The 59,493-nt window shown below is 43.4% G+C and overlaps 1 protein-coding gene across 1 annotated transcript; it reads left to right on the top strand.

The window, feature by feature from the left end:
- Nucleotides 1-1,200: 1,200 nt before the first annotated feature.
- On the top strand, nucleotides 1,201-29,224 carry LOC146493678 (CMP-N-acetylneuraminate-beta-galactosamide-alpha-2,3-sialyltransferase 2-like). The gene is made up of 7 exons (XM_085149054.1): nucleotides 1,201-1,291; nucleotides 15,246-15,534; nucleotides 15,743-15,939; nucleotides 16,124-16,291; nucleotides 25,438-25,483; nucleotides 25,590-25,709; nucleotides 27,182-29,224. Exons 2-7 carry the CDS (start codon nucleotides 15,286-15,288, stop codon nucleotides 27,347-27,349), a joined length of 948 nt encoding a protein of 315 aa, XP_085005180.1. The 5' UTR covers nucleotides 1,201-1,291; nucleotides 15,246-15,285; the 3' UTR covers nucleotides 27,350-29,224.
- Nucleotides 29,225-59,493: the final 30,269 nt, after the last annotated feature.

Here is a 59,493-nt window from a genome sequence, read left to right as displayed (position 1 = left end):
TACTACACCTGCTGTGGCTGAATAGAAATAACACAAATCCTGTATTGGCTATATCTTTAAATGCACAGAAAACTTTTGATAGGGTGGAGTGGAACTTTCTGTTCACAGCCCTGGAAAGGTTTGGAATAGGTGACAACTTTTGCAGATGGATTAGAACCATGTACTCTGGTCCAGAAGCAGCTGTATTTACAAATGGGGTACTTTCTCCTTTTTTTAGTATTTCCAGATCAACACGTCAAGGATACAATTTAAGCCCATTGCTATTTATAATATTTTTTAGAGCCATTAGCTATTCAAATCAGAGAAAATGCAGAGGTTAAAGGTGTATTTGGGGGAGGCAGAGAACACAAATTATTCCTGTATGCAGATGATGTGCTGGTATTAAACCAAGACCCAACTAATTCTATCACAAAACTATTAGAGGTGATTAATACATATTCATTGTTTTCGGGGTACAAAATTAATTGGCATAAATCAGAGGCGATGCTAGTTTCCCGGGCCTGCAGTCATAACTTAATATCGGGCTTTAACTTTAAGTGGGTGGACAATGGAATGAAATATCTTGGAATTGAGTTGAACCCCAATATTGAGGATATTATGGCTAACAGTATGGGAAAATTATTAAAAAAGATCAATAAAAACTTGGGTAAATGGAGTAAACTAAATTTGACATTGTGGGGAAAAGTGAACACAGTTAAAATGGTTGTGGCACCACTCATCAACTTAATAGCTGATGAGTGGTGCCACAACCATACAGGAATGCTGCCTATGTGTATCCCGCGATGGATGTTGCAAAGCTACAATAATATGATAAAAGATTTTCTTTGGAAGGGTGGTAAACCCCGTATTAACATAAATCGACTGTCCCAACCTAAGAAAGAAGGGGGGCTAGCCCTGCCCAATATAGAGTATTATAGCATCTCTTTTGAAATGGCTAGATTAGGCAAACATTGGGCAGGGAAAAACAATATAGATTGGATTTTAATAGAACAAGAGCTTGCATCTCCATTCACACCAATTGATATTTTATCACAAAAAGTGAATAATCATGGTAAGACGCAAAACCCTATTTTGAAATTTTCGAAAATGGTATGGTTGGAGATGTATAAGAAATATAAACTTATCTATAAACTGTAGATAATTACAGGGCTTCACCACAAGGAGGAAGCAGTTCTGAGTATGGCAGGATACTGCAAGTCTTTACCACAAGGTAAAGTTTTTCAGACAAGAAAGAGACTGCAGACTGATCACATCTCACAACTACTCTCTCCACTTTCTTTGTATAAAACAGGTTAGTGTGTTTTCTGATCTCAACACATTTATAACGACACAACTCTTTTCTATGTTGTTAAAATGAAGTTTTCATTTTATCATTATTTCTATTTTATTTTTTCTCAAATGTAGCTCCTATACACACTTTTTCTGTCCTAATTTGTATCAAAGGTCTTGAGTAGATTGACAGATCTAATTTCCATATGATAGAATGATCACTCATATGATTCACTACTATAAATAGGGTGTGTACTTTTATTTTGGGAGATGGCTCAGTGTGTTTTTGTTTATTTATTTCTGTTAGTTCTTTTTACATATAATAAGATTAAACAGATGGTTTTAAAAATATTACAAATTAGGTAATCCCAGTGTTAGCGTTGCTGCACAGATATATTGGTTAAGATGGACCAGTGCAGAGTTCAGCTGCAAGTTGCAGCATGTTTCAGATGCGACAGATACTTTGAAATCAGACAGATAACATTAACCTCCTAGGACCTGGCGTCCACATATGTGGACATCACATTTTGGGTTGTCTAGACCAGTGCTTCCCTTGAGACATGTCACCCTCAGCCGCATACCCCTTGCTAGGAACGACTCTTAATTAGTGTCTATAAATACATTGCAATACCGCATGCATAAAAATAAATACTGCACAGTCTATTATTTCTCACCAACAAATGAATTTATTAATATATTTTAGTTAAAACAGAATTTTAATAACGAACTTTACTACTTAATATTAGCAGTGTATCAAAAGATTTATTAGAATTCACCGTTTTGTCGAGAGCATAAAGGCCATATATGAACTTTCATTAAACAGAACTTTATTTAATGTGATGGATGTGCTTGAGCAGAGGCACACGCTTTTCAATGTTTGGCTCAATTTGGGAAAGGCTGAGTCTTATATCGTTTTCCACACAAAGTCTTGCTCTGTATTTTGTTTTCATGTTTGTTAAAGCAGAAAATTCCCTTTCGCATAAGTATGTGGTGGCGAAAGGCATCAGAGTCTTGACAGAGCGCTTAGCCAGCGCGGGCTGTTCAGTGCGCAGTCCTATCCAGAAATCCGCCAGGGTCTTTTGAGCGTGTTCAACTTTTAGAGATCCATCTGTGGCGATCTCAATTAGGCACTCCTGATCAGACGGTGATAACGAAGTAGGCACGGCGGTGAACGGGTGACGTATCCAATCATTTGAGCCATCAGTCTCTGGGAAGTATCGGCGTAACTGCACCGCCAGCTCCTCAAGGTGCACGTTACATTCGCGCTTTACACTTTTTAATAGTGTGAGATCATTAGAGCGCAGAAAATCATGCAGCACGGGAAAGACTTCAGTATTGTTTGTATCCATGCAGTTCTTCCAAAGGTTTAACGTCTTTATCGTGGCCTCAACTTTATCTTGAACATTGAATATAGTTGCAGAAACGCCTTGTAATCCGAGATTGAGCTCGTTCAGACGAGAAAATATATCACACAGATAAGCCAGGCACGTAACGTAGGCTACTCTTCATCATGCAAATGTTCAGACAGCTCAAAGGGATGGTTACTGAAGAAAACTTTAAGTTCATCCCTCAGCTCAAAGAAACGGGTCAGCACTTTCCCTCTAGATAGCCAGCGAACCTCTGTGTGGAGTAATAATGTCTCATGCTCGCTGCCCATCTCATTGCACAACGCAGCAAATAAGCGGGAGTTCAGCGGCCTGGCTTTCACAAAGTTAACCATTTTTACACTCGTGTCCAAAACATGTTTCAAACGGACAGGTATTCCCTTTGCAGCAAGAGCCTCTCAGTGGATGCTGCAGTGTACCCAAGAGGCATCTGGCGCGACTGCTTGCACACACGAAACCACACCTCCGTGTCTCCCAGTCAAATCCGTGTATCCCAAGTAGCTGCTGTAAAACATTTTCTGACATTGCATTGATGCGCCGTGAGAAAGTATTGTTTGATGATGGAATGTAGTGGTGTGCGATACTGCATATTTTGGTATGATCCGATACCAAGTAAATTCGGGCCAGTAACGCCGATACCGATATGATACTTGTTTTTGGTGTTTATGTGTACTGCTGGCAATGTAGGCTACTGTTACAGCAACCGTATGATCACTGTAAGGGTGGACAGTGCGCGGCTCTGGGTGAGCCGGAGGCTGGCGCGCCAGCGGGACCTGCCAGGCTGGAGACGGAGGTCGAGGTGCGTGGGGGTCCTGCCACGCCTGAAGGCGGCATGCTGTCCACTTTAGCACGCAGGCTGCATGGTCCTGGGCCGTCTGCCCAGCTGCCTGTGAGCCCCAGCTCACTTCCACGGCTGCTGCGCCGCCGCTGCTTGCCATATGGGTGGTGGCCATCAGGCTAGCCCCGGGGCTTTCGCTGGAGGCGCGGGCAACCGCCAGAGTGGACACTTCCCTATCGCTGGGCTGGGGCATGGGGCGCCGATTCCCTCGCCTGCTCCCTGGGTGAGGTGAAACGGGCGAGGGGGGTATGTGGCAGGGCGTGTTCTGCGATGACGCTGCAGGTTTGGTGGTGATGTGTACGGCTGGCAGCGGGAGAGCTGAAGCCGTTGAATGTACTGTTACAGCAACCGTGTGATTATTGTAAGAATAAATGATGCTGCGAAGCATGAAAATGCCATCGGGTCTGCCGTGGTGGCGATCTTTTTTTTTTTTTTTTAATCTTAAGTGCACGCAAACCAGTAAACAAATAAAAACAAATACTGTTGATAAACTATAATACAAAAAATCACAATTAAAATTCTCAACAACAAAAACAAAAAATATATATAATTAATATGTAAACAACTTAACCCCCAAAGTGTCTACGTCACCTGACATGTCAGTGCAACACCGAAACATAAAAGTGGGGGAGAGGGAGCAAAGTGCTCTCCGCTGACACAGGAGCGGTGAGTCCAGCGACCTGGTTGTTTCGTTTTTACCGAAAGCACAGCATAGCAAACAAGCAGAACTCAAAGTAAAGAATCAATCTCACCAGGCTAGTATCGATCCGATGCCGACTTGGGATCGATACTATCGATATTTGGATCGATCCGCCCACCACTAATGGAATGGACTGTATCGTCTTTTTTGCCTTTTCCCCCAAAACTGTCCCTACCATATCTAAAGCAGCAGGGAGAATGAGGTCCTCCACAATAGTGTAGGGTTTCTTGTTTTTTTTCGCCACTCTGGAACTGACCATCTAAGATACTTGTAGTCTGTTTTTATTCATAAGATCTGGCACTTGAATGCAGGTTTTAATTGTTGAAAGTGATTTTAGCTGTTGCTCAAAATATTCTCTTGGTTTATTTTTCAAATGGGGATGATTTGTCTCTAAATGTCTGCGCAAAAGTGAAGGTTTCATTGAGTTCTGAGAAAATACTTTTGCACAAATAACACATTGTGGCAAATGTGGAAAATACACCAATATTTATACATGTGAACCCCAGGAAATATAATTGTCATCATATTTGCGCTTCTTTGATGAGGTTGTGTTACAGTCCAAGCTGTCATGCTTTCTCCCACTTTGACGCTCAGCATCAGACACTTCATCACTTTCCACATGACTGGCTCCAGCTATGCTAGCCACTTGGCTAGTAACCACAGATAAATCCGTGTTAACATTCAGAAGAAAACACAATTTTTCTCTTAAACTCACAGGGCCAAACTTCGTGTACTTTAACCCTTTAAGACCTACCATAGAACCAAGTCCGCCAGAGCTTATATTATATTTTTACATGTTGTAGTGCCATTTTTGGGAGCATTTCAAGTTGATATACATCAATACAAACATTATAGCCCAAATTTTAATAATATGTCTGCATTAAGTGCATAGTAATTACATAAATTGCAAAAAAGTGCAATAAACTACAAAACAAATTAAAATTGTTTTTGTTTTTTTTAACATATATTTCTAGTTAGAGAAATTTAAGAGGCTTATCCCACAAAACTGTAAATACAAAATAGTTTCCCACCACAGGAAATTTATTTTGAGTGTGTTCATAGTTTTATTTTTGAAATACATCAATTTTTATATACTGCAGGAAAAACGAAAATAAATATTATATTGCAAATTTGCAAAAAAAACAGCATATGCATCAAAATAAACTATTTCCAGCAGTGCAATATGAGTCCTAAGCATCCCAGAAACGACACAGAAAGTCATAAAGTCAAACACAACTTTTAAAAACACCAGTATAGGCTCATAAGGCCCTGATAGTAAAAAAATACATTTCCGCAAAATGACGTCACTTCCGGTTTTGGGCAGGTCATGGCGGACATGCGATAGTTCGTGCTGATGGATGTAGGAAGTGTTACAAACAGCTGATCGGATCGGCAAAGCGCGTTTCTGGAATATTATGTTTTTGTTGCTGCAAGCGCTTTTTATGCAGTTTTTGCAAAGCTATATGTGGAAGGAAACTGTGACTTAGGACAAGCTGATGGCATAAGATGTAAGTACAACTTCTCCGGTTTCATATGCAAAAAAAAATGATTGCGCTAGCTTATGTGGTTGCAGTGCTACCGGGATTTAAAAATAGTTACGCAAAACGGAGCGTGCCCGCTCCGACCGGCTTTAAAGGATTGATCAGAAGGAAAAACAAACTAAGAAAAAAGGTAAACTGTCATGATAAGCATTTTGTGTTTTCTTGTATTTTTGTGTCCAAGTCCAAAGCAAAATGTCCACGAAAGACACTGGAGCTGAGGAAACTCATACTCAAACTCAAATTTATAAATAGTTCAGGGGGCTGGCCCGGAGGTTGACGGCACAACAGTCATAACAGACATACCAAAACAGTTCAGGAAGTTAACCCATAGGTTGATGGTACCAAATTTCAGAAAGTTCTGGAAGCCGACCGCGGAGCCAGCGGTGGCAACGGAACACTTCTGGAGGCCAACTGCGGAGCCAGCAGCCAAGATGGAGTAGCTCTTGAGGTCGACCGCAGAGCCAGCAGCAGCGACAAAGCAGTTCTGGAGGCCGGCTGTGAGGAAAGTGGCGGAACTACAAACCACAGCCTTGGTCAGCACTGGTTCAGTAGCTACATTCAGTAGCTTTAAAAACATGAGAAACTGTTTTCAATTCTGAACTGGAAACGGCAGAGTCTGTTCTTGTAGTTCCAGACTTAGCAAGAGCTCGTGGCAAAGAATCAATCTCACTCACCGAGATGGAAGAATCTAGAGTGGAACCGTACATCCTGGCACTGGGATTTCTTCAGCGGGTGGCGAATCCTCATTAACAGACTTGGGCAGCTGCTTCAGAATCAGAATCAGAATACTTTATTAATCCCGAAGGAAATTAGGGTTACAGCAGGCAGCACGCTAATGGCGCATGCGCACTTACAAAGGAACCTTCTGACCAACTTTACACAAACATCACACTGGGGAGACATGTCAGAAAGGTAGGCTGATAGGAAAAAAACAACAAAAATACATAACATGAGGTAAGAGGAGGAGGAAAAAAACTCCACTCAGACTGAGCTCCTAGTGGGAGAACAGTTTGATAACAGAAAAAACACCTCAGCACAAAAAGCACATGACTATCAATACACCATAGAAACACAAGAAAAGCAACAGGGGCGGGTAAAGGGTAAGAGAGAGCCGGTGTAGACAGCGCATCAGGTCCTGCAGCATGTCTGCGCTGGTCCAGTTGACTGCCATCTTCCCCGGTAGGGCACAAGCATCGAAGGCGTTTGGAAAGGGAGGGGGATCAGTGTGTGCATATGTGTGTGTGTGTGTCCAGAGTTCAGCTGAGACAGTGTCCTTCGCCCTGCTAGGCTAAGTAAACAGTCTTCCAGCCAACCCAGGTGGCCTTGCATGGAATGGGGGGAACAGTCTAAACACAGTCGTTATCAGGGTGTTTTTGTTCGGCACCCTGAACAAAACTCCGCTCTTGATGCGGAGAGGGTCTCCGCATCAAGTGATGATGGTTTTTACTTTAGTGCGAGCAACTCATATGAATTTCAAAGCTGTTCTCTCAATCTCCCGTTGGAGAGCCGTGAACTTTCTATGATGTTATCCAAACTTACATTCCGTGATGTTGTCATTCTTTTTGCTCAAAGAGCAGGTTCTGAGAACTCACGATCGCAGTGCACTTCCCCAAGATGTGATCGAATTTGCGCTCAAAGGTGTTATTCGAGCTAGCCCCTCCAGATGTAATCCAGTTTTTCACTCAGAGGTCTTGTTCTGAGTATTCACGGCAGCCGTGCGTTCTCCAAGATCTTCTCCGTGCTGCACTCAATGAGCCCATTTTGAGAAACTCACGCCTCGTCCCATCATTTCAATCCCAGCGGGCAGCCTTGTGGGGGTTTGAACAGCCGGTTTCACTTCCTTAATTCTTCGATAAGCCAGGGCCAAGCCAGCTCCGATCAGCAAGAACCCTGTTATCATGGTTCCGAATAGGTAGATATCTTCAGCAGTCAGGCTCACCCGAGCCCAGACTTCTCATTGAGAAGGGGTGTCAATTGCATTCAGAGACCAGTTGATCAAATCCATAATTCCTCTTTTAGGTTTTAGAGAACAGACTGTGAGAGAGTGTTCCAGGGAAAAGTAAGTAAAAACACAAGACAAGACAAGGACATAAGAAGCTAAGCAGGGAAGATAAGGGCAGGAGAGGAGAAAGTGCGACCGCCTTCACTGAGAGCCAAACATATGATATGATATATTCGAGGAAGTCCAGGGTTCTGAGCATGGTGAAGAGAGCCGGTGGCGCAGACAGTGCTTCTTCCTGAAAGCGGGAGAGGCGAAGGAAACTGAGAGTCTTGGAGCAGCAGTGACCGGCTCCTCATCCTCTGACCACATTCCTGCCAAGCATGAGGCAGGTGAGGGGTTGTCAGAACAGGACGTGAAGGAAGAGGGATTCTGATGCTGTGACTGCAGCTGCTGCGGCAGTGCCGTGGTAAGCTCCATCTGCTCCGGCAGTGGTGAAGAGATGGAGAGAGCAAGCTCACCAGCCCTGACTTGCACCATCCAGAAAGCTACAGAGCTGCCCAGCCCAGTGTCCGTAGAAAACCTAGTTAGCCGAGGTTTGCTCCGAATAACAGCATCTACCGCGCTCAGCCTAACTGCCATGGTTCTCAAATACTTTTGCATAATTGTTATTATGGTTTCAGGCTGGTTTCACTCATTATGCATGAACATCACATCCACAACACTTCGGATTTTGTTGAGAAGGTGAGAGATGTCATTATGGTGAAACCATGGTCTTGTACAATGTTAGATCTCTCTTCACTTGCATCCCAGTCACGGAAGTGTTGGCGGTAGTTCTTAAGAGATCCAGCAACAGGACTGCTCTCAGCATCGTTTGTTTCTGGAACTGTGTCTTCATTCCACTTACTTCACAAACAAGGGCCAGTTCTACAGACAGAAACATGGGTGTGCCATGGGTTCCCCAGTTTCACTCATCATGGCCAATTTGTACATGGAAGAAGTGGAAAAGAGAGCTTTGCTATCCTACCCTGGAACACCACCAAGCCATTGGTTTAGATATGTGGATGACACCTAGGTGAAAATCAAATCTCAGGACGTACCACAATTCACAGATCACATTAACTCGGTCAACCAACACATCAAATTCACCAGGGAGGATATGAAAAGTGGGAGATTAGCCTTCTTAGACTGTGAGATTTCCATCAGTAATGGGGCCCATCTAAAAGCTGATGTGTAACTGTTACGCCCCTAGTCTAGGCGTGTAGAGACGCACATAAGGTTGAAGGAGAGAGAGACAAATACCCGCCCTGGTTCCCAAGCCAAACATCCAAAACCAGTTGTGAGTAAAAAAAAGCTGATTTTAGTGAAGGTAATGAAGCATAGCTCCAGGGTGAACCCAGGCCAAAATAATAAACAAAACCAACTAACTAAACCCTACGAAAAAAAACCAGAACAAACAAATGACAATACTAACCCTCGCTCCCTAACCCGGAAAACAGGAGAAAACTGTTCCCAAAGAAAAAGGCGGCTCACCCCTTCCACTTCAGCCTAAGGGTGCCTAAGCACTAAGTTAACACAGCAGGAGCGGCTCTCACAGATCACGCTCACACAAATACACAGCAAAAGTATAGGTTGGAAACCAGGGTCAGGACCGCGTCGGCTGTCAAGCTACTCGCTCGCTCCACTCTCTCTCTCTCCGGCGGGAGCTGTCAGAGCGGCTTTTTGAATGCGGTCACGTGTTCCACGGTCCAATCAGCTGCTCACTACTCTTCATTAGGGGAGTGACCTGCAAAGAGTCTTAAGCACAGTAAAGAGACACAAAACAAAACAGCCCACACAGTGTTCTTATGGCCACAGCCGTAACACCCCCCTTCCCAAAATCAAAGACATCTCCTTTGTAGATGTTTTGGACAGTTATGTTTAAAGGAAGACACGGGATAGGGTATCCGCTATCACATTCTCTGTGCCCTTTTTATGGCGGATTTCCAAGTTGAAATCCTGCACCAGGAGAGACCATCTCATCAGCCTTTGGTTCGAGTTCTGCATTCGCATTAGGAATACCAGGGGATTGTGGTCGGTATAAACGATCACAGGCGAGGGGCTGGAACCGACGTACACCTCAAAATGCTGCAATGCGAACAGCAGAGAGAGGGCCTCCTTCTCAATCGTGCTGTACCCTCGCTGATGGACATTGAATTTCTTTGAGAAATAGCCGATTGGGTGATCCACACCATGATGGTCTTCCTGTAGCAATACGGCACCTGCTCCGTTTGCACTAGCATCTACCTCTAATTTAGAGCACTGGTGCACTGCACAGGAGAGTCTTAACAGCCAGGAATGCACTCTGACACGCAGAGGACCACGCAAAAGGTTTCAACACACTAGTGAGGCTAGTGAGGGGTGCGACCACTTCCGCGAAACTTTGACAGAAACCCCGGTAGTAGCCCACCATGCCGAGAAAACGGCGGAGCTCACGCCTAGTCCGAGGGGCAGGAAAGTCCAGTATGGCCTGGATTTTGGCCAAGATAGGGCGCACTTGTCCCTGACCCACCTGTTTTCCTAAGTACGTCACCATGGCTTTACCAAAATCACACTTGGCGAGGTTGAGGGTGAGGGATGCCTTTTCCAGGCGATGGAACACATCAGTGAGTGTCTCCATATGCTCTGACCAGGTGTCTGAATAGACAACAATATCATCTAAATACACTTCACACTTGCAGACGCCTCCCAGCACGATATTCATGAGCCGTTGGAATGTGGCGGGAGCGTTGCGCAACCCGAAAGGCATGACAGTATACTGAAGAAAATGGTCAGGAGTAACAAAGGCAGAGATTTCGGCCGCGCGTGATGTTAGAGGAACTTGCCAATAGCCCTTTAACAAGTCCAGCTTAGTGACAAACTTCGCAGAACCGACCCTATCGACACAATCTTCCATTCTGGGAAGAGGATAGGAGTCAGGTTTGGTCACGCTGTTCACCTTCCGAAAATCTGTACAAAACCGTGGGGTCTTATCCGCTTTAGGCACTAGGAGACACGGGGAACTCCACGCACTAGAGCTAGGAACAGCAAGACAATTTTCCAACAGATAAGAGACTTCTGTCTGGAAAAGTGCACGTTTAGTGGGATTCACCCGGTAGGCATGCTGTTTGATTGGAGGATGGTCCCCCACATCGATATCATGCTCAAGCACGGTGGTACAGGATGGAGTGTCTGAGAAAAGATTAGGATGATTCTCAATCAACCGACACACGTCGTTTTGAACATCATCATCTACCTCAGTTAAATGTGACCTTAAATCACGTAGGATTTCAGAATTCCTAAATTGTGCACAGCCCAGAGCACAACCGAAAACCAAATCGTCACCTACTGGGTCATACCGGGTTTCGGAACCTGGCACCCCCACAGTCGCAACTGTTGACACACCACCAGCAAAGTAGGGCTTCATCATATTAATATGACACACACGACACTTTTTCCTTCGCTCTGGGGTGTCGATCCGTGATATAATCCGTGTCACTCAATTTTGCCTGCTCTGTATACGGACCACTGAACTTTGCCTGGAGAGAAGATCCAGGGACCGGTAGAAGTGTTAAAACTTTATCACCAACCTCAAATTTCCTTTGCACAGCTTTCTCATCAAACTTCCTCTTCATCTTACCCTGCGCTGCAATGAGAGCATCGCGTGCGATTGCACATGCTTTATGCAAGCGCTCTCTAAATGAACTCACATAATCCAACACATTTTCCTTAGGAGCATCTGTGTCGGACAGGAAGTTCTCCTTGAGCAGTCGCAACGGGCCACGCACTGTGTGACTGAACACCAGCTCAGCAGGGCTAAATCCTAGCGACTCCTGCACACTTTCCCTCACTGCTAAAAGGAGCAGCGGCAACCCCTCATCCCACTCCTTTTCAGACTCAAGGCAAAATTTCCGCATCATGGATTTCGATGTCTGATGAAACCGCTCGAGTGCACCTTGCGACTCCGGATGATAGGCACTAGATTTCTGATGTTTAATGCCAAGTGATTGCAAAACTTGAGCAAAAATCTTAGACATGAAATTAGAGCCTTGGTCGGTTTGGACAGCCTTTGGTAACCCGAAAGTAGAAAAGAAGTTCACCAACGCCTTAACAACTGGTTTAACCTTAAGGGTGCGCAATGGAATTGCCTTGGGAAAACGTGTAGCAACACACATCAAGAGGTACTGGTGGCCCGATTTTGTTTTAGGAAGTGGACCAACGCAGTTGATGAGTACTGGAATAGGGTGTAATGGAGCGGGTGGAATGAGTTGGTTAGGCTTACCGCTAATCTGACAGGTGTGACAAGAACGACAATACTTAGCAACGTCATTCTTCAATCCTGGCCAAAAGAAATGACGCAGAATGCGGTGGTAGGTTTTTATAATACCTAAATGTCCAGAAAAGCTGTCATGGGCAAGACTAAGAACTTTGTGTCGGTACTGTTGAGGCACCAGAACCTGCTTAAACACATTCCAGCCCAGATCACCAGCTGTAGGCGGATACCAGGTACGCATCAACACATCATCCTCAACACTGAGCCCTTCAGCGGGTCACAGGTTTTAGATTCAGGCTCTGGCTCACCACCAGCGCAGAGAAAAGAATCAGACAAATCAACATCACCATACCTGCGCTTGTGCGCGCGAGTTACAGCGCAGGCAGGAAAAACAGAGGGGGAGCGCTCAGCAGCAGGGTCAGATAACAAAGTATCAGGCACAGGATTCTCAACCACTCTCGGGGTAGAAACCACTTTCCCGTTTGCTAAATCATTCCCCAGAATCATCGCAACTCCGGGCACTGGCAACTGATCGCGCACTCCAACCGGTACCGAACCTGAAACGAGCGGCGATTGAAGAAACACATTGTGTAGTGGTACTCGCAGCACATCCATTGTTACTCCCCAGACAAGAGCATCCGAACCACAAAAAGAGTCATCAGAAAAAGGTAGAATACCCTCAAAATGAGTGTCTGCGCAGCTCCAGTGTCACGCAAAATCGTGATCGGCACCCGATCCTCCTCTTTTCCGTTCAAAGAAACAAATCCTTCCGACACAAAGGGACGGTAGCTGTCATCAAAGCTTTCACTTCCCACTTCATTGCTAGGTGAAGTGGAAGCAGACATAGAACGAACGAAACCCACACTTTTCGGCTTCCTTACCATGTGGGCCTGCTCCCTGCGCTGTAGTGATGGGCAAACAGCGACGAGGTGCCCGATTTCATGACAATAGAAACATTTGCGATCTGACACAGGAATAGCAGCAGAACGTGTCTGGCGCTTAGGGGAAACCCTATAACTTTTGGCAGGATGAGTTGCGGAAGTGTACTCACGGCGCACCGTCGAAAGTGCGGCACGATGAGTTAACACAACTTCATCGGCAAGGACAGTTGCTTTAGACAATAACCCCACCTTCTGTTCGTTAAGGTACACCACAATATTTTCAGGGAGACATGTCTTAAACTCCTCCAGCAGGATCAACTCTTTCAGCTGAGTAAAGTTCTCTGCTTTACTGGCAGCCAACCACTTGTCAAATAAGACAGCTTTCTCACGTGCAAACTCCACAAACGTTTGACTGTCGGACTTGCTACAGGCACAAAACTTCTGCCGATACGCCTCCAGTACTAATTCATAAGCCCACAAAATAGTGGATTTGACAATCTCATAATCCAGACTGTCAGCAATGGAAAGACTCGCACAAACCTCCTGCGCAGTAAAGAGACACAGAACAAAACAGCCAACACAGTGTTTCTTATGGCCACAGTCGTAACAGTACCATAAACCTACGCATACCGATCATCCACTGAAGCAAAAACTGGGTGTCATCAGGACACTACAACACAGAGCGAACACCATCCCCACAGACACAGCGACCAGGGAAGCAGAAGAACATCACATTAAGAAGGCCCTGAGTAAATGTGGTTATCCCAGCTGGACTTTTGTCAAAGCTGGGAAGGCGCCAAAAGAAAGTTCCAGCCGATCCAAGAGACCTGTGGTGATCCTCTATGTGTAAGGAGTATCGGAGCAGTTGAGACGCATTTTTTCTAAACATTGTGTCTGTGTGGCTTTTAAACCCCAAAACACGCTGCACCAAAAATTGGTCCGCCCCAAGGATTGGGTCCCCCGACACACAGAGTAACAAAGTGTTGGGTCTGCGCTTCCACAGGCCCCGCTAGTTTAGAAATTTATTCTCGTTAACGACAAAAAAAAGATGAACATCTTCAACCGGCTTTTACTTGCTAGCAAGGGAAGGTTGGTTGGAACCAAGCTGTTGAAGCTCAACGCTCCTCACCTGTCTCCAACCCAACTTCTTCAACAAGCAGCCCTTCTTGCAGCTATTTGTTTCCTTGACAGCTACTTTTTACGCAAGCACCTCCCCTCGTAAACCCCCCCCCATGGTTCTAAAAGACAAGGCACTATGTGTGTATGTGTGTGCACGTATAAGCACCTGTATGCATGTGCAAGAGTGTGTGTGTGTGTGTGTGTGTGTGTGTATATGTGAGAATGTGTTTGGGGGTGCGTTTGTGTGATCTCCTGCTCACCAAAAGGGTCATAAAAGCAGGGAGCTTACCACACAAGAAACAGATCTTTCAGATAGGATGTGCCTATAATAAAGCCTCCCCCAGCACCAGAGTAGCTGGAGAGTTGGTCAGAGACAAAGGAATGTCTTTGATCATGCTGCTTGAACTAAGACTTTACAAATTTAAGAAACACAATGACAACATTTAACAATTTGACTCCAACACATAGTGTACCCTGTTAAGTGCCAGGAGGATTTCCAGGATTTATATATCGGGGAAACCAAACAACCTCTGGCGAAGTGGATGCCATAACACAGAAGAGCTACCTTGTCAGGCCAGGACTCCTCATTCTATTTACACCTACAGGCCAGTGGACACTCTTTCACTGATGAGGATGTACACATCCTGGACAGGGAGGAATGCTGGTTTGAGCGGGGAGTCAAGGACGCCATTTATGTAAAAAGGCAAAGACCACCTCTGAATTGAGGAGGGGGCCTAAGGGTACATATTTTGCCATCATACAATGCTGTGATTGCAGCCAATTCCCCAACTCTCTGTGAATGGTACTCATGGCCATTGATCAGTGGGCTTTGATCAGTGGTTGTTGATCAATGGTCATGAGAATTTGCGTAATTATGATGAAGGAACTGACCTTCCAGCCCATTGTTCCTTCAGTGGGCCGGTTTCAGTCATGGTGCAAATGCACTTCTTATAAGAGTGGGGAAACCTGCAGTCAGCTGAGTCTGAAGAAGTCACTTGGATGAGTGACGAAATGTTTCTCCCACTGAAAACGCTATGTCCAGATGAACAGAATTAACTTTTGGAGATGTGGAAGTAACAATTAGTCCAAGCATGTTTGTAGACATTAGTTGCATCCTATCATTTAGGATGATAGGAAATTGATTTTAATATTGGCTAAGGTCTTGTTTTGAGTATCATTGTGGTAATAAACAGTTTGGTCTTGTTTGTGGCGTGATGACGTGATTCTGTATGGTCATGTGTTATCCCATTGTTAAATCCTGTGTTTTATAATGTATCTACAGAACGGATCAGATCCTCTTTCAAGAATATCAAGGTGTGAAGATGCTTCAGAGGAAACCATTAGTTTTCTTTGTCTTCCTGTGTGTCCTTGTCATTGGAGTCATTTCAAGAGCTTCATGGATTTTAAATGTGTACCAGGATTTCTTCCTCCCTCAGAATGAAAGTGTTTGTGCCTGCAACAAATGTTTAATGGAATATGACCCATGGCTTAGTGAACTTATGAAAGAATCTCCTGAGCCCTTTCTATCACCCACAAACAATATCTCAGAGGATACATTTAACTGGTGGAAGGTAAATGTTAACTTCTGTATTTTAAACGTATGTATGTAGGTATGTATACTTTTTTTTACTGATTTCAAAGACAAGTCATTATCATCTTTTTAACCAAATTTCCAGTGCTAATAGGGATTTTTTTAAATAAATATACTCTCAGAATAATCAGTTAGTACAAAAAAGCTAGTGAACTCAACAAATTAATTAATTACTTTTGTTATGTCAGCGCATACAGACAGACAGACGCAACTTCGCTTTCTACAATAAAACAGTGGACAAGGTTTTTCAGATCTTCCCAACCAAAGTCAATTTCACAAGATCCAGCCCTGACCTTTGTAGAACTTGTGCTGTGGTTGGGAATTCTGGTAATCTCAATGGATCGCATTATGGACCACTGATAGACTTTCATGATATTGTAATAAGGTAAGAGTAGAACATACTATTTTGAAATCTTCATGCATGTGTTATCTTTAAATATCTGTAAGCATTGCTAAAACCTTTAAAACTCAATTGAATAAGATATTTTCTTTCCCCAGTATGGACGTTCATTCTACATATATCATCCAATAGATAATAATATGAACAATATATCCTCTGTGCTTTTTAGAATAAACCGTGGGCCCACAAAAGGCTTTGAAAGAGATGTTGGAAACAAAACAACATACCATGTGATGTATCCAAGGAGTTTCAAAAATTTGGACAACACCACACATCTTGTGTTTTTTCCATTCAAAATTTCCGATCTACTGTGGCTTATCCAGTCTTTTGCTCAAAGGTATGTGTGTATTACAAAGGTAAAATTTTATATTTGGTCCTGTATCTTGGTGATTTAACATTTATGATTTGAAAGTGTAGTCTGAATACATAACTGCAAGACAAAACCCTTTGAATATACACTTTTGTATATTTTGTATTATATTTTCTAAAAGGAAAAAAATGAATGAAGAAAGGAGAGCCCACAAGAAATAAAAGTAATGGGAAAAAAATGATCAGAATCCGAATCGCATTTATTAGCCAAGTATGCATGCACAAACACATACAAGGAATATGGTTCCGGTCGCTGGTGTCTCTCAAGCACAACAATGTAAAATACACAATATATGAGCGACACAATGAACAATATACATAAACCACAATATAAAAACGTCTAAATCCTTATATACAGAAAATACAAGATTACAGAAATGAATACCACAGAGTGTACATAAACTGCAGTTGCAATCTGGCAGTGTGAAGCAATGTGACAGTTCAACAGTTTAGGAGGGAAATGGCAAGGGGAAAGAAACTGTTCCTGTGTTGGGTGGTCCTGGTCTGCAGGCTTCTATACCATCTGCCAGAAGGCAGCAGGTCAAAAGGTCTGTGTCCAGGGTGTGAGAAATCTGTGATGATTCCCCCTGCCTGTTTTCTGGTCCTTGAGAGGTACCAGTCCTGGATGGAGGGCAGGGGGGCTCCAATGACTTTTTTTGCTGCCCGTAAAGTTCACTGCAGTCTGCACCTGTCCTTTTTAGTGGCTGCTCCATACCAGACTGTGATGGAGGAGCGCAGGACAGACTCGGTGACTGCAGTGTAGAACTGGATCAGCAACTCCTGTGGAAGACTACACTTCCCCAGTTGTCTCTGGAAGTGTATCTTCTGCTGGGTCTTTTTGAGGATGGAAAAAAGACCCAGCAGATGTTAGTCTGATGTTAGTCTCTCACTTCAGGTCCTGGGAGATAGTAATACCCAGGAACCTGAAGATTTTCACAGTAGACACCGCGCGGTCTGATATGGTGAGATGGAGCAGTGTTGAGGGATGTCTCCTGAAGTCCACTATTATCTCTACAGTCTTAAGCATGTTCAGCTCCAGATTGTTCTGACTGCACCAGAGTACCAGCGGCCCAACTTCCTGTCGATACTTACAGAAAGACATAAAAGAGAGAAATAGACAAGTGACATGTATTGAGGTAGGTCGGAGGGGGAACAATGTAATTTCACATGAGATAAAGTGGCAGGAGTGAGCAGCAGTACAAATTTGAGCCATACAAGACTAAAAGTGGCAATTAGTGCAATATTGTCTCATGAAGGGTTTGTTCACTTCGCCTCCGGGTCAGGGAATGGATCCTGACCGTAGTCTGTGCTTATGCGCTGAGTGGCAGTTCAGAGTACTCAGCCTTCTTGGAGTCCCTGGGTGGGGTACTGGAGGGTGCTCCCCCTGAGGACTCTGTTGTCCTACTGGGAGATTTCAATGCTCACGTGGGCCATGACAGCAAGACCCAGAGGGGCGTGATTGGGTGGAACGGCCTCCTGGATCTGAGCCTGAGCGGTGTTTTGTTATTGGACTTCTGTGCAAACCACAGTTTGGCGATAATGAACACCATGTCCATAAGTGCACATGGCACCAGGACACACTAAACGATCGATGACCGATTTTGTGTTTATATCACCAGACCTGAGGCCACATGTTTGGACACTTAAAGTAAAGAGAGGGGCTGAGCTGTCAATTGATCACCACCTGGTGGTTGGTTGGATCAGGTGGAGAGGGAGGACAATGGCCAGACCTGGTGCACCTAAACGCACAGTGGGGGTGTGCTGGGAACGCCTAGCAGAGGTCTGTGAGATCCTCAACAGCATTGAGTCCAAATGGACCATGCAACCGCAGCTCAGTGCAGCGGCTTCTGCAATGGAGATGCTGAACAAGGTAGTTGGTGCCTGTTGTGGTGGTAATCTCTGAACCAAATGGTGGACACCAGAGGTGAGGGGAGCCACAAAGCTGCAAAAGGAGTCCTACCGGGCTTGGTTAGCCTGTGGGACGCTGGAGGCAGCTGATAGGTACTGGCAGGCCAAGCGGAACGCAACGGGGGCGGTGGCTGAAGGTGTGGGAGGAATTTGAAGAGGCCATGGAAAAAGACTTTTGGACTGCCTTGAAGAGATTCTGGCAAACCGTCAGGCGACTCGGGAGGGGGAAGCGGTGATCTACCTGCACTTTGTATAGTGCGGGTGGAGTGCGGCTGACGTCGACTGAGAAAATTGTCGGGCAGTGGAAGGAATACTTCGAGGACCTCCTTATTCCCACTGGCACGTCTTCCGTGTAGGAAGCAGAGTCTGGGGACAAAGGGGATACTGGTGGCAGAGCCCCAGGGATGCATGAGGTCCGCCCTGAGTTCCTGACCGGAGGGTGTGTTCCAACTACAGGCGAATCACACTCCTCAGCCTCCCTCGGAAAGTCTATGCCAGGGTGCTGGGGAGGAGAGTCCGTCCGTTAGTCAAACCTTGGATACAGGGGGAACAATGCGGTTTTTGTCCTGGTTGTGGAACACTGGATAAGCTCTTCATCCTCTCAAGGATTTAGGGTGCATGTGTTTTGTGGACTTGGAGAAGGCATTTGACCGTGTCCCTCGAGGGGTCCTGTGGGGGGTGCTCTGGGAGTATGGGGTGTCTGGCCAATTGCTACGGGCCATTCAGTCCTTATACAACCATTGCAAGAGCTTGGTCCACATAGCCAGCAATAAATTGTACTCGTTCCTGGTGGATGATGGGCTCTGCCAGGGCTACCCTTTGTCACCGACTCTGTTCATAAATTTTTATGGACAGAATTTCTAGGCGTAGTCAAGTGGCAGAAGGCTTTCACTTGGATGGTCTCAGGATCTCATCTCAGATTTTTGCAGATGATGTGGTTTTGTTGGCTTCATCAGGTGATGGCCTCCAGCTCACCTTGGAACGGTTCGCAGCCGAGTGTGAAGCGGTGGGAATGAGAATCAGCACCTCCAAATCTGAGGCCATGGTCCTCAGCCGAAAAAGGGTGGAATAACCACTCCGCGTCAGGGACGAGTTCCTGCCCCAAGTGGAGGAGTTTGAGTGTCTCGGGGTCTTCACGAGTGACAGGAGGAGGGAGCGGGAGATCAACAGACGGATTGTACCAGACATCCAAGAAAGGGTCTCCAGTATAAAGAGTTGGACAGCACCAGTCCCCAACATGGTACACGCCTACTAGCTGAAGAAGCTGACTGCACTTCATGAGCACCTGGCCGCACAAATGAACCAGCTGCTAGTTGACGAGAGACACCCAGAATGGCTTACCAAAGGCCAGACAGTCCTGATCCTCAAGGACTCACAGAGGGGACCGGTCCCATCCAACAACCGACCAATAACCTGCCTCAGTACCACATGGAAGCTCCTATCAGGCAGATGAACAGGCACATGGCTCAATACATGAGCGGGGCACAGACAGGGATTGGCAAGAATACCAGATGTGTAGACCGAGCAGTTGCCCGAGACTGCAAGACTAGGCTGACCAACCTGTGCACTGCCTGGATTGATTACAAGAAGGCCTATGACTCGATGCCCCACAGCTGTATACTGGACTGCCTAGACCTATACAAGATCAAAAGGAGCCTAAGAGCCTTCATCAGGAGCTCAATGGGGATGTGGTGGACAACACTCACCATCAAGTGCGGGATCTGTCCCCACTGCTGTTCTGCATAGGCCTGAACCCCCTCAGTGACATCATTGACAAGACTGGCTACGGATACCGACTACGGAATGGAACAGTTGTCAGCCACCTCCTGTACATGGATGACATCAACCTGTATGCCAAGAGGGAATGAGACATCGATTCACTGATCCACACCACCTGGATATACAGCAATGACAGCGGAACGTCTTGCAGACTAGAGAAATGTAGTCTGATGATAACAAAGAGAGGGAAAGTAGTCAGAAATGAGGGGATTGAACTACCAGAAGGCAACATCGCAAACATTGAGGACAGCTACAAGTACCTAGGGATCCCACAGGCAAATGAGAACCACGAAGAGTCCGCTAGGAAAGCTGCAGCCACCAAGTGCCTACAGAGGGTCAGGTAAGTCCTGAGGCATCACCTGAATGGTAAGAACAAGATTCGGGCTATCAACACCTATGCCAGGGGTGGCCAACTCCGGGCCTTGAGAGCCGGTGTCCTGCAGGTTTTAGATGTGTACTTGATCCATCACAGCTGATATAATGACTAAATTACCTCCAACATGTCTTGAAGTTCTCCTGAGGCCTGGTAATGAACTAATCACTTGATTCAGGTGTGTTGACCCAGGGTGATATCTAAAACCTGCAAGACACCGGCTCTCGAGGCCTGGAGTTGGCCACCCCTGACCTATGCCCTGCCCGTGATCAGGTACCCTGCTGGGATAATAAGCTCATCAAAGGAGGAGATAGAAGCATCAAGACAAGGAAACTCCTAACCATGCACACGGAGGGTTTCACCCCAAGTCCAGCACCCTGAGGCTGTACGCTAAGTGGAAAGGAGGAGGCCGGGAACTGGTGAGTGTCAGCACCACGGTCCAGGATGAGACAAGGAACATCCACGAATACTTCAAGAAGATGGCCCCAACTGACCCCATGCTCAGTGAATATCTCAGGCAGCAAAAACTGAAGAAAGAGGAGGAAGACGAGGAACCATCATGGAAGACAGGCCCCTGCACGGTATGTACCACCGGCAGATAGAGGAGGTGGCTGATATCCAGAAATCCTACCAGCGGCTGGACAAAGCTGGACTGAAAGACAGCACAGAGACACTAATCATGGCAGCACAGGAAAAAGCTCTGAGCACAAGATCCTTAGAAACTGGGGTCTACCACACCAGGTAAGACCCCAGGTGCAGGCTGTGTAAAGATGCCCATGAGACAATCCACCACAAAACAGTAGGGTGGAAGATGTTAGCAGGCAGGGCATACATGGAACGCCATACCCAAGTGGCCGGCATAGTATACTGAAACATCTGTGCCAAATACTGCGTTTCAGAGAATTTGGCAGTACATCCTAGACTTGTAGTCAAGACTGACTAAACCAAGACCAAGATGAGCCCAAGACCAAGACAAAAAAAGTCTTTAAACTGCAGCCAGATGCTGCTTCGTCACGCTTATTTACGTAAATGGCCTGTAAATGGCCTGTATTTGTATAGCGCTTTACTAGTCCCTAAGGACCCCAAAGCGCTTCACACAACCAGTCATCCACCCATTCACACACACATTCACACACTGGTGATGGCAAGCTACATTGTAGCCACAGCCACCCTGGGGCGCACTGACAGAGGCGAGGCTGTCGGACACTGCGCCACTGGGCCCTCTGACCACCACCATCTTATGTCCATGGGTGACCATGTGTAACCACACCAGCCCACAGGATTCTTTGAGACCAGCTACCCACACAGCTGCAGCAACAATCAGTTTGCATGACCGAAGAATTTCTGCACAAACTGTCAAAACCATCTCAGGGAAGCTCATCTGCATGCTTGTCGTCCTCATCAGGATCTGGACCTGACTGCAGTTCGCCATTGTAACCAACTTGTGTAGGCAACTGCTCAAATTTGATGGTGTCTGGCACGTTGGAGAGGTGTTCTGTTCACAGATGAGTCCCAGTTTTCACTGCTCAGGGCAGATGGCAGACAGCGTGTGTGGTGACATGTGGGTGAGTGGTTTGCTGATGTCAACATTGTGGATCGAGTGTCCCATGGTGACTGTAGGGTTATAGTACGGGCAGGCGTATGTTATGGGCAACGAACACAGGTGCATTTTATTGCTAGCATTTTGAATGCACAGAGATACCTCGACGAGATCCTGAGGCCCATTGTTGTGCCATTCATCCACATTTGTTCAGGCCCTGGTAGGAATTCTGAATACCAGCCACTTCTTTTACCTGACGGTGGTACATACTATGCGGCATAGTAGTCCGGTGTCCAGTGTCCAGTGTCCGGCGAGGCTGCCGGACACTGGCGCCACCAGGCCCTCTGACCACCACCAGTAGGCAACGGGTGAAGTGTCTTGCCCAAGGACACAATGACCGAGACTGTCCAAGCCGGGGCTCGAACCGGCTTGGACACCACCACAAATGGACTCCATTTACGCCCAGCCATTGTTGTGAGTGCACATGAGTATGAAAGGCGGAAGAGGAAGTAGTTCCTTCCAATGTAGACAATCCGAATGATGTGGTTTCTTTCCACTCTGTTCCTGTTAATGATAAACGACAAATTTACCCTAAATTACTAAAATATTGATATTTTAATATGAGAATCGATTCTAGAACATAAATGACTGGTATTGGAGGAATTTATATTTCAGTATCGATCCGCACATCACTAATCCAGGCAATCAACACCCATGCCCTGCTGGTGAAGAGAGACCCGATGGGATAATAAGATGGCCAAAGGAAGATATAGAAGCCACTGATATAAAAAAAGGAAGCTCATCACCTTGCATATATCCAGCTCCCTGAGACTGTACGCTGTAAGCAAAAGAAAGAAGGCTGAGGACTAGTGGGTGTCAAAACCACTGTCCAGGATGAAACAACAAACATCCATGAGAACATTAGCAAGATGGCCAAGACCAAACTTAGTTTGGTTAGTAAATACCTCAGGCAGCAGAAATCCAAGAAAGAAGAGGAGCAAGAAGAGGAAATATCATGGGACAACAGGCCCCTGCATAGTATATAGCACCGTCAGGTAAAAGAAGTGGCTGATATCCAGAAATCCTACCAGGGGCTAGACAAAGCTGAACTGAAAGACAGCACGGAGAAATTAATAATGGCAGCAGAGAAACAAGCTCTGAGCACTAAATGCCATGCGATATGGTACTCATTCCACTGAGCTAAATGAGCGCCCCTGACTACCTTTTAAAATATTTAATTCATTTTAGAAGTTGAAATTACAAGTTACGGCGCTGCACCTTGATGTGAACCAGCGGTCTGCTTTACGAAAAGGACCCCTTAAGCGGGTAATATCCTGTAAGTGGTTTTATACCACAACAAAAACAAGTATTATTATTATGACTATCCTGTTATGGGAAATGATGTGGTCAGTCCTGCTTTCTCCCAAGTGGAACTTCTGCACTGCATCCACGTCTGATCTCATCTTGCATTTCCTGCTCCTTTCCTGAAAAAAAAAAAACACCTCCCTCCCTAACCTTGCTGTATTAATATTATCCAGCAATTCCTAGCCAGTTGTTTTCTACTTATAACCTAAGTCTGGGACATTCTGTTCAGAGTCCCTTGGCCCAGAAAAATATTACCCTGACTTATATTAGTTATGATGTGTAAAAATGTTTGCAAATTCCTCTGGAGCTCAACATGTCAGTCTCAATATTCAATTCAATTATAGCTCTGAATTGACGTTTTTCAACCATTACCTCCGGTTGCAAAACAGCACCAGAGCATAATTTTATTACCACCATGCTTGTCAGTTGGCACAGTGTTCTTAGATTTAAAAGTCTCACCACTGCTTTTCTAAACACATCACTTATCTTTATGGCCTAATAGCTCAATCTTTATTTTGTCTAACCATGAAATTTTTTCCAGGAGTTTTTTGTGCCCAGCTGCAAATTTTAGTCAAGCATGAAAGTGTGTATTTTAAACTAAATGTGAAATTGTAGTTCACTGTAGACAATGGTGCTTTGTGTCCCAGCACTTTCCAGTTCATGACAGGCTTGAACCTTGGTGGTTGTGGGTTTTTTTTTTAACTGAACATCCTAACCAATATCCTCTGACATCATTCAGATCTTAGCAAAGTTGTGACATATTGAGACAAATTAAGTTCCTTCGCACAGCCCCAACAGATTGAAAATCTGTTGACAGTTCTGTCTGTGCCAGGAAGCCAGCTAATTAAAATTACCTATACTACCACCAAGAAGAGTGGTCAAATATCTCATCAGATTTATATCAGGAGCTTGTTTACGGCTTCCAAAAGCATGTAATCAAGCAAAAACCTGGCTATAATATAATACTAATGGGGGTATGTAAGCTATATTTTTAACCCTACACAGTTGTATGAAAAAGTGTTTCCATCCTGAAACACAAAAAAATAATAGTGTTTCCTATTTTTTTTATATCTTTGTCAGAAATGTTTCAGCACTGCGCTGATGCCTTTGCCAAACAGTCTTAAATTTGGATAGAGATTCACAAAAACATATCTCAGGGTTAGTTTTCAAAGCGGCTTAAGCCCGATGAGAAGTATTGAACTGCCATCTTAAGTAGTGTTCATGAAATCAGGTAGATCAGCGGGAGGTTTTGTAATCAGGGCAGGTGCGTGGGTCAGAGGCGGGAGCCTAAGAGGAGCTCCACCCAGACAGAGGAGAGGGGGAGAGAGAGCGCACAACAACAATAAAACTGTCATGCACCACAGTGCGCGCACACAAATGGGATCCAAAAGTAGACTCAATAAGTCAAATGCGAGCAAGAAAACAGTTTATTGCTTTAACAAAAGGTGACCCGGAACAAAGAAAGAAACAAAACGAGGAACTGAAGAAAAAACGGTAAGATAAACGACACAGGGAAGCCATAACCAGGACCATGGGAGGCTGCAACAGAAAGGGGAGAAAATTACTAGTGAGCTGGGAAATAGGGAGACACAACAAGACAGGGCTTTAGTAATTGGCTTACGATCAGAGCGGGACAGTGGGACTCGGAAGGGGGGGGAGTGTGTCCGTGGGAAGCGAATCCGAGAAGGCAAGGATGAGGACAGATGATGCACTGCTCACAAGCAGGAGCACATGAAGGCGGAATTAACGCAGTTCAAATGACACATATGTACAAAGCTTTTGCAGGAAGCCTAGTTACCCCTGAGGGGTGATTAAAAGACTTGCGTGGAGCATCCGTCAGCGTGGATTAAATAGTCCTCCAGGTAATTGCCCAGAATGGAAAGCAGGTGTGCAGGTGATGGCCCAGCCCGGGGGTGTGGCCACCAGGGCAGCCCACACACTCCTCAGACATAGGGCCACAGACCATGACAAAAACATGTGGCATGACAGAGACACACAGTTGTGTCATGGTCTCGGTGCCTCCCTGGCAGTGTAGAACTAAAAAACAAACAAACCATTACAAAAGCACAAAGGTAAACTGCACCATATTTTAAAATGCAGTTGCATTTTTGAGCTTGGACTTATTTCATGTTATTGTTATATCCAACAGGCAAAAAGAAACTGCTAAATCAGGTTTGAAAACTAACACAAATTTGGTGAGTAGAATGACTTATTCTTCAAACATCCAGAATATATGTCATAAGAAAGGTAATTCTATTATTTACTAAACTGTCATTGAAGTCTAATTGTAATCTTTAATAGGTGATGATCCTCAACCCAGCTTTCATGAAATATGTCCATTATGTTTGGACAAAAAAGCATGGGAGGTATCCATCCACTGGCTTTCTGACTTTGGTTCTCAGCTTGTACTTGTGTGATGAGGTAGGTTCAAGAAACAGATATGATAATTCATTGCTACACCATTCATTATTGGCCCATTGGTTGTACATGAGAGCATAGATATCATTTCCAGCTTAAGCATTACCACAAGGGATCTTCAACATCTGGTTATTTCTAGAGCAGAATTACCTAAATACCATTAAACTAGCTGGGACAATATCCCTTATTTAGATTTGACAATCACAGATAGACAATCTGTGATTGTATTTGGAAGGCTTCATAGGGAATTGAATTTGGAAGGTCTCATCAGGAACTGGCAGTTGCCCCTAGGCTGGATGACCCATGTACTAATGAGAAGTGAATGAATTAAAAAGGTGTGGAGGTTGGAGCATTAAAATGAGAACCAAATTTTACATTGCAGCCATTCCCCAACTGTCTGTGAATGGTACTGCTGGAGAATTGATCTATGATTATACAAATGTGTGTATTAATAATCATAAAACTGACCTCAAAGCCGATTGTTAGCGAGTGATGCTATCTTCAGTCATTATGCAAATGTACTGTTAAGGCTTGGGAAACCTGTAGGACATTTTTACCAATGAAAATGCTATGTCCAGATGAATAGAGTTAACTTACCAAGATTTCCATACACAGATGATTGAGGATGCATCAAGACATAAGTTTTTGAGGCTTTTACTTTTAGAGTCCTTTCCTCCAAGGAAATTAGGGGACCAAGGGACTTGCCTCCCTGTCCTTGGTCCCCTAATAATACCTTTTTTAAGAGCAATGCAGAGCACATTAGTGGGGGGATAAGCTCACTCTTTACACTGATGCATAAATCAGTTAATCAGTCAGGAACAGGTAACTATTAACCTTGATTTCTTTCCTATTTCTCCCTCTTCAGTTTATCTATTTATTATTAATTGTATGTATTTATTATAGTTTTATACTGTTACTGTATTTGCATGTTGAAGTGTTTGTTTCTTGGCCTTTCCTATTGCCTTGATAAGGCCCTTGGTATAAGAAAATTCCAGGGGATGGTGAGGGTGCTAGTAGTAGAATTTATGACAAGTACTGACAATCCTAACTTACACAGACTGTATTTTTATTTTTGGTTTTAATAAAATATACTTAAAAAAGAAAAAAAGAAAAATGGAATGGCAAATTGCCTACACTGCATTAAGCTAAAGCACAGGTGTCAAACTCAAAGCCTCGAGGGCCGGTGTCCTGCAGGTTTTGGATGTGTCCTTAATCCAACACAGCTGATTTAAATGGCTAAATTACCTCCTTAACATGTCTTGGGGTTCTCCAGAAGCCTGTTAATGAATTAATCATTTGAATAGGGTGTGTTGACCCAGGGTGATATCTAAAACCTGCAGAACACCTGCCCTCGAGGCCTGGAGTTCAACACCCCTGAGCTAAAGCATGTTAATGAAATCTGTAGTGTCTATAATCTATAATTATTTTATGTTAATTTCGTTTGTGATTAATAATCCACATTTTTGTGTCTTCAGGTTAGTGTGTTTGGATTTGGAGCAGACAAAAATGGAAACTGGAATCATTACTATGAGAAACTCAGAAACAAACGTCTGAGAACTGGACAGCATGCTGGAAAGGTGGAATATCAATATATCGAGAAACTTCATAAGCAACAGAAAATTAATTTTTTCAGAGGATGGTAATCTGGCTTTTGGTGTCTCTCAGGGGCATTAAGATAAGCAGCCCCCAAAATTGTAGAATTAAAATATTTAAGAATAGTAGATCTAAAAAAAAAAATGTGTAGTTTTGTTCATTAGTTGTGTGTTGGGTATCAGAGATTACTTATTTTTGGAAGTGTTTACATACAATAAAGTCCTTTCAGTATACCACCATACAAAATATGTTGTCCATTTTGTTCATAAAACAGTTTTCCTCCCCTTCCGCAACTTATTCTTCAGCATATTTTGTCCAGTATATCCACTATCTGTCCTCTGCAAATGTTGAAACCATTTTAGTCTTGTTTCTCTAGCTACCCTATCTGAGCTGTTCCACTGATATATTAATATATTAATCACACAGACACAAACACACACACACACACACACACACACACAGTATCTCTTACATCTCTTGGTGAGATGTAAAATGATTAAAATCATTGTAGCTTCTGATGACAAGCAAGATGACGCCTGTGCTTGGCTTCTACCTGTCTGCAATCTCCTATTACATTTTATGCTATTATATCAACCCTGACGTTTAATAAATGCACCTCTGCCGCTGTGACTTATGACTGTTCTTCCCTGCTCCACATCAAAAAGTCTATGGAACGCCTTTATGATGATTGGGATAGTTCAAGGCAGGGCCGTGCAGAGACGTTTAAAGGAGCGGGTGCTCAAAGTTAAAAAGGGGTACATTGAACCAGGCTGAATAACAACAACACACATTAATCAAGAATCTAATATGGGCAACAAGGCAAAGCAAACGTAGCCAATGTTTTACCTGATGGGTACAATGTTGCTGTTGAGGGGTTTCTGCTGCTCCTGCTGCTGATAGTGCTGGAGGGCAGGGCTGTGTTGATCTGAGACTGTAGACATTAAAAAGTTAATAGGAGAGATGGTAGCTGATTAAACAAGTATCATGAGATAATAACAAAATGCAAAGACTGGTGACAGCGCTTGGAACCATAAGGCAACAAAAACTGTGAAAAATAATTTAGGCTCTGCCTGTGAATCACTCTTTGTTTCACTATCCACTCTGTGCAGGGGCAAAGCTTATTACATTTTTAAACTGTAGAGATACAATAATTTTACTGCTGTAAAATCCAAATTCTGTCTTATTTAAAATATACATCTAATATAATCTGCTTCTTAATGTATGTTCTTTAAAATACAGCGTGTGTTTTTTAATACATTATAATCATAATAATGCATAATTATGTGGACATGCATATTAGATCGTTTTTTAGTGAAATATAATCCCTCCAGAAAGGCAAGAAAAGCCCTGTAACTTACTTTAAAACTAGATATGTTCCCTAAAACGGTGACAGAGCTACAGACCCATGACAGCCTTACCCAGTGAGCTTGCAGCTATGACCAGCACTACTTGTGCAGTTAATAAAAGGACAGGTAATGTTTGTCACGCTGTTGCAAACACAGCACGCTCATTTGTTTCAGTTCGTCAAATTGCCACAAGACAGCTTACCAACAGCTTACGTAATATTGACTTACGTAATAAGCCAATACTCCTGGGTGCTATACACTACAGTGTACGCTGTACACCTACTTACTGGTTGTGTCGCATCAGTCTGTATGGAAGAAATATAGTAAGTCTGTGTCTCTGAGTTAATTTGTGTTTCTCCTACAGCTCCAGACCGCAAAAAATGCGCGTGCTCTTTGTGAGCTCGTTCCCGGCTCGTAACCAGCGCGTTCTGCCGTCAAGGGCGATCATTGGTTAAATGTGATCATGTGACTGATGCAAGCCAGATCCTTTTATTTAGCAAAACTGTGATTAATAGTATATATTATTGTTGAGGGGCACAGACAGGACTCCACACGCCCACACAGATAAAATTTTTTAAAATAAATTAAAAAAATTTTAAAAGTTGCCTCAACAAAAGGGCACTTTGGGCACTCATCAGGAAAGGGGCGGGTGCCCAAGCCCCTCTAGCCCCCCCCCCCCCCCCCCCCCCGCACATGCCTGGTTCAAGGAAACTTTCCCCCTACTATTTGTGTGCTTTTCCTGATAGGAAAAGGAGATAATTACAAAAAGTGCCTCAGGAAATCCCAAGAAGAAATCAAGGAAAAGAGGCTGTAGGGTTGGCATCCAGGTACATATTAGATGAGCCTCCAGATCAGAGATTCTATGAGTGGACTGGAGGTGTCCTGAATATTGCTGCCAGTTACCCTTCCGGATGTAGTTGGAAACATGCAATCACAGCCACTGCAGCCTGGCCTTTTCTTTTGTGATGCTCTGGATTCTGTTGATTTGTGCCTTACCGCTGCGTCCTCACAGCTTGCATCGCAAAACCAGTGCCTGGCCCCGCTGGTTCCGTGGCACAGCTAGAGAGACCACGTGATCAGACAAGGTGTTTGCTGTCACTCTCACTGAGACCAGCTGTTGTGAAATCTGTGCTGCCAGTGCAACCCAGGTATTTTTTGAGTGTGGGATTTCTGATGATTTGGTAGTCATTGAACACACCACAGCCTTCCGTTCATCCGATGAGGCGCATGCTGATTTCGTGCCCTCTGCGAGCTGGAACTTCGGGTACATATATTTGAGACGCTGTAAATAGTTTTACAAAACCTTTATACTTGAAGTTAATGTTTTAATGTGTTGTTAGCAGTGTTGGGTAAGTTACTTTGTCAATAGATGTATTCTAAAACACTTCTTCAGCAGAGAATCAGAGAGGAGAAACACACGGGTTTTCTTGCTAGCAAGGGCAGCCACCAGAGCGCTTGCACGAGAGTGAGGGCTCAGAGACTCGCAGCTCTGAGACTTCCCTGGTCTTTATTTTATACATCAGTGGGTGTTTGTTCCTTACATTGGAATGTGGATGTCTATGTGTGTGTGTGTGTGTGTGTGTGTGTGTGTGTGTGTGAGTGTAGGTGTGGAGTCAGTCCCTAAATCTGCTGGTCTGGAAGTCCAACAGTTCATCTAAGCACTTAGACTAAAGCTTGACATAACTACTTTTATCCTACCATAAAACAATAAGACAAGGTACGACCTCTCCCATGCTCCCAGGGTGTGGGTGTGAATGCCAGCGCACTCTGGAATGCACACAAAGCCTTTGCAGACTATTAAGGATCGCACATCCTATCACTGCCATATGCAAACTTATATTATTAAAAGATTATACTGACTACTAAGTACAATTTTCTATTGACATACTTTAAATTAGTAACTTAGTTATATTACTAGTTACTTCAAGTTACTCGTTACTTTCAAAGTAACTAGTTACTAGAGACAGTAACTTTGGTTTTACTCAGAATTCTCTTGTTAATGTGTTGCTTCCGTAACTGGATACCCAGCAAGATTGCCAGTCTTCTAGCTTGCTTAATTGCCACAAGTGCACTGTGCCACCTACCAATAGAAAGGAAAAAAGCAGGTGGTCTCCTCTCTACAGGAGCTCACTCTGCAGGTGGGGGAGAGATATAGGAGAGGTAGAGAAGGAACTCAACCTGGGTGTCTATTGTCTTGTGTAGTTTGGGAGATGATTGGATGATGGGGTGGGTGCAGTTTTCTCTGGGGTGGAGTCGGCATCAGCGGGGGAGCTGGCCCCAGGGAGGGGCCGCTTGCCCCTCCCTTTCTTCCCTCCCCATCCTCAGCTGCCTCCCTATTCCCGCTCTACCACACCCACCCACACACGCAGGGCTTTGGGTGCAGGTATGTCACCAGGGTGCAGGGGAGGCACTCCCCCTCTGTCCCCTTCTGGTCGCCTGTGCCTCAATTTTATTCTGCAACCTAGACATCCACATTACTCACACTCTCATATAACACATACATATAGGGCCTTGGGGGTGGGCACGTTTTACAGCATCCAGAGGATGGTCGGTGTATTCCAACCCACCTCTGGCACTGGTGCCCTACCCTCAATTTTAAATGCATATAGACACTAAGGGTTTTCGGGAGGAACCGTGCTGCTCTCTGAGAGGAAGCAGGAACCATGCTCTCCTGTGTTTTAAATGCACTTTAGAACAGCACACAACAACACTACATATGAGCGGGCGTAGGGAGGTTTGGGGTCTTCACTCACCCCGGTTCTGTTAGCCGTCAGGGCTGGGGGGCTGGGAGGAGGTGCTGGCCGTCAGAATGGGGTCTGGGATGCGGGGCCTCCCTGCTACTGCAGATAAGGAGGTGGTCCGCTTGCCTCCACCCCAGAGAGAAGGGTTACATCTCCTGGGTTTAGGTGCGGCTTGCCCCTCTGGGGGCGGGGGTACCTGGACCTGGGATATAGAGTATGTTTGGGGAGTGTGACTGCCTGTGCAGTGTCTATTTGTGTCTGTCTACACGTTGGGTGAGTGCCGAGTATTTGGTTGTGTATATGGGGGTGGGAATGCATGTTTGTGTCCGCATGCGCCTGTTCGTCTGTGTCTATATGTCAGGTTGGGTCTTAGACTCAACCTCTCTGGGTACATCCAAAGTACGGAGGCCTATCTCCCCTCACCACACTCCCTGCCGGTGGCTGATGCCCTCAGACGTTGGTGTGTTGGTGGTCCTTGTCGATTGGGGCTGGGCGCTCACTTATGTACCGGCTCACTCCTGGTGGCCGATTGGCGGGGCCTGGCGCCTGTGGCCCGGCTGGGCCCCTTCCGGGGCGTGGGGTGCCCTCAGGCCTCTGGCCTCTGGGCTTGAAGCTCGGTCCTCTCTGGCACATCTGGCTGCCGGCAGAGCCCGCGGGCACGCCACTGCAACCCCCTCTGGCCTCTGCTCCGCAGCTGCTGGGTGACCTCTCGTTTGGGGCTCTACTCAGCTCTTCCCAGGAGGGGGGCACGGTTCCCCCCCTTTTGGTGGTCCTCCTCGGGTCCTCGTACTCTGTGGCCTCTGGATGTCTTGCGCCTGGATCTCCTCCATACTGGCTTCATGCCCTGGGGGACGGGGCTATGGCTCCCCACACTCCCTAGCAGATCGTTACATGGAGAAACCTTTGGAATACAAGCATGCTGATCCACACAGGTGTGCACACAGGTGTACACACGGGTGTTCACAGACGCGGACTACACCTTTCTTAGCTGCTGCCTCAATGCACATTGTGCACTGTCTATCTTGTGCGCTGCACAATATCGTTTAATATTTAGTATCTACTGTTATCTACTGCTAGCTAGTTTATTGTCATGGTGCTGTATTTATTATGTTGCTCTTTTTTGTTTGTTTTCTCTTCTGGGTTTTTTTTCTCCATACAGGTGATCCAGGTGTTTTGTTTGTTTTTCTTTCTTTCTTCCCCCCTTTCTCACCGTCTCTTCTCCCCTCTGGTTTTCTTTCTCTCCCTCTCTTTCTTTCATTCTTTCTCCCTGTCCTATCCCCCAGTCATGTCTGTCCCGTTTGTAGCAACCGAAAATAAAATAAATACATAATTATAATAAAGGTCAATCAAATGGACCAATATGGCAAGGCCATGATGATCCACTTGGTAAAATAAATCCGCTTGGCATCTTTCTTGGCCTTCAGACAACAATTCTGATGGCTAAAGATCCAAACGGGACAGCTAATCAATCTTAACGCGACCTCCGCTGGGTTCTTTTTTCTGGCGCAAAGCGGGCGATAAACAAACGAGAGACGGGACTTGTGACAGAAAAGCCGATCAGCTAATCATTGATCAGTTTCATAATTGAAGTAGAAACAGAAGAGGGAGAGAATGGGAGAAGAAGAGGCAGCTGTGCAGCAAAGACACAGAATAACTCCAGCTTTGTGCCTTTTTCATTGTAGCTGGAGAACGGGACAAACTGCATTCCTTTTAACCTCAATGGTAAATGGACTGGTTCTTATAAAGCACTTTTCTACTCTGTCTAAGCACTCAAAGCACTTTATACAACCCCATTCACCCAATCACACCCATTCACACAAGCACTTCTAAGCTTAAGTGCTAAGTATCTAACATTCATACACATTCACACTCCGATGGATGCATCGGAGAGCAACATGGGTTGGTATCTTGCCCAAGGATATTTGGCATGCAGACTGGAGCAGCCTGGGATCGAACCACCAATTTTCTGGTTAGTGGCTGATCTGCTCTGCCACCTGAGCTACAGCCACCCCAATACGAAACGCGTAATATTTTCTCTGAATACAAGACAATTCCGTTTTTAGGGGATGGTTGGCAACTCTAATAATTAACCTTATGAACAAAATAAAGTTCAACATCAGTAACATCATAGCACCCACCCAGCTGTATACAAACTCCATCATGCTAGCTAGTACCCAGTACGAAAAAGTCAGAATAACGAAAATAAACTCCACCTAAACTTGGTTTATATCTGACCCAGGTAGACTGAAGGTCATAACATCTTACCTGAAATTCACTTCACCTGACACTCGGACCGGCGGCCGCCTCGGGTCTCTCCTCCTTCTCCTGCCTCCCCTTTCCCTCATCCACCTGCTGGCCTCCACCACTTGCTAATGTTACTGAATCTGTGGAACCTCCGGAATAGACACCACACGAAGTAACGAATAATGACCCTATCTAAATCCCAGTAACGAGTAACACGTTCCTGATTTTGGAATAATAACTAGTTACCGTGCTTGTTACCACAATAATAACGTAGTTACTGTAACGCATTACTTAATAATGCGTTAGTCCCTACACTGGTTGTTTAAAAAAGGAGTCTTGTAGTAGTACGAATGTGAAGCTGAGCTGAATCCGACAGCCATTCGCCATTACATGAACCCCTCTGGTGAGTTAGCTTGCAGCGCATTTTCACATTAAATGTTTTGTGCCTTATTATGCTGCAGCGAGGTGTCAAATCTACCACTGCCATGTTTGTTAAAGAAGAAGGCTAGATATTGTAGAATGTGTGAATGAGGTTAGTAGCTGACTGCATAGCTGACTGTTAGCAAGCTAGCCATTAAGCAAGCCTGGCTAATGTCCTAAAATGGTGTCGATACAAGATCAGTTACAGAGTTATTGTGTTATGCCTAAGAGAAGAGCATTAATAACCATTGTTAACAGCATTTATGTTCTATTATATTTTTATTTGAACAAGCCTGTATTATTACAGTGGTAAGACTGGTAAATAAGCCATTAGTGACATGGACACTGAGTCAGTGGTACTGAGACTTATGAACATTTTTTGGTTAATTCTTCTGCACACTTGTGTGTATGCTGGTTTATTTGCTCTTTTGATATCCTGGATCCTACTGGATGAACTGCCTTGTGGAAGTCTGATGACTCTGAATCATCCTGGCCGGTAGATGGTCTTTGCTGCGGGTGGATGCTTCTGCTTGCTGGATGCTATTATTGGAAACTACACCGTTTTCTTTTTGCCAAAGGACCTTGGAAGATATATGTTTGTATTTATTTTTTTATTTTTCTTGGGACACTGAGTGGAAAGACACTACAAAAAAGGGTTATTATTTAAAATTGTGTCTAATAAATGTGTTTATGTTAAGTGAGTGGGGTGTCCATTGTGTGCTGGAAGCCTTACTGTTCCTGTGGTGGAGCAGCTACTACCAATTTCCTTTACGAAACTAGCCTCTGATGGGATACAGATATTTGGTAAATGATATTTGAATGATATTGAATTCTTGTAGCCTATTTCTAGAGAAACTGTGATTCTGGGCCTATACATCGGGGTGAAACTGATGATACCGACACCTAGTAAACTGCCCAAGGTCAACAGTCCTGATTTCTAAGCATTAAAGGTTTTGGCATAAGTACAGATTGCATTACACCAGCACTAGTTGGATTGCCCTTTTGAAGATTCACTCCATCTCTAACAAATCCTTCTCCCTTAATGAGCTTTTCAAAAGAAAATAACTTTCTGTTTCTCACAAAAACATGGCAAATGGATGGTGGGTTTATTTACCTAAACGAACTGTGCTCTGTTGGCTGCGCCTATCTGAGTGCCCCCTGAGCAAACTGGGGGCAAACTGAGAACTATTCATCTTTTGAGTCACAAAGGACTAAGGCTGGCTCTACGAACATGTTTTATTGTGTTTTAATTTATTGCCATCCTGGCCCTGCTACTGTGTTCTTGAAGGATTTTACAGACTTCTTATCTTCTATTATCAAATTCAAATCAAATTCAAATTTTATTTGTCACACACACACAACCATACACAGTATGACATGGGGGGTGAAATGCTTGTAGCTGCGCAATGCCCGACCATTAAATGACAGAAAAAAGATTTACAGTATTTACAATTTACTACAAAACTTAGGAATTTACAGTAAAAATAAAAATAAATAAAAATGTGCAAACAGCAGAGAGAGATTATAAAGATTATAAATTATAGGAAATTATAGGAAATGTGTGGTGGTGCGTGTGGTGATGTGATGTGTGTGAGAGTCCAGTCTTATAGTGATGTGTGTGGGAGAGTACAGTCCTACACCTGGTTCAGGGCCCGAATAGCCTGGGGGAAGAAGCTCCTCCTCATTCTCTCTGTTTTGGCCTTAAGGGAGTGGAAGCGCTTCCTTAAGAAGAGTCCATTGTTGGGATGGGAGAGGTCCATCATAATCTTCCTAGCTTTGGACTTGCACCGCTTGGTGTAGATGGACAGCAGGTCAGGGAGCTCTGATTGAATGATGCGTTCGGCTGAGCGCACCACTCTTTGCAGATCTCGTCTGTCCTGCTTGGTGCTGTTCCCAAACTAGGTACAGATGTTTGCCGTCAGGACGCTCTCGATGGTGCAGCAGTAGAAGTTCTTGAGCACCTTCAGTGGCAGATGGAAGTCTCTAAGTCTTCTGAGGAAGAAGAGACGCTGACGGGCTTTCTTAACCTGGGTGTTGATGTGGCAGGACCATGACAGGTCCTGAGTGATGTGGACACCCAGGTATCGGAAACTGTCCACTCTCTCCACTGGCGTGCCACTGATGATGAGGGGTTTGTAATTCCTCGCCTGCTTTGTGGTGAAGTCCACGATCAGCTCCTTAGTCTTGCTGATGTTTAGGAGGAGGTTATTCTCCTGGCACCAGGTCTCCAGGTTCCTAATCTCCTCCAGGTAGGCCGTCTCGATGTTGTCGGAGATCAGTCCTACAACAACAGTGTCATCAGCAAACTTGACAATGGAGGTGGTGTCTGATGTGGCTACACAGTCATGAGTGTACAGTGAGTACAGCAGGGGGCTTAAAACGCAGCCCTGAGGCACTCCAGTGCTGAGTGAGATGGAGGGGGAGACTTGTTTTCCCACCCTCACTGATTGGGGTCTGTCTGTGAGGAAGTTGAGGATCCACTGACCCAGTGATGAGCTGAGTCCTAGATCCGTCAACTTGGTGAAAAGCTTAGAGGGAATTATTGTGTTGAATGCTGAACTGTAGTCCACGAACAGCATCCTAACATAATTCCCTCTGCCAGTGTCCAGGTGACTCAGGGATGTGTGGAGCAGGTGAGATATGGCATCGTCTGTGGAACGATTAGTCCGGTAAGCAAACTGAAGTGAGTCGATGGTGGCAGGAAGTGAAGAAGTGATGTGATCTCTCATCAGTCTTTCAAAACACTTCATCACAATTGAGGTCAGTGCTACTGGACGGTAGTCATTGTGGCAAGCGGGCTGTTGTTTCTTTGGAACAGGAACTATAATGGACTGTTTGAAGCACGTGGGAACCACAGCTTGGGCCAGGGAGAGGTTGAAGATCTCCGTGAACACCGGTGTTAGCTGGTCAGCGCAGGCTCTCAGGACCCGGCCAGGGATTGCATCTGGTCCTGCTGCCTTCCTGGTGTTCACCCTCCTGAAGGTGTTCCTCACGGCATGCCCTGTGATGATGAATGCATTTTCTTCACTGGTGCACTCCGAGCGCGCGCAGCCGTTTGTTGTTTTCATTGCTGCGGCGTCGAAGCGAGCATAAAACGTGTTCAGCTCATCAGCCAGTGAAGCATCGGCATTCATCATTGAAGAAGCTGGTCGTTTATAGTCCGTTATAGTCCGCAGTCCTTTCCACAGGCTCCTAGAGTCGCACTGTCGTAGCTGTGACTCTAGTTTTTCCCCGTAGCTCCGCTTTAACTTTCTGACCACGCTGCGCACGTTGTAGGACGCAGCCTTGTATAGGTCCATATTACCGGAGACGAGCCCTTCATTGTAGGCAGCGGTGCGTGATCTCAGAGCGTCGCGGATGTTTTTATCCACCCACGGCTTCTGGTTGGGAAACGTTCGGATGATAGTTCTTTCTGCTGTGTCGTCCGCTAGTTTCCCGATAAATCCCACAACCGCTTCCGTAAACATGTTGATGTCGTCAGAGCTGGAGCTGGAGAAAGTTTTGATTCTTGTGGATTTTAACATTCATATTGATGATGCCTCATCAAACTTAACAGCTGAACTTTTATATTAGGAACTTTGTATATTAAGAAATTATTAATTGATAAGAAACAGTTTGTGAGAGATGCATGGACTAGTGCAGGCATTAATCAGTTGAGGGATTTATTTGGTCAAACAGGCATGAAATCATTCATTGAAATCAAACAAGAATTTAAGCTTGGTCAAAGGGAATTTTGGAGGTCTTTTACAAATCAGGTACTGTATTAAAGCTAATGTGAACATTAACCTAGTGTCATGGTCCGGGTGAGTGCTGTTTTTTTCAAAAGTGCCACCTCTGGGTGGAGTCGCCACATCATCGCTGACATCAAGCGCCTAAATTATATGGGATCGCTCCGTCTAGAGGGGGCTGAAGCTTGGCTGGGAGAGAGATTTGGGAATCCAGATTTTAGAGGATCTCAAAGACAAAGATGTGGCTGCGTGTAGCCACCAAAACAGGGTGCAGCATAATACTGAGGCATTGTAAGTCATCTAACTTTTGTTGCTTTAAGGAATGAACTAAACAAATGACCAAAATTGCTTTATATTGTTAGAATGAAGTTATTTGAAGTGCTTTAATGCGGTGCCTTATATCAATCTTATATTAATAAAAATGCAGAGATATAGTGTAATATTGAGTGGACGCGGCCCTGAATAATAAAGGCATTAGAAGACGTGTTCTTCAGTGGTAGACTTTCTCCCACGCCTGCCTGCAGAATAGTAGATAACATGGGTCCATTATCTAGTGGAAAGTTACTGAAACACTGTTGTTTAGACTGGAATGGGACAGTTTCTTATAAAACTGTTGGTCGTCCGTTACCATTTTGAGATTCGCGGCAACATGTCATGCAGGATGCATCTCCCTTCTAGAAGTATTGTGTAAGAGAATAAAAATGTGAAATGGTCTACTGAGCAGTGTGTTGTCTTCCATCGGATGCCTATGAGGAGTCAAAAGAACTCAGTGAAGTGTTGATATTTAACAATTGGTGGCTCATCTGGGGATTCCAGTAGGAGGCTGAGGAAGACAGATTGGGCGGTCTGGGGTTCGGCCAGCAAAGCGAACAGCGACCCGGGTCATCTTAAAAAGGTAAGCGCCACCTTTAATCAAAAGTGTGCATATTGGAGCTTATCTAAATTGTCTGTTTGCTAAGTTGATTGAATACTCAATTTGCTGCAGTAGACAAAGAGGAGGTGTGTGATCCGTCCCAGTGCGTTAGAGCAACTAAATTGTGGGTGTAATAAGTAAATAAACCGAGTAAAACTAATTGGCCATTGTGGATAGCGACTGTAATTAGAGTAAAGAGTAATTATTCTAGGGCGTGGTTGCCCCACTCACTCGCAGACACGAGGGTGAGCCCCGTGGGACGGGACTAGGGTGGCAACCTGGGAAATTGAGGACCCCAAACAGCTAAATCGAGGTGTGGGATCCTTGTCACAGTTGAAAGCCTGCACAAGAGTGGGCCCAAGCTTTTCTGCTGGCTAAATTTCGTGCGGAGATTGGTGAGCCCAGTGCAGTGCCTTAGATTGTGTGTGTGTGTGTGAATGTGAAAGCGTGAAAGGTCGCGTCTCGATTGAAATTGAGTAGTTAAATTCGCCACAGTTGAAAGCCTGCATGAGAGTGGGCCCAAGTTCTTTAGCCGGTTAGATTCCAAGTCGAGAAGAAATGGTAAAAACTGTGTTTTCTAAGGACTGCGCAAGCAAACACTTTCCACTTGCGAGTGGAAAAAGAAGAAGAAAAAACACCCCTTCCCTATTGGTGCTAAAGTGTACCATGTCAACCAATCAAAAAATGATATGGCAACATGTGGCATTTGATTGTTTAGTAAGAGGTGGAAAATTTAGGAGTGACACCGGTGAGACAAAGCTGGCGAGTGAAAGAAAGAGAGAGAGACTTTTCATATGTGAGACATTAGTGACTAGTGACGTGTCGGTCATGAACGAAACGGCTCTTAGAGCCAGATCTTTGAAGTGAACGACACGAGCCAGCTCCTTATTGGGAGCCGTGGGTTTTTTTCTTTTCTTTCTCTTACCCTCTCTCTCGTACGTTTTTAATATATACGGTGGCCCTTAGAGACAAAGCACCTACAAACTCCAAAACACATACAAAACACAACAGAAGTGCTCCAGGATGCTAGGGGCAGTGTTGAGCTTTTATTACCTAGTGGCTACACAAGCCAGGAGGTACCAACGACCGGATTTGGTGTGTGGGAGTAACAGGTAAATGAACATTTTTTTTAATTATTTGAATATATATGAGTGCTTGTGTATAAATACACAAACAATACACATATGCTTTCAATTGTGTAATTTAAGTGATCTAGGTAGCTCTGTTTTGGAAGTTCAGTTAACGCTAGAAATGTGCTTTGGAGTTTGTACGTGCTTTTTATCTAGGGGCCACCGTATATATTTATATATAAACATATATAAATAAAACCACAGTTGTTGTTTTTTTACATTAGTAATTCCTTTTGTCCATAATTTTATATTGTTGTTAATAATAAATTAATTAAAGCAACAAAACAACCTGAAGAGCCGGTTGGGAGCCAAAAGAGCCGGCTCTTTTTAGTGAGCCGAGCCGAAAGAGCCAGTTCTCTAAAAACAGCCAGAAATCCATCACTATCAGTGACATTTATTGTGTTTAAAGGCTATAGTTAGAGTGTTGTGTAGTCATTGTTTTGTTTTGTGTGTCAGTTAACTGCTGAATGTCACAGTTGATCCAAAAAAGCCACCAAAGGCCGATTCCAGTGTAAACGCTGTGCCCACAGGGAAAACAGGAGTGGTACACCACCTGTTGTCAGACAAATAAACAAAATTTAAAAATTACTCCAATTTTAGATTTTTGAGGGTGTGCTGAAAATAATGATACCAAGCAAGGCAAGATAAACAGTTTTTCAAGGTGAAATATAGAGGTAAAATCAAAAGTAGTCAAAAACTGCCAATTATACCTCAGAGGTTTAAGAGTTGGATGCAGAGCTCGAGAGGAAAAGGGGATACCCCTGCTGTGATCCCAGCCACTAAGAAACCGGTGAAGAAATCAGAGGAAGATCTGGAGTGAGGGAGTCGGGAAAAAATATCATAAGGGGATCACTCGGCCGGTGGAGCGTAAAATGAAAACAAATGATCAAGAGTGGGATGATGATTCGTGGGGTGGTTGGGTGACGGCTGCATTGGAGGAGGACGAGCATCCTACGAGACGGCGACTGAATTTCAGTGAGACTGAAGAACCTGAAGAGTATGAAGCATTTTATAGGTGGGGACGGCGAGAACGACGTGAGGAGGAGGAGCAAGCAAAGGGGGGTTGTCGTATTCGCCTACGCAGCCAATCCAAAGGGGGGAAGGTCCATTGGGACCCCCAGAGCGAGGCTACTGGAATGTACCCTACATTGGTTTCGGGCGACGGAGATAGAAGGTACAAACCTTGTAGTGTACCGGTTTGGTACAGATGACCACACCTTACTGCCGTGTGCAGGAGAGAAGTGACTATTGCGTTACTTTAAAAAGAAAAGTTTAACATGTTTTCCAGGGTATAATTGGCCATTTTTAACTACTTTTGATTTTACCTTTACAGTTCACCTTTAAAAACTATTTACTTTGCTTATTTGGTATCATTCTTTCTTCTTCTTTCTCCTCTCTGTATGCAGCATCATCATTGTCCCTGATGAGTCCCACCACTGTGGTGTCATCTGTAAACTTGATAAGGTGGTTTGTGTTGGAACTCGAGGTACAGTCGTGGGCCAGCAGCGTCAAGAGCACTGGGCTTGACAGTGTTGTATTCCAACCTGTACTGTCTGGGATCTTTCAGTGAGGAATTCCAGAATCCAGTTGAACGTGAAGGTGTTGAGCAGTGTTGGGCAAGTTACATTGAAAAAGTAATTAATTATAGTTACTAGTTACTTCTTCAAAAAAGTAACTGAGTTACAAGATTCTAAAAGTAATTAATTACTTGAAAAGTAACTATTACGTTACTTAAAAAGAAACCAAAACGTGTAACCCACTGGGGTCCAGGGTATAATTGGCCATTTTTAACTACTTTTGATTTTGCCTCTACATTTCACCTTTAAAAACTATTTACTTTGCCTTGTTCGGAATCATTCTTTTCAGCACAACCTCACATGTCTGAATTTACAGTTATGTTTTCAATTCAACATACTGTATTAACACAATTGATCTAAAATCAGACAAAACATATAATCCAAGTAGATATATATATATATATATATATATACAGTGGGGCAAAAAAGTATTTAGTCAGCCACCAATTGTGCAAGTTCCCCCACTTAAAATGATGACAGAGGTCAGTAATTTGCACCAGAGGTACACTTCAACTGTGAGAGACAGAATGTGAAAAAAAAATCCATGAATTCACATGGTAGGATTTGTAACGAATTTATTCGTAAATCAGGGTGGAAAATAAGTATTTGATCAATAACAAAAATACAACTCAATACTTTGTAACATAACCTTTGTTGGCAATAACAGAGGTCAAACGTTTACTATAGGTCTTTACCAGGTTTGCACACACAGTAGCTGGTATTTTGGCCCATTCCTCCATGCAGATCTTCTCAAGAGCAGTGATGTTTTGGGGCTGTCGCCGAGCAACACGGGCTTTCAACTCCCGCCACAGATTTTCTATGGGGTTGAGGTCTGGAGACTGGCTAGGTCACTCCAGGACTTTCAAATGCTTCTTACGGAGCCACTCCTTTGTTGCCCGGGCGGTGTGTTTTGGATCATTGTCATGTTGGAAGACCCAGCCTCGTTTCATCTTCAAAGTTCTCACTGATGGAAGGAGGTTTTGGCTCAAAATCTCACGATACTTGGCCCCATTCATTCTGTCCTTAACACGGATCAGTCGTCCTGTCCCCTTGGCAGAAAAACAGCCCCATAGCATGATGTTTCCACCCCCATGCTTCACAGTAGGTATGGTGTTCTTGGGATGCAACTCAGTATTCTTCTTCCTCCAAACACGACGAGTTGAGTTTATACCAAAAAGTTCTACTTTGGTTTCATCTGACCACATGACATTCTCCCAATCCTCTGCTGTATCATCCATGTGCTCTCTGGCAAACTTCAGACGGGCCTGGACATGCACTGGCTTCAGCAGCGGAACACGTCTGGCACTGCGGGATTTGATTCCCTGCCGTTGTAGTGTGTTACTGATGGTGACCTTTGTTACTTTGGTCCCAGCTCTCTGCAGGTCATTCACCAGGTCCCCCCGTGTGGTTCTGGGATCTTTGCTCACCGTTCTCATGATCATTTTGACCCCACGGGATGAGATCTTGCGTGGAGCCCCAGATCGAGGGAGATTATCAGTGGTCTTGTATGTCTTCCATTTTCTGATGATTGCTCCCACAGTTGATTTTTTCACACCAAGCTGCTTGCCTATTGTAGATTCACTCTTCCCAGTCTGGTGCAGGTCTACAATTCTTTTCCTGGTGTCCTTCGAAAGCTCTTTGGTCTTGGCCATGGCGGAGTTTGGAGTCTGACTGGTTGAGGCTGTGGACAGGTGTCTTTTATACAGATGATGAGGTCAAACAGGTGCCATTCATACAGGTAACGAGTGGGGGACAGAAAAGCTTCTTACAGAAGACGTTACAGGTCTGTGAGAGCCAGGGATTTTCCTTGTTTGAGGTGACCAAATACTTATTTTCCACCCTGATTTACGAATAAATTCGTTACAAATCCTACCATGTGAATTCATGGATTTTTTTTTCACATTCTGTCTCTCACAGTTGAAGTGTACCTCTGGTGCAAATTACTGACCTCTGTCATCATTTTAAGTGGGGGAACTTGCACAATCGGTGGCTGACTAAATCCTTTTTTGCCCCACTGTATATATATATATATATATATATATATATATATATATATATAACTTTAAATGCAAATATAAATTGTCAATTTTAAAATCATATGCACAGGTTTTGCAAACAACAAAGTTATTTGCAGCCATTTACCTTTTACCCCTTTTTTTAATAACCATTTCAAACTATTTACATAACAATCAGGTGTTCTGCATTCAATAAGATCCCACACAAATTATTTGTGCCACTCCAAATATTTCTGTCCACTATGAAGGAGACCATCACGGCCTGATACCTGCAGGTCTGACAGCAGCAGGTGTATCACTCTTGTTCTCTACCTGGAGACAGCAGTCGCATCATTGTTCTAAGACACAACACAAAACTAGCCACAACACTACACACTAACTACACAAGACAACATATTAACTACACACTCCAAACACGCTAAACATCACAAATCTCAAAACTCGCTCTCTCGCTTTTTCTGTTCTGTTTCTCTTTCTCTCGCACGCAGGGTCACTTCTAAAACTTCCCCCTCTTCCTAAACAACCAATTGTCATGTTGCCATATCATTTTTGATTGGTTAACATGGTACATTTTCATCAACATGAAAGGGCTGTTTTTTGTTGTTTTTTTAAGCTATAGCAAGCACTCTCATAAGCAGGAAGTGCATGCTAGAGCTGTCCTTAGACAGTAAACGTGATGAAAAGATTGAAGAAAAAACTCAGGGTATATATTGTTTATCATGACTCTGGTTTTACGTGGCCTATAAACACAATTTAAAAACTGATATATATCATCTTGTTGCTTTGTCATCTTGAAGTGGTCATGTGATTGGCTTACCACAACTACTTCATTCTTCCTCAGTCAAACAGCAGCACTCATGCGATTGTTTTGCCCCTAGCTCCAGGTGTTGTACCAAAAAGTGATTGCCGTCCGCGGGAGCGCGCACAGCTGCTTAAACCTGTAGCGCCCAGATTACTTATGTACACAGCTACTTCTGTACAACTGATTCGGTACGGTGCAGTAAGTTGAAGACAGCTTCAACCGTCTGTTTGTTGAAAAATAGTAAAGCGACCGCAACGCATTTTCTTGTTAGTAACGGTAACGGGGTTGTAACGATAGAAGTAGTAATTAGTTATATTACTCGTTACTGAAAAAAGTTAGTAACGCCGTTACTTGCAATGCCGTTATTCCCATAACTGACTATGACGGACAGCAAACCACACCCAAGCCCAGCTGGGGTGGTAATACGGGGCTTGGTAGGGGTAGGGCAAGAGGCCGTGGTGGCTTGGTGGGTGTGAGGGAGGCACCTGGCTATGGAAGGGGAGCGCCTGGGGCGGGACATGGGTGGCGTGGTGTTTGTTAGATCTGTGGTCAGCCAGGGCACTGGGCCAGAGACTGTTATCAGCAGAAGCCTCAACAATACACTGGTCAGCTACAATGGGGCAGACGGGGACCCCAATACCAAGCACCTAATCCACACATAACACCTGGACCACGCCCACAATTGCCACGCTGGGAGGCCAGCTGGGATGGGTGGATGCAGTGACACACCCCACAGAGAGGCTGGGGAGACGGGGGAAAGGCAGACCCCTTACTCCCAATGACGGTGAATGGACTGACTCTGCCATTCCTGGTTGATACAGGAGCCACATACTCCACCATTTGTAAGGGCTCCAGGAGAGGCGCAATTATCTGGGGACAAAGTAACGCTGCTTGTCACAACACCTTTAAAGAAGGTAAACAAGGCAAAGTAAATAGTTTTCAAAGGTGAAATGTAGAGGCAAAATCAAAAGTAGTTAAAAATGGCCAATTATACCCTGGACCCCAGATGGTTACACGTTTTGCTTTCTTTTTAAGTAACGTAATAGTTACTTTTCAAGTAATTAAAATTACTTTTAGAATTTTGTAACTCAGTTACTAACTCAGTTACTTTTTTGAAGAAGTAACTAATAACTATAATTAATTACTTTTTCAAAGTAACTTGCCCAACACTGCTCAAAACCTTCACGTTCAACTGGATTCTGGAATTCCTCACTGAAAGATCCCAGACAGTACAGGTTGGAATACAACACTGTCAAGCCCAGTGCTCTTGATGCTGCTGACCCACGACTGTACCTCGTGTTCCAACACAAACCACCTTATCAAGTTTACAGATGACACCACAGTGGTGGGACTCATCAGGGACAATGATGATGCTGCATACAGAGAGGAGGTGCAACAGCTGGCACTTTGGAGCAAGGATAGTATACTTTTAATGTTGACAAAACAAAAGAACTGATTCTTGACTTTAGGAAGATCAAGGCTGTCCATCTCCCATTCAGAACTGCTGGTGTCACAGTAGAGAGAGGGAATAGCGCCAAATTCCTCAGTTTTCACATCACAGAGGTGCCTGGGCCAGCAACACAAAATCAGTAACAAAAAGAGCCCAGCAGCGCCTACACTTCCTGAGATGACTGAAGAAGATGCGCCTCCCCAAACCCATCCTTAACACCTTCTACAGAGGCAATACAGAGACATCCTAACCAGTTTTGTCACAGCCTGGTATGGAAACTGCCGGAACAAACTAAACAATTTTTACACAGACATTTTTGTTTTGACTTCATTTGGACAAAAGCTTTACATTGTTTTTTTCTTTCAAGAAGACAACTCAGATATAGGTACAGAGTTTGTTTTTTTTTCTCGGCCCTGAAAATCTTAGAAATATGGTATCTAACCAGATTCTTACTCTGGATGGCATTACCTTGGCCTCCAGTAACACTGTGAGAAACCTTGGAGTCATTTTTCACCAAGACATGTCCTTCAACGCACATATTAAACAAATATGTAAGACTGCTTTCTTTCATTTGCGTAACATCTCTAAAGTTAGAAATATCCTGTCTCAGAGTGATGCCGAAAAACTAGTTCATCAAGGCCAACAAGGAAGATGAACTAGTTTTTCAGCGTCTTCTTGTTGGTCTTCAGACAACAATTCTGACGGCTAAAGAACCAAATGGGACAGGCAAAAAAAAAAAAAACATGCTACTTCCAGGCTGGACTACTGTAATTCATTATTATCAGGATGTCCGTTCCGTTAATCCAAAATGCTGCAGCAAGAAGACTGACAGGGACTAGAAAGAGAGAGCATATTTCTCCTGTTTTGGCTTCCCTTCATTGGCTTCCTGTTAAATCCAGAATTGAATTCAAAGTCCTGCTCCTCACATACAGGGTCTTAAATAAGTCCCATCTTATCTTAATGACCTTGTAGTACCATATCACTCTATTAGAGCACTTCGCTCTCACACTGCAACCCTGCTTGTTGTTCCCAGAGTATTTAAAAGTAGAATGGGAGGCAGAGCCTTCAGTTTTCAGGCCCCTCTTCTGTGGAACCAGCTTCCAGTTTGGATTCAGGAGACAGACACTATCTCTACTTTTAATATTAGGCTTAAAACTTTCCTTTTTGCTAAAGCATATAGTTAGGGCTGGCCCAGGTAACCCTGAATCCTCCCTTAGTTATGCTGCAATAGACGTAGGCTGCCGGGGGATTCCCATGATGCATTGAGTTTTTCCTTTCCAGTCACATGTCTGTGAAGGTTCTCAGTCATCCAGGTCATCGTAGTCAAAGGAGCTTGCAAAGAAAAGCGTCTGGACTTCTTTAAGTTACTTGAAGACGTTTCACCTCTCATCCGAGAAGCTTCTTCAGTTCTAAGGTCAAATGGTGGAGAGTCCCAGATATAAACCTAGTGGGAGTATCCCCCCACAGAGGGACAAAAGGAACCCCTAATGATCCTCTAATCGCCTGAGCCAAGGTGTGAAACTGGGTGTGGGTCCCAATCAGCCAGAGTTTCGGGTGAGTTCATTGTGAAATCTGGCCCCACCTTATCATGCGAATTCCTGAGGTCAGATGGCCCAGGATGTGAGTGGGCGTTAAGGCGTCTGGGAAGGGATCTCAAAACTGGATTATAGATGGCAGAGAGTTGGTGTCGTAAACCACCGCCTCTGTTCAAAGATGGTCGCTCACAGTGGACATAGATGGCTTCTTTCACTCCTCTTTCAAACCATCTGTCCTCTCTGTCCAAAATGTGAACATTGGCATCCTCGAAAGAGTGTCCTTTATTCTTAAGATGGAGATGGACAGCTGAGTCTTGTCCTGTGGAGGTGGCTCTTCTGTGTTGTGCCATGCGCTTGTGAAGTGGCTGTTTGGTCTCTCCAATGTAGAGGTCTGGGCATTCCTCGCTGCACTGTACAGCATACACCACATTGTTAAGTCAATGACTTTCCAGTCACCTTTCTCACTCAGTATGTGCTAATAAAAAAAAGAGCCAGCTCTTTCGGCTCCCAACCGGCTCTTCAGGTTGTTTTAATTAATTTATTATTAACAACAATATAAAATTATGCACAAAAGGAATTACTAATGTAAAATAAACCCTGTGGTTTTATTTATATATGTTTATATATAAATATATACGGTGGCCCCTAGATAAAAAGCACGTACAAACTCCAAAAAGCACGTACAAATTCCAAAGCACTCCAAAACCCATTTGTAGTGTTAACTGAACTTGCAAAACAGAGCTACCTAGATCACTTAAATTACACAATTGAAAGCATACGTGTTTAGAGATTGACAGACCACGTGAGTTTTGTGCATTGCATGCCGGGAACTCGTGGCAAAACAATCCAAGTACCGCATCAAATGCAAGCATTTGCAGCACCGCAAAACGTTCATTCTCCGGTTCCAATACCTTCTTGGTTTTTCTTTGCTCCCCAAAAAAGGAATGTACAAAACGAAGGAGAACAATGCAATTGACGAAAAGGCAAAGAAAAGGTACGAGGAAAAAATCAAAGGAGTGAAAGGGTTAGACCCTTGCAAGCACACAGAGTGGACAAAAGACGTCAGTGTGCTGCCCAACTTCCACCACGCTCAGATTTATAATTATATGGTTTTTGGAGTGACTGCATACACTCATGAAGTTTTTAGTAACTTCAGGTCACTGCAACAAGCCCAGGTACAGTTTACCAACGGATGGGTACAGGACCTTGAAATGCACCGTGTAGAACACAAGACCATCGTACGAACAAAGGTAAGTTTACCAGTCTCACAAATTGTCTTCATAAATACACATTCGTTAACCGTTTATTAATAGGACCTTTGAGCAGCGGCGTGTCCAGCGGGGTGGCCTGGGGGGGCACAGGCCACCCCCCCAACCAGACTGGCCACCCCAGGTGCCACCCCAAAGGTAAAACAATAAAATTCAATCAAATATCAAATGTACGATTATGTTTTCACGGTGAAGCTCAGATATCCGAGTGTAAGTGAATGCAGCATCGGCTTCTGCACTATGTGCATCACGTTAGCAAAGGTAGGAGAGCCAAGCACGAAAGAAGCACAGCAGGAAACAATTTTTCGGTGAAAGAAAATAAGGACAGAATAAATATCCCGGTAAGTAATATTAAGTTTGTTGAGTTTAGTAAACTTCGGTGAAATTAGAATACCAAGGAAAAAATAACACTTAAAGAATTATTGCAGCCTTCGAATATTTCAGACAGTATGCTACTGAGGGGAGCTAACATAAGAGTTATGAGTTATAAGATATAATGTAAGTCGTAACATTGCTGTATGGAGCTGCAGATTTGGTTGCAGGTTAACATAGCTGGACTGGCCATCGGGCATACCATGATGGAGTTTCTATACAGCTGTTCGGTTACTATGATGTTACTGATAGAGTACTTTATTTTATTCATAAGGTTAGTTAGTAGAGTTGCCAACGGCTCCTTAAAAAAATGGAATGGTCCTTCATTCAGAGAAAATATTAGATATATTGAGAAGAGACGCAGTTTGTCCAATACTTTCGCTATAATGAAAAAAAGACACAAAGCTGAAGTTATTCTGTCGTTACGCTGCACAGCTGCCTCTTCTTCTCTCATTCTGTCCCCCTGCCTCTCCTGTTGCTACTTTGAAACTGATCAATGATCAGCTGATCGGCTTTTCTCTCTTGTTTGTTTATCGCCCACTTTGCGCCAGAAAGAAGAAACCGCCAGGTGTCGCGCTAAACAACAGCAGCACGTTTAAGCTTGATCAGCTGTTGTTAGAATTTATTTAATATTAATTTCTAGTATCAGCTGATGTTTGCTGGAGCCACAGCTGTAAAAGCTGCTGGTAATGGATATGTGGTGAGAGGGAAACATGAAGATGAAACCAGGAGATGTCCTTACTGGATCATCAGAGCTGAACAGGTGATGGAGAAACAGGTTTACCTTTTAGGTCACATGAATGAGTTGAAGGGAAGTTATAAACTGTTTCTGAGAGACAAATAACACCAGCATCCTTTTCTAAGCAGCTGACAGCTGGTAACTGTGCAGGGGCGGGTCTAGGAAAGTTTTGCCAGGGGGCCAGGTAGGGCATTAACAGGGAAAGGGGGGCACAAAGAAATACTTGTCTTTCTTATTCTCATTTAAAATATCTAGCTTTTATTAAATAACTATCTAAATCTTACGACCAAAGTTTTTATCTGACGTAAAATGTATAGAAATCATACATATACCAACAAGACAGTGTACATCACTGTCACAACAGCGTTTGTTTTGATTCAAAGGCTTTATGGCTTTAATACCTGGTGGGCCGGTCTCTAGTCAAAATGCCAGCTTTTCTGTCCCAGTCCAGCCCTGCAGGTTAATACGGGCAGTGTTACCATGCCAGCTGACTGTATTTCATCATCAGCCAGTGTTGTTCTTCATCAATATTGCCAAAGTTTACCATAAGGCAGCATAGAAAGTATTTACTTGCTTTCAGGTTTTATTCAAATGTTAGTCTTTTCATTTGTTTCCCCACTTTTTTCCTGTTTCAAAATCAAACACAAGTTTGTGAGAAGATTATCTTCTTTTTTTTAATAGGCAGATAAAGTTTTACATTGGCATTGGCTAATTTGTCAATTGTTTGTTACAAATGTTTGTATTTTAATATTCAAAAATGTTTTTGCCCAAAACATATGTGCACTATATGTCAGTAAAAATACTATGCAAATATTGCTGTCCTTGAATGCTGAGTAAACACTGACAAAGCACTGATTGTATCTCTTGTACTTTATCAACGCAGTATCTAAAAACTTTGCACCGTAGTGGTTAAAATCTCATTCTAATAAGAGTTAAAAGCGCATTCGGCTATTAGGTTTATAGGGTTATTGAATTATGGTTAACGGTTGGTAGAATCTGCCAATTACATCTGCCACCCTTCTCCAAATCTGTGCCCCTACCTGGCCCCCCCAACAAAAATTTCCTAGACACGCCACTGCCTTTGAGCTCAACGGTAATCAATTAGTAGTGGAAATAATTTCTGGTTCGCATTACAGAAATATAGCAGTGACAATAATATTGTATGCTGTAATTGTACAGGGCAATTAGTGATACAAAAATCTGTCATATATCCTGTGAATAAAAGTATATTTTTTTGTCTATGTACCATGGTAAGAAGCGAAACGCAATATTGTGTCAGGACAATTGTCATATTTTGACTACAGTAAGAGATCATTTAAAAGTTTAGGTTCTTCTTTTCAGTGTATTAGCAACTCTTAAAAAAATGAAAATGCAAAGCCTGTTGCTGTGATGTCCCACCCTGATTTTCAGCTGCTGACAGTGCTAGTGTTGGTCTCAGGAACAGAACACAGTGTTCTAGTTTGTCAAATGTAATAAGATGAGTAACTATAGTACAAATGCCCATCCGTACATTTTTCTGGTCTTTGCTGTTTGTTTGTTTTTTGTTGTTGTCTCTCTGGTGAGTTAGAAATACTACCTCAGCAGGCTTTCACTATGCCTACAGGTTGTCAAGGTACTGAGGAGGACTAACCCCTGAAAAGCAGGTGGCGCTGAAAACACCTCCATGCTTTGAGGTTCTGTGCTACAGAGCTGGTTGAGGTGTTTACAGACGTTTTTAATTTGTCCCTCACCCAGTCAGCTGTACCCATATGCTTCAGGTCCACCACTATAGTGCACCTCCCAAAGATAACCGGTTTGAATGACTATTACCCCATCGGACTCACTCCAACTGTAATGAAGTGTTTTGAGAGCATAGTCATAGTCGTTTTGAGAGTATAGTCATGTCCATGTCCAAATGTGATAATTGAAAATACCTACTGTGTAATTTACTGTGTAGTTTTTCCAGTCTTTCCAGTTTGGGCATGTTTTCTTTTGTTTTTGTCTTGCTTTGTTACACCTACAGTACTCATTTCCGCATTTCAGCTGCAGCATGAAATGCTGTTTCATTCAAAGTATGTTTCAATGTGTTATCATTCTGGTGTAAAAAGGTGTGAATCCATTTAAGATCTTTCAACAAAGCAGCACAGGAAATAATGTAACTGTAGTTTTAAAAAATGTATAAACCAGTTCTTCTCTGGATGAAACCTGCATGCTCAACAAGCCCTAACACAGTCCTTATCTGTTTTAGTTTTGTTTGGTTTTTTACAGTAGTTTTCACTCCCAAAATGTAGTGATGCATGTCTGCCTCTCAAACATTTTTAGATGTGTTCCTTTGATAGTAGGTTGGGCGATCGTGGCTCAAGAGTTGGGAGTTCGCCTTGTAATCGGAAGGTTGCCGATTTGAGCCCCGGCTTGGACAGTCTCGGTCGTTGTGTCCTTGGGCAAGACACTTCACCCATTGCCTACTGGTGGTGGTCAGAGGGCCCGGTGGCGCCAGTGTCCGGCAGCCTCGCCTCTGTCAGTGCGCCCCAGGGTGGCTGTGGCTACAATGTAGCTGCCATCACCAGTGTGTGAATGTGTATGTGAATGGGTGGATGACTGGATATGTAAAGCGCTTTGGGGTCCTTAGGGACTAGTAAAGCGCTATATAAATACAGGCCATTTACCATTTAGTAGGAACTCCCTCATCAAGCTGACTGATTTCGAACCATTAACTTGCATTGCTGCAAGTAGAATATAAAGTCATTATTGAAATATTTTGGCAACTCTTTAAAAAATGCCTTTCATCAGAGTTTAAACTGTAAATGTCAAAGTTAATTCAATTAAATTAAATTTTATTTATATAGCACCAAATCGAAACAAAAGTTGCCTCAAGGCGCTTCATAGATACAGAGAAAAACCCAACAATCATATGACCCCCTATGAGCAAGCACTTTGGCGACAGTGGGAAGGAAAAACTCCCTGTTAACAGGAAGAAACCTCCGGCAGAACCAGGCTCAGGGAGGGGCGGCCATCTGCTGCGACCGGTTGGGGTGAGAGAAGGAAGACAGGATAAAAGACATGCTGTGGAAGAGAGACGTTAGAACACAGTGTTCTAGTTTGCCAAATGTAATAACACGAGTGACTATCGTACAAATACCCATCCGTGCATTTTCTGGTCTTTCCTGTTTTGTTTTGTTTGTTCTCTCTCTCTCTCTTTTTTCCATGTGCATGTTCTCACAAAGACTGCTGAACCCTGCCCTTAACTACAACCTTAAAAATCCTCTTTTGGTGTGTGATCTTGAATCAACACGTGTCCTTGTTTAAACTGAGGAATTCTGAGATGATGGCTGTCAACACACAGCCAAAAAAGGTGTGCTACTTCTTTGTGGGGGATGGAGCACACAGGTGAATCATGCAAGGACATTTGTCTGCAGCTAAACTCCATACCAGCTACAGAGCTAACTTGGCAGGGTATTTTTAAGGAGATTGTACACTTGTAAATGTACCCATGGATATTGAGCCTATTATATTATCTTCTAGGTTACTTGGGGGATTCTGTTGGTGTCCTGTAGTGTGATGAGAATATTAGGTAATACATTATAACACAGCTGTAACTAAGTGTATTTTCAATGTCATTTATATCGAATTTACATTGTAATTGTATTTAAAAGTATATTCACTAGAAAAAGTGTTTGACAAGTCAGGTTTTTACAGGGAAAAAAGACATACTACCTCACCAGGCCTTCACTATACCTACAGGTTGTCAAAGTACAACAGTGGTGTAAAAGGAGCACATATACAGTACTAAAATATTGTCCAACACAAGGATGGTGTGACAGAGCAACACTAAGCTGTATGAAAAACTCATGTTTTACAAATTACTGTACCCAATTCATCAGCTGAGATATAGATATAGATATCTATATATCTTGTTTGTTTGTTTTACCTTTTACCTTTACCTGAAAGAAAGGGCAAATCATAACATACCACTGTGCCACAATTAGGGATGGGTACCGGTATCGGGTGCCATAATAGCACCGGTTCTGACATAAACGGTAGTAACCAGACCGAAAAGCAGCGCACATTTTGGTGCTTTTTTTTCCTGAGATGTCACACACTTTGGATTCTAGCCAATCATTTTACCTTTGCAAGCGTAGTAGGTGGGCCCAGGTACGTATGTTCTTTTAGAGCTGAGCTACAGATTAAAAATGCCCAAGGCGAAGCGGTCAAAAGTCTGGCTCTTTGTGTGTAATCTGGACCAAAAGCTGGCCTTCTACTGCTCCTCAAATTGATTACACAAAACATCCTATGAATTGTGTCTAAACTGATCATATCTCTGCTTTGTTTGATATCCAAGAAAGATTTTGTCAGTGAAATGTCTCACGGTGACATCAGCATGACGCATGAGGATGAGACAAAAGTTTCCAGTTCAAGAAGTTTCTACACCACACCTGACAACATGTCTTTGTATCATAATGTTCTTAACTTTCCTCCTGTTCCAGCAAAGCAGAGATGCTGACTTGAGACTTGCAAATGCGGAGGTGTCAGATGTGGTATTGTCAAGTGATTCATTTAGACTTTAGATAGCTCACGGAAAGACACATGACACAGACAGAGCAGACATGGAATAAAACGTAAAGAGAGGAATGACACAGGAGACAGTGATGAGACAGAGACAAGGAAACACTAACTAGAAATAAACGTAAAGACAAAAAGAACTAAACTCAAGACTAAACAGTAAAACCTGAACTTAAACATCTTAGAAAATGCAGCAAAGGAATCATATTAGTAGTAGTAGTAGTAGTAGGGTCTACCTCACAATATGAAGCACTTTGAAGTGACTGTTTATGTGACTTGGCACTGTATAGATAAAATTAAACTGAATGTAAAACTGAACTGACTGCAAAATAAACATGGCCCTAAAGGGCATCGATTCACTATTCTTTTTAGTGAGCTCCGATTCCCATACACAAGTGTCATTACTGAGATCCAACTGAATAAAGTCTGCATTTGGTCTGGTCCTATAAAGAATGATTGTGAGGATGTTCACCTTTCATAAGAACATGCGTGAGCAGGAGAAGAAAGCCATCATCACAGAAGCTTCATCACCAGAATTCATGGAAACAGCTGAAACTGTTGCTTTTTATTGGGGTGTTTCTCTTGTTTTTTGTTTACTGTTTATATCTGCTAAAACAATAACTGGCAGAAGAAATGTAAAGGCTGGATATGACATGCAAGTAGATTTTTCCCTTGGTGCATTGCAAGAGAGGTTTTACATCTGATTGCCTCAAGGCCTTATGATATCCTCCACAGATTTATGATCACCTCTTTCACTGAAACTTAAGTGTTTTAATCAACCTTTTTACACCTGTGGTGTTCCCAGTCAAAAGTGACCACCATAATGACACCAATGGGTATTGTTGCGAAATCAGTTTTACCCCTGTTCTTTTATTCGTCGAGGCATCCAGAGACGGCACCGGAACTCAGTAGTCATTTTACACAAAACTTTTATTCATCTTTATTCATCTTTATTTAAGGCAGGTGTGTCCCTCTGCAAAATCTTCACCCCTAGGTTAGTTACAGCCAGCTTTATAGAGGCGTCCCCATCATAAAACCCCCCTACGGTGTGCTGCAAACTCTGTGTCTGTGTCTTTGTGAGTGCTCGTGTGTGACTGTGTACGCATACCTGTATGTATGTGTGTGCGCGTAAGTGAGTGTGCGTGACAGTTAAAACACTGTGGGTGTAGGTGACTCCCTAGAGGTCATAAAAAACCCATTTCCCTTCCAGACCACAGTTATCCAGGTCAAATGTTGAGCCCTTACACAGTTCAACTGGGGGAGGGGTCTCCTACAATCTACTCCTAAATTCATGACAGTCAGACCTTTATTACATTGAGGGCAGTGTCAGTGTCTCTACAATAATTCTACATTCTATGTTAACACATTTCTAAACTCTAAATCAGCTAAACATTTCTACAGTATCCAGACTATATTCATCCATCAGACAGAAAACATCCCCATACACCTCCCCAACTCACTCACTCACACACACATTTCAGACTGAACAATGTCTTTTGCGGGTACACATCTTTTTTCCCGCGCTTATGTGCTGATCCTCCCACGTGGATCAACTGTCACAGTCCTGGGCCTAAGGCCCAGTGTTTTCATTTTGTACTATTGTTTATTAGTCTGTTCTCTTCTATTGTTCATGACTACTAGGGTTTTGGTTTCTGATTTCCTGTTCTTCTGGGTTGTGATTTGTAGCTCTTAGGTTTAATTCTGCCCTCATGTTATTCTCTTATTCCCTAGTCAGTCATGTCTCGTGACCCTCCGGTCCCTGTACTGTGTTCCCTCTGTACTGTGTTAGTATTGTCTCTGAGTTCAGTCTGTGGATTTCCTGTTTTACTTTGAAGGGCTTGTCTCATGTTAGTGTATTCTGCTTTACGTCCTTGTCTTGTCTAGCCCAATGAGTCCCAGGTGTGTGTCCACCTGTTCCTCGTTTCCTCATGTGCCTCCCAGTGTATTTTAGTCCCTGTCAGTAAGTTCTTCTTGTTGCGTAAACCAGTCAAGTGATACCAATAGATTACATATATTTGTACTATAATTTGACTTTAAAAATCCCCATCACTAAAGATATTGTTTTATACCCACACTGTTCTAGCTTGATAGCATAAAGCATGATAGTGTAGTATCACATCACAGTCACAGTGACATGCTAGTGGTGTAGTAGAATGTTATGTAGAAAGTTCTGTATGAAAGCAAGATGCCCAAGGGCTTAGCATGGTTTTCTGTTGCGTTTGAGTCTGCGTGCTTACAGCAACACCTCAGAGGAGAGAACTTTTTAAATTAGTCAACTGACTTGCAACTTAACTTGTATCACTAGTGATCATTTTGGTGTCATATTTTGACTACAGTAAGAGATCATTTAAAAGTTTAGGTTCTTCTTTTCAGTGTATTAGCAACTCTTAAAAAAATGAAAATGCAAAGCCTGTTGCTGTGATGTTCCACCCTGATCTTCATCTGCTGGCAGTGCTAGTGTTGGTATCAGGAACAGAACACAGTGTCCTAGTTTGTCAAATGTAATAAGATGAGTAACTATAGTACAAATGCCAATCCGTGCATTTTTCTGGTCTTTGCTGTTTGTGTTTTTTTGTTGTTGTCTCTCTGCTTAGTTAGAAATACTACCTCAGCAGGCTTTCACTATGCCTACAGGTTGTCAAGGTACTGAGGAGGACTAACCCCTGAAAAGCAGGTGGCGCTGAAAACACCTCCATGCTTTGAGGTTCTGTGCTACAGAGCTGGTTGAGGTGTTTACAGACGTTTTTAATTTGTCCCTCACCCTCAAAGTCTGTCTACACATTGCACTTTGGTGCTTATTAAAGAGTTGAAGCGCGGTCAGTTAATTGATGGTCAGAAGCTTCGTCCGGCGCGATGTCCAGCCGATCTATTGAGTAAAGTGGCCTAGAGCTATGGAAAGATTGCATATACGCTTATAATACATATATCACATATAATCTAGAAACAGGCCTGAATAAAGACCTGAGTGCGCAACCTGCTGCGTTTGAGTTTGCTTGGTAACAGATGACTCAGAATGAGTCAGGAAGTGTACTTCTAAAATGTCTTTGTTTCCTCTGTAAAGTGTGCATTTTTTGGTGGTTATTTTGAGGAGCTGTTGGGAGGATGCTATTTGAATAACCAGGTTATTCATTATTGTCTTTTATTCATTTATATCTTTTGATTAAGCTTTTAGTAGAGGTTCATTTATTCAACATATTACAGATATAGTTTCAGTTAGGTTATTATGCACATGAGAATTGGCCTCTCTTCTCATAAGACAAAGTTCGTATGAGGTCGAGCCGCACACACACACCTGCACACACTGTAGGTAGGCTTATGTTCTAGGTGAGAGTTCAGATATATTTGCTTGCAACTGCATTTTTGTGCGTGCAGGATTGCTAGTTTGTTGCAGAGCATGGCCCGAGGTTTTGGAGAAGCGAGAGTCAGAAGATGGACAGGAAGCACCTTCCGCGGAGACGGAGACAATGTTCTTTTCAAACTGTGTTAAAAGTCATTGTGGTTTTGATTTGACGTATGCATATATTGTATCTTCTTAACGCATGAGGGGGCGTTATAAATTTCCCTGATGGTATAAAAACAACTGATTGTGTATTGTTCGAGCGAGATCGATGCTGTCTGCGTACAGTGTTCATCTCCCACGCGTGTTCATTAAAATCATCGTTTGACTCCACCCGGCCGGATCAGTGTTGTTATTTTGGAATTCCTCCTATATCCCTCCTCAATATTTGAACCCCTAACACAGTCCTTATCAGTTTTAGATTTGTTTGTTTTTTTAGTGGTGAACACAGTTACAGTGCATGACACCATGTACTAAAAGGTCAATGTCATTAGATTCCTCTTGTTTTTCTTACAAACACGCTGATCATTTTTATTCTCTTGTACATGTATGAAATGCTGCAGCAGTGGTCTCAAAAGTAATTCTTTATTTTGATTTTTTTTAAACAGCAAAGTAAATTTTTATGTGAGGAAAAAAAAGGGAGTCTTAAATGTCTTGATGCATGCTCAAGTCTTAAATGTTTTACTGCTTATTAACATGACAGATAATGAAGTTTTGCCACAAAAGCACATGTACAGTACTAAAATATTGTCCAACACAAGGATGGTGTGACAGAGCAACACTAACTCATGTTTTACAAATCACTGTACCCAATTCATCAGCTGATTTAACTGAGATATAGATATCTATCTATATATAGATAGATATCTATATATATAGATATCTATATATATAGATATCTATATATCTTGTTTGTTTGTTAGATTTCTGTTTTTTTGTTTTTTGAGTAGAGATGGTCACTGCCCTCCAAAGTCCTCTTTTTAAGATTGGAGAACAGTAGGTGGACAGATCCATTTTGACTTCTAACAGCAGGCTTTCAAAATACAGAGCCAATCAAATCAAACTGGAGATAGAAAACTAAAACAATGATCAAAATGTGTTCTGAAGTGAAATACTGAGCGGTTAGTATTATTGTAGCCACCATCCAGTTTCCCCTTTACCTGAAAGAAAAGGCTAATCATAACATACCACTGTGCCACAATAAGCAAACAAGGTAATGAGTGTGTTTGTGTGTGATTAAGACTAGTTGTGTGTGATACAGCAATTTATCCAGTACCAAGTAAATACAGGAATAGTATTGCTGATACCAGTACCGGTACAAATACTGATACTTTCAACTTATAAAGGCACCTTATGTAGGAGAGATCGATGTGTCACACAATGTAATGACACCTAAATCATTTTGATTTTGACTTTCCAGGATAATTAGTTAACACCATAAAACACACATGTCACCTATCTTGCATTTTGAAACGGTCTTTTTTGAAGACCTGGAATATAAATGTGTCTTTATAGCACTTTGGAACCGCTTCTGTTCATGTTCATGTTTGAGGTATATATATATTCATCTCCAGTAAAATAATAAATTCATTTATTTAACAGAATTCAGTGGGCTGAATATATTATTTGAAGACCTGAATATAGTTTTTATGTTGTCAGTCTGCTAAAGTAGCAACAATAACACTAACATTGAGTAATACTGAAGAACCGAACATGGGTCAAGACTGAAAAATTACGTTCATCCCTACGTGAGCTACATATTTAATATTCTCATCTCTGAAAGAACTGAGAGACTTGAGTCCCTCTCTGAGCTCTGTCTTGGCCATTTGTGTCTGTCTGACAGATTTCCTTCCTCCCCTCTTCCCCCTTTTTCATAATTTTCATATCTTTATATAAGTTGATGGTGTTGCCACAATAGAAAATGTCCTTTCAGTACACATGACAGGTTGCAGTGTTTTCATTTACAGCTACAAATTTAACATGGAAGCATATAACTATATATATAACTACTCCTGTGTAATATTGACTGTTTGTGTGC

The sequence above is a fragment of the Neolamprologus multifasciatus genome, chromosome 22, assembly GCF_963576455.1.
Source record: "Neolamprologus multifasciatus chromosome 22, fNeoMul1.2, whole genome shotgun sequence".
In the NCBI taxonomy this organism is placed as follows: domain Eukaryota; kingdom Metazoa; phylum Chordata; class Actinopteri; order Cichliformes; family Cichlidae; genus Neolamprologus; species Neolamprologus multifasciatus.
This window is presented reverse-complemented; position numbering and strand designations above follow the sequence as displayed.

What these genes read in the sequence shown, in the direction of transcription:
- LOC146493678 (XM_085149054.1), top strand. Translation starts at nt 15,286, where the DNA reads ATGCTTCAGAGGAAACCATTAGTTTTCTTTGTCTTCCTGTGTGTCCTT. An exon ending in ATACATTTAACTGGTGGAAG is followed by an intron (nt 15,535 to 15,742) that starts GTAAATGTTAAC and finishes TTGTTATGTCAG; the next exon opens with CGCATACAGACAGACAGACG. An exon ending in TTTCATGATATTGTAATAAG is followed by an intron (nt 15,940 to 16,123) that starts GTAAGAGTAGAA and finishes TGTGCTTTTTAG; the next exon opens with AATAAACCGTGGGCCCACAA.